Raw genomic sequence first — 72,089 nt, forward strand, 5'->3', positions numbered from 1 at the left:
CCACACCTGGATGTGGTGGCATGCCCTAAGAAGCATATGAAAGTGCAAAAGAAGAAGAAGAAATCACTCTCAACCCCGCATGCAGGCAGCCAAGCCCTGGGCATGATGCTCTATCCCTGATCTAAACAGACCCAGGAGGGAACATGGCAGGGATGGAGGAGGGCAGAGCCATGTAGTCATTTTTTTCTGCTGAGATATTCCCTGGCTGCTTAAACCCTCCCTTTATCCCCAGAGCTTACATTTTTCAACACCAGCAATCTGTACATTGAAGTCACTTTACTCTGTTGGGAGGCATAAATCTGGCCTCCTCAGAGTCCACTGCAGCAAATTGCTAGCACCTTCTCAGACACAAAGGAGAAAATCAAGGTTGACTGCAAAATTCTTCTAGTTGCTTTGAGAAAGTCATCCTACTTGAATTCGATGGACAAGCATTCTTTAAGGTATGCTCTACAGAACGCTGGTTCCAAGAGATACTTTTTTTTTTTTTTTTTTTTTTTTTTTACTTTATGGCCAAAAGTTGGCAAGACACTGTATGCTCTATCTTTTTGAAATTGACAATCAGTATTAGCTCATTATTGGAAACGTATCCCGGTCAAGCAACTTCTACATTTCCATTAGCGTTTCCCTAACTGATTTGCCAATGGAGCCCATTTTCCAAAGAACACCTATCCAATATGAAGCTGGTTTCTAGGAAGGCACTTTTGTCGACTCTGTAAAGAGTCTAAGACCCTTTTCTCCCACATATCCAAAACTCTATTTTAGGTTTTAAGGAATCTTTGATAGATAGAGGATGTCCAACAAGCATTTGCTAAATGAATGGATCCCACAAGTGATTAGCCATTTGGCAAACTATAGGCAATTATTCTATGTCCGTTAATGTGCCACCATAAAAAACTCACTGACCTATCGACCCACAAATGTTTATTCAATGCCCATACCCTTTGCTGTGAGGTGAATGGTTTCATACAAGCCAACCTGTTATTAAAATGCAAAGAATCCAAAGCAACCTCAGCCTTGACTTGGGTCAACTCTGGAATTATCTGTCAGCGTGCTTGTCTCTAGGTTGCTCTTCCCTCTAGCCACACAGGAGGACAGTCACCGCCCCCTTAGATTTTTTTTTTTTAATGTCCTAATTGTCAACAGCCTCTCCCCTTTGTCTCATGAACCACTGAAATGTGCACAACACGCTAATACTTCGATGCCCCAACTCTGTTTCTTAGATTTCTCCTTTCGCCTATTATCAGCACCACCACTCCACATCAGATTACATGTCCTGATGTGAAATTCATAAAATATGGCCACAGAATTCACAGGTAACCCAGTAGGAATCGCCCATGCCAGATGAGGTGAGAGAGATCTGATCTCTGTTTCCAAGGGTGATGACAAGGAAAGGTATAATTCCATGTCATCTTTTATCATTGTTTTCATTTTATAAAATGTCATTTTGTGGTTATTCTATGTAGGTTTCTGTGCGTGAGTTTATATATTCTGAAGAAGACGGCCTTAGTCTGAAAGGAAATGCACACCACAGGGTCCTCACATCAATGCAAATATTACCTTCTTTCCAAGGTCTTAGGACAGCCAGCCACAGTGGTGGCCGTGGTGATTTACATTCCCCAGGAAGGGTTAACCTCATCTCACGGCCACTGTTGTCTCAGGACAACTTGTCAGCCCACAAGAACATCCCATAATGGATTTGAAGTGGATTGTGCAGCCCCTTGCAAGGTGGATGCTGTATTTATTGAATAGACATTAAAAAGAACATTTCTCAATTTCTCAGCACTGAACTCAGGGTCAATGGATCTTCTTGGCACTGACATGCTGAGTCAACTCCTAGCTCAAAGCTTTTAAAGGGACTGGGGTTAGATTAAAGGATTAGACTCCGTCTTGAATGTTTCCCTGGCAAAATCGTTGGGTCTTAAATCATTTATGTTGCCTTGCAGTACTTTACTTGGCCTTTCACTGCTAGCTTTGAAAGAAACACACACAAACAAACAAACACGCTCACGCCGACAACACACCAAGAGCATAGCAACTCTTCTTTTGCAGATTTGACTAGAGATTTTTAACCTCGGAGAGGAAACTACCCCAGACTTGTCATAGAGGTAAGTTGCTATGCCTTTAGCAATCATTAGAAGGTAGTAGGCCATGCCCGTGGGCTCCAAATCCTGCACCCCCAAGTGGAAAGTAAGCCTGGAATACCTGTGCCTTCGTATCCTGCCACACGGCCATCCTTAATGTAAACCCAATTGACTAATTGACTTTGTCTGAGACAGTCACAGTCCCCCTCACACCTTCTGCATGCATCATCCCCACTTCAGTATTCACTGGAATACCCACCCATGCAGTCAATCATTGTCACCTGTCACCCTGCTGGAAGTCTGTATATACACAATGCCATTCACTCATTGATGGCTTCTTACAAAAGAAAACAAGGCTTCAGTTCTTTTACATACTTGGCTCATGTACAATTAAATGCAGGTCAAACGACACACACATATTCTTTACTTTGTATATTCCAGTGTAGGAAAAATACCTGGTGTGTTACGTGGAGCAACTAAGAGTTCCATACATGATACCTATACGTAGGAGCCCAACTAAGAGATGTTTGAGCAGGAGGGGAATTGGATATTCACAGGCATACTGGGTATTGGGGAAAACGCAGGGTTTAGGAAAGGAGACCTGTGTTTGAATTTTGAGTTCCAAATTGAACTCTTCTTAGCTCTACTACTGACAAAAACAAAGCAAACACTCTTTTGTGACAATGAAAGTCAAGAAATCTCTAAAATATCCTCAATCAGTAAGTCAAAAATGTTCATTTTATTTATTGCCTAGAACCTCCTTATCCCACCTAATTCATACAACAAAAAAAGTAGCTTTGATGAGATAGACATTAGAGCGTGATGGAAGGCATTAATAATGATCTCTTAAATACAAAATATAAACTCCATTGTTTCCTTTTGGCTTCGTCTACAGTACTTTGCTACAAAAACCTTCCAAGCCAGCCAACAGTGGCTTTCTCACTGACGTGCCAAGACATCTCCACCTCCACCCTCTTTTCCTCCGACTCAGGCTGTTCTTTTGCCTTTCTCTCTCTAGCCCAATCCTACATTTCCAAATGAGCCCAATTTTACATGTATGTCCCTGGTGAAGGCGTCTCTGACCATTGCAGTCACACTGGACTTTCTACGTATTCAATTGCAATGTTTACTATTGTTCCATGAGAATGTTTGTTATGACTTATTTCCCAATTAGATAGAGAACTGATCAAAAGCTACAGCCTAGTTTTTACGTTTCATTTTTGCATCTCATCTCTTCCCTCTCGGGCAACCGCACACCCTTTATGTGCCCCATTGTTGTACTGAGCATGCTCTGTTTAGGATAGGTGCCCCACAGCGACTTGTTATCTGATTATCTGATTATGTTCTTGTGTAACCGTTCTGAACTATCTAGCTCTCTTCCCCCTCCAGAGTTGCCTTTCTTTCCTCCAGTAACAGCCCATTTCCTCCCCAGGCCCGGGAATCCATTCTATTCTAGGGGAGGATTTGTACTCAAAATTGTTGCCCTGCTTCTGGTACCTAAGCTACTGACTCATTTCTGTGAACAAGTCCCTACCTTGCATCCCACTCTTGTACTTGCTTAATTTCACTGTGGCTGAAGCTCTGCCTCTGAATCTGACCAAGTTCCTCGTTTCCCACCCCCCAAAAAAGACTATATGTAACTCCTGGCAATTCTCTCCCAAAACCAGAGCCCTCCCCTAAAGACCTCTCCCAAAGCTGAAAAACAATGTCTGTTCATCGACTACTCTTCACTCCCTGCTGTCAAACTTCTTGATCTTTAATCCAGCCTCCATTGAACCAAAGAATTCTACTCCTACTAGACTCTAAAAATAAGTTTCTCATGCTTCCCTCCATTTTATCTTTACCTGCTTCCCCTGAAACTCTCCCCGATGCCCACATCCCAGCTGACTTCCCCCTCTGGCCTCCAAGCCCTTTCTAACTCCCCCAGCACCCATATAACCATTGTCTGGATCTCTTAGGCTCAAGCAATAATACTCCATGTCCCGTGAAGACAATACCAGATTCCCCACTCTCCTATGAGGAGGGGCAGGACTCATAAATCACCCATTACTATACTTTTTGGACATCATCATCTACTTGCCTGGCTCTATTACCTCTACCATCTGCAGCTGAGCCCAGCTTCAAATGCCGCCCCAGGCTTCCAATCTCTGCATCCAGATTCCCCGTATCCCATTCTGGTGACACCAGCTCTGGTGTGTACTGCGGGGCTCGGTCACTGGCAGTCATGTTGACTTGAGCATGATGTTGTTTAGTGAGTAGAATAGTCTGTCGGCATCACCTGTTGTGTCATTGTTGTGACTTGGCTACATCTTCTGGTGGTCTCAGAGACAGAAAGCGCCAGTGAATTGCTCAGGCAAATTTCGGTGAGTTGATGCCATCCAGGCAGTGAACCCAACAAACCAGAAACAACGCTCGGAGTTTCTACTGCAAAATGACACAGGGTCAAGTGTTTGTTACAGGGACTAAAGAAAGGGAAGAAAAATCATAAGCATATAGGCAGAATAAACACAAAGTTGTTCCAGAGTGGGAACAGTTTTTATTCCTCCCCTGGGCCTAGACTAATTCTCATTTCTCAAAGCTTCTTTGAGCCAAAGGGTCTTGCTCATAAACCTAGATGCACATGGCAATAATGTTAACTCCATGTGTGCCAAGCCACTGCTGTGTCCCAGGCCACAAGGAAACTAGTAGCTATTATCAGAACCAAGCCATAGATGAAGCAGTAAAAGAGATTCATTGTTAGGAAAGAGGTGAACCCAGAGAGTGTCTTGTTTGATTGTTTTCTCACACAGCTCAAGTGATAGTGGGCTACCGATCTACTTTAGTAGTAGGCTTAAAGCATTTGGATTAATGCCTTGTTTGGCCTTAATGCCCATTAGATTAAGCGCCCCTACCTTGTCCCTGAACTTCGGGTGTCTCCCTCTCCCATTCTGGGACTCTGTCCTGAGTTCATGGGATCCACCTCAGTGATGGCATCTCCCACTGTCAACTCTGGTCTCTAGACAGCAACCACTACAGAGCCTTCAAGGGATGCTGGTGCTCTCTGACCACTATAGCTCTGGGTGCCTGATGAAGGGAGGCCCTCTGGATCCTGCTAGGGGACAGAGATGGCAGAGAAATACCCCAGCATTCCTATCACCCTAAGGCTTTCAATTCCTTCTTCTACAGTATATCAAGGAAGTTCCAGCTTCTTGTCTTCATTTAAGATTGAGTAGAAGTTTCCATCGGCCAACTGAGAATATTGTCAAAGCCCCTTCCAGATGCTTGGGATGCATTTAATCTTTGGATAGTGCTCCCACATTAATCAGTTCAGCCCAGGCCACCACTAGAGATCTCCCTTCATGGTTGTAACACACTGAGATCCATTTCCACACACGTTTCCCTGATCACTGCTGATTAAATTGGCAAAATAGTACGGATTTTTTGGTACGTATGTCTCTCCTCATGAGCCCTACTCCATGGTACCAAGGCATTGAGTCTCGCTATGGGTCTGCCGGAAGTGAGAGATGGTAGGGCAGGGTCTTGAGAGACCCAGCATTCCCTAAGAAGACAGGCACCAAGGTCAATACAAGGTTCTTCCCTGTAAAAGGGCAACCAGATCCTTAGATACTGGAAGTGGGGAAGGAAGGCTTATTGGTATTGGTGGTATTGGGAGGCTCACTGAACTCAAAATCATAATAATCAATGCAAATGCCCCATTCTACTCTCAGGGTTCCATTCTTCCTTTATTAAGGCCTAACTTTCGTTTTCTTTCTTTCTTTCTTTCTTTCTTTCTTTCTTTCTTTCTTTCTTTCTTCCTTCTTTCTTTCTTTCTTTCTTTCTTTCTTTTCTTTTCTTTTTTTTTTGCCTAACTTTAAGAGACAGCAGAAGCCTGTGGGTTCAATTTACACTTAATTCCGTCATCTCCAGACCATATGTATCTTGTTTTTCAGAAACCTCAGCCCTAGAGCTCTAAGAAACAGAGATTCCTTTAGGAGAGCCATAGACATTTTCTGGTTCTCTATTTGATCCTTGAGCTGAGAATTTAAATTTAAGTTTCAGCTTTTGGCTTTTCTTTTTCTAGATTCTCTAGTACAGGACGAAGCAGCCCTCCTACCTGCCCTACTCTTTGTGCTCCAGAAAGTGCTATTAACACAACTTGCAAAAAAAAAAAAAAAAAAAAAAAAAACACACAACTTGCAGATTCCCATGCCTCACCTTATGCAGACATTGGATTCCAGGAAACTGAAGGTGATAACTACTTAAGCAACTGTTTTATCATTTCATGCCATGGACTAGCTGTGACCCACTTTTCAGTGACAGTAAAGTCACTACTTCCTCCAAGTGTAGCCAGATCAGAGAACAAATTTGAGATTTTTAAATTTTCTCTCCTCCTGGCAACGCTTCTGATATGCAGAAACTTTTCTCAGTCGGACCCCCGCATCAGAAAACTAGGAAGTATTAAATGCAATGGGATATAAGAAAGCTTAATCACAGAATGAGGGATTTATAGAATCTTTAGAAAAGCTAGAGGAGCAAAGATCAAGGAAACAGATCCTGATGATAGCAGACCAAAGCCCCAACGTGGATGATTCTCAAAAGCTTTCCAAGAAATTGCTGAGAAGCTTGCACCAACTGTCTCAGCCTGCCATGGAAAGGTTCTTAAAAGCTCACTGGAACCCCACTGTGAATCTCACCTTTGCCCTTGCACCTGGTGCAATTGTGTTTAAGGGAATACTGGCTTCTCCTTTTCCACCTTCCAAGGCACGTGTGAGTTCTTCATACCGGAAAAGAGTAACCTAGGACTACAAAAGGAAAGGGATTCTGAGAAATGTAATTTCTGGCTGTGCTTCTATAATGCAAAAGGGGATGATGGTGGTGATAGTTGACAACAGATAATCCAGGACACTTATCAAAAGGAAATAATCACTATGGATTGGGTTCCAGGCATTGGTGTACACACCGCAAGGGTCATATTTGGGGACAGGTTTTCTCCAGGAATGTCTAACTCGCAACATGTAGACAAATGATTACCCTGACTAGACCAACACCTATTTTGGCTCTATCTTATGAGAAAAAAATGTTTCCATATACATTTCTGCAAGTTCTGTTTCCAAGAAAGCTCTCCAATGCATCTATACCTTTCCATCTCCACTGCTAGACCTGTCATTTCTCATCAAGAAAATCATTTTATTCTCTTTCAGTTCTCTACACCCAATCCGCTCTCCACTCTACAGCCAGAGAGATCTTTCTAATAATACACTTCCCTTCTTAGAAATCTCCTACTTGTACCTATACCCTCCGCTGAGTATCATCCGTATTAAACTCTCTTCGATTTTTTTCATTGTGCCCTATTTCCCCTTCTCAAACAACTTTTCCTCTGCCAAGCTCACCCTCTCCTCTTTCCTACTCCATATTCAACTCTCTTCTGACCTTCCTTTGCACAATGTTCATCCAAGTCTTAACTTAAACATCATTTCCTTGAGGAGCCTTTCCCCACCTTACCTAATACATACACTTCATTATTGATTTTTGCGCCTTTAGCTTAAGGCCTATTCTAAGCTGCCCCATAGATGAGCACTGGGTGTTATGCTATATGTTGGCAAATTGAACTCCAATAAAAAAAAATATAATAAGCTGCCCCATAGTCACAGCCTTTTGCTTGGCTCACCCTGGGTCACCCCTGAAACTGTGGGAGCAGGAAATGAGCTAGATCAGAAGGAAAGAGAGTGTGAGCCCTTCCCTAGGGACGGAGGCCACCCAGGTTACACCTTTGCTCTCAGTTTGGGTATGAGGTGCTGCTTTCAGAATATCTCAGTGAGCAATTGCATGGAAAGAAAACTGATGGGCAGCCTGGGTGGCTCAGGGGTTTAGCGCCGCCTTCAGCCCAGGGTGTGATCATGGAGATCCAGGATCGAGTCCCACGTCGGGCTCCCTGCATGAAGCCTGCTTCTCCCTCTGCCTGTGTCTCTGCCTCTCTCTCTCTCTCTCTCTCTCTGTGTCTCTCATGAATAAATTAATAAAATCTTTAAAAAAAAGTAACTTAAAAAAAAAGAAAGAAAGAAAACTGAGCCCAGAGAGAGACTTAGAAGGACCAAAAACTAGGAGCTTAAGGACAACAAGAGCTTCAAAAACTTCCTTCCACATGACAGTGTGCCACTACACGGTTCAAAGGGCAGAATCAGCATGGCACCTCACATTCAGCAAGCCCTCAAAAACACTTGTTGAGTGAGTAAATACGTGAGAAAAAGGACAGATAATTAAATGAGGACAGAACTGTTCTTTCCTGAATACTGTTAAAGTATAGATCGTTCGCTGACAGTAGCCATCAAAAGTGGACGGTGTCTGCTCATGTGTCAGGTGATTTATACCATGATACTGTGTGCATGCGTGTCTGTCATGGTTGGTGCTTCTTGTACCACCCGTCCATATGTCCTTTCATGGTACCTTCTCTGTAACCATGTGGACCTGATTCTCTATCATCTTAAGCTTTTTGAAATCAGCGCTTTGTCTTCAGTATTCTGCAAAAATACTGACACACAGTAAGAACTCAAAAATGTCTTTTGGATAAAATACTGTTACCAGAAAGAAATACCATATTTTTTTACATATTCTCTTCTAAATAAGTGATTTTGTGAGCATGAGTATAAACCCTAGACAGTTATACCATGTTTCAAATAATAGAATTATTGGCAATCTAAATTTGGTCCCACCTATTCATAAAGTAGTTTGATATTTATGGTTGTTCTTCACTATTTCAATGCAGTGGAAAGGTCGGTGTCACATCAGAGTTTGTTTTAAATAAATAAATAAATAAGTTTCCACATGGAGATACTATATATTTCCATCGTTTCAGACAAAAGGGCTACCAAATGCAAGGTGTAGAGCTAGCCATTGGGCAAATGAATCCTTTTTCTGCTACAACAGAGAACTCCTCCCCAGTGATGAGAAAGTTGGCATGGGTTTTGCTCCCTTGGACAGTCCTAGGTAAATGCTAATGAATTCTGGTTCTTTGGGTTTCTGTGTCTTCTACTTTAAGTCAGCTTGCTCTCTTTCAGCTTTACTAGATTGGGTACAGTAAAATTGATTAAGCATTCCCTTATCAAATTACAATTCCATTCAGCCCCACCCCCCCCTTAGATTAAACCCAATACACTTGATAGCAGTTTGGGGCACCCTACATGTTACTGTCAATTTTTTTTTCTCACAATCTTTAGGTCTATTGCCACAGATGGCTAATTTCATCCACTATGTATGCTTTGGATATAATCTGTTTTGGATATTAAAGGCCAGACCCACGTTCCTCATCCACAGATTCTTGGTGGGAGGGATGCCCAGAGTGGGCCACAGGAACTGCCAACACCCTGCAAGAGAAGGATGGGCATAGCTATCATGTGGGTATCCCTGGATGCATTTAGAGGCTGGTAAAATGAGATTCCCTTTTGACTTCAGAACAGCAAAATGAAGCCTGCTTGGGGAATTTAGAATCTATAGTAGCAAAACCAATGCAAAGAAAGGTATTTTGATCCTCACACTTTTTCAAATCAGCACTACAGCACACAGAAGCCCAATGGACTCCTTGGGGCATTAGGCATTTATATCACCCAGGAAAAAGAGCCACAATAAATGCAGGCTATTTGGCCTCTTAGTGGAAATGGACTATAAGCCAATTGTTTATTAGGGCCCTCTATTTGCCTCCATTTGTATGCCTTCTCTGAAACTCTTGGTGTCTGTGAGTGAAGCAGTCAGGCATGGTCTACAGTCCCCCAAACAACAATTTTAGACTGTCAGAGCAGACCCCATTTTGGCAGAGCTAAATACAATTCTTATTGAAGTTAATTCCAGTTCAAGGAGCAAATGTTCACAAACGCATGCCAGGACCACACTTTCCAGTCATGCCTTCAGGGTCTTACAAGACGTAACACGGTCTTGGCGTGGGAGCCACCAACACATTTCTCTAAAGGTGAGGGAGGGAGCAGCAGCACCCTCAGGAGAGGTCTGCAGAAAAGAAGTAGTTAATATGGGGGAAATGACAGCTTTGTGTTTTGTGACCATATTGTCTCTCTTACAGTAAACGTAGAAATAAACTTTGTGATTGGGAAATTGAACCCTGAAATGATTCTTCTATTAATTATTCTTACAGCTTAAATGAGTGTGAGTTTTTAAGTAATCAATGGGCACTTAACAAGCACAAAGTCATTATTTTTAATAGGACCATTAGTGTATTTTTTTTTCCACAAAATGGTGGTTATTGAATCTATACTGCCTAAGAATAAAAATGCCAGATTTCATTATGACAATTCTCTAGTAAAGTTTAATGGGTACGTTGTATTCCATGGTGCATGCAGCAATGCTATTTTATAAACAGTCTATATACTCTTATCCATTCTCTCTCTCTCCATATATATATATATATATATGTATATATATATATATATATATGGTTAACATTGCCTTCAAAGATTTCTGATCCAATAATCATTAAACCTATCTCAATTTATTCATACTATTTGGGCTGACAAACTGTCTGTTACTTTTTTACATTTAATGTTGAAAATATCAGCCTCATAATACATTAACTCTGATTTAATCCTTTTAATCTATACCCCAGTCATCTCAATTGATTTTTTAAAAGATGTATCACAAAAAAGTCACTTTTTTTTGCAAGCAACTCATTACCAGATGCTGGAGGTATGGAGATGGTTTACATCTGAAAATAGCACAAATAAAGACAAACTACAGACACAGCATATGTGATACTAATAAATCCTAAATATGTAAAGTTCACTGCATATGAAAACGGATCAGCTGATACAAAGCCAAAGTTATAAAAGCTCCATCAAGCAGCTCAGTGGCACAAAACAGCAGCTACAACTAAGAATCGTGGGTCTATTTTACAAATTTTCACATTCCTTCATTAAGAGGCAATATGTGTCTTTATCTCATTAGATAAAAGGACAAACTTGAGGACAAAAGGATTAATTAACTTGTGGCCACTTTACAGAGTCGTAAAGACGCAGTGAGGAAGGTAGACAGAGGAGTCTGTGTTCACTCTAGAATTTGGTCATATTGAGGCATGTGTATAGGATTGGATGCTTAAAAGAACATGAAACCTTTGTGCATAACCCCTCACTTACCACCAAAACATCAATTGAGAAAGACCTTCCCTGAGGTTTAGCCAATTGTGATGTCCATCTATCCCTAGGGGAGCATGATTTGAGGCCCAATCATGGCTGTCCCCTAATCTGTCCTATGGCCTGGAGCCTTCTGAAATCACATCTAAGTTCTGTGGGAAGAGGGCCGAAAGTGCAACTTTCTTCATCAAAACCTCACTGCATTATCTAGCACCACAAGACAGCACTATTTTGTCACCTTGTCATGTAATTTGTTTTAAAACACAAAGACAGAAAGCATTTTCTCCTACTTGAATGGACACCTATCAAGGGCACCATCCCCTTATTAATATCAGAAATATTACCGGGCTTAACTGCGGTGCTTCGGGCATTCTGGAATTCAACGTGTCATGGATACAGCACACCACTGATGGGCCTCGGCAGAAGGCACCACAGCTGTGAAATGTCCTCGTCAGATAGCACAGGTGATAGAGGAAGCAGAAAACAAGAAAACAGCAAAAAAGTCAAAGCAGTAGGAGGGAACAATAGCAGGAGTCACGATAGCGGAAGGTGCTACATTCCTAGCACACAAGAAATAACCTTCTACTCTCTCTCCTGGAGAATTCCAAGAAAAAGCCTGCAGAGACTTCCCCATGGATTCAAGTCTCCACATTTGCAGAAGGAGACAGGCCCTGGAGTACTTGTTGTGCAATTAGTGGCATTCCCGTGACCTTATCATTCCTGACCTGTTTGGTAGGAAAAGCATAGATACAGAGAACACACAAAAGGGTAGATCATGGCCATGTGCATGGATCCTATCTAACGAGGCTGGCACTGCCTCCGAAAGCCAGCTAGGCAAACTTCCATGAAGCCCAGGCCCAAGCCAAGTATTCTGGTATGAATCACACACCCAAAGATAAGCTTGATTATAGCTGAGTGGCTCCGCAAGGACAAAATGGTCAATGAGCCAAAATCAAAGAATAAAAGCACTTGATGGTAGAGTACCTGCCGGCAGAGTCATGCTCAGTCTCCTACCGGAGAGGGAGCAAGGGATCTGGCCTCTGCTGAACCAAAAGATGGCACCCAGCCATCAGCACCCAGGTTGAGGAAGGTGTCCCAAGTTTGGAAAAGCTAAGTTAGGGACATGAAGAAGCAAAACAAAACAAAAAGCAGAAATCTTTAATAACCAAAGTAGTTGGGGCTAGACTAGATGAGATTAAAAGACCAAAAAAATGAATTCAATTAATTAATGAATGTTGGGGTTACTCAGTATGTCAGCACTGAGCCCTGAGCTAGGAGCTACTGATATGCAGGTGATGCAGGGAGGGAACCAGGAGACTGCAGCCAAGGGGCTTCTCAGCTTCCTGTTGGGACACAACTTTTGTGGGTGAATTCCTTTTCCCACTTCCTTCTCCCGCTGTCTGTCATTACTGGTCTGTGCTCTCCATGGGGCCCTGAAATCTCTATGAGGCATTTGCACCACACTACCTAATTCCCCCTGAGCTAACGTTTGAATGTTTAATAACAGTTTTCCGGTGGGGAAAGAGCTACTACCACATTAAACTTTTGGGGACACCTGGGTGGCTCAATGGTTGAGCATCTGCCTTTGGCTCAGGTCATGATCCCAGGGTCCTGGGATCGAGTCCCACATCCTCCCCGCATGGAGCCTGATCCTCCCTCTGCCTGTGTCTCAGCCTCTCTCTGTGTATCTCTCATGAATAAATAATTAAATAAAATCTTTTTTTAAAAAAAGTTTGGATCTATTGTGAAATACATCATGATTTCAGAAATATTTAAATGGGGCATCTTCGCATTGGAAATACCACAATAAGCGCTCATAATTAGTGTTGAAACGAATGAATGAACTCACCCCTCCTGAGTCTTAGTGCCTCGCTCTGCACCCCTCCTCCCAATACAAGGATAAAATGAGATATGTGTATATAAAGCGCTCAGCACAATGCCTGGGACGTTAAAAACAGTCTTCTCACACTTGGAGAGAGTGGGGAATTCAAATCTGAGGTGGCCTGCCAGCTTTCAAAGAAAAAATACATTATAAGAAGCGACCGTGGGAGCAGTAAGGCTGTGTTGAAGGACATCAGGAAGAAAGAGACAAAATAAGGGACTTCGAGGTACCATGACCCTGAGAGTTCTGCTGCAGTTGCAAGGCCCAGCAGGCAAACCAGGAGCAATCACCCTGGGAACCCCGATCTCCTGTTGAACTCAAGGCCCCCGCTGCCACCACTGGGGAGGCAGAGAGAGAGCCTCCTGAAATCTGAGAGCAGAACAATCCTCCTGAAGATGCCAGGGCCTCACATGGCATGAGAGGGAGGTGGCATCCCTGGCTGGAAGAGAGCCAAGAGCTCTGGGAGACATTTACCCCAGCCCCACTTAGAGGCACAGGAGTGCTGAGGGCAGGGCAGGACAAGAGAGACACACACCTTGAGTCACTCAAATGCCTGCAAAAGGAAAGATTCCCCCCAGCGTCGGATCATCGGATGCCTGTGGTGAAAGACATGAATGAAAGCAACCACAAAGCGCAGACTCAGGTCCACCACACACTGGACTGGCTCCACTCCCATCCAACAGCCCCATGGTCTGACAAAGGGCCATGGCCTTTTCTACGGTTAAACATTAATTTCTTTTCAAGATTTTATTTATTTATTTGACAGAGAGAGCACACAAGCAGGGGGAGCAGCAGGCGGAGGGAGGGGGAGAAGCAGGTTCCGCACTGAGCAGGGAGCCCAATGTGGGACTTAATCCCAAGATCCAGCAATCACAACCTGAGCCAAAGGCAGATGCCGAACTGACTGAGCACCCAGGTGCTCCCAAACATTGTTTACTCTCTTTCAGGGTTTCTTTTACATGTAATGTCTGTCGTTTAATCACAAATCAGTAGACATGTGAAGAAGTAAGAAGACGTAGCTGGTTGCCAAGAAAGGAAACGGTCAAATAGAACTACACCCAGAAATTGCCCAGATGTTGGAATTATCAACACAGACTTTAATATAGCTATGCTAAATATGTTAAAGGATCTGGTGGGAAAACTTATAGGAACAGAGGAGGAATTTTGGTGAAGGGATAGAAAGTTTTTGTAAACAGTCAGATGGAAATCCTAGAGGTTGAACAAAATCTTGTGGGAGAAAAAGAATTCTTTCAATGTGCTTATCAGCAGGATGGACTAAGCATCAGAGAATGAAAATAGGTCCAAGCAATCACTAAAGTAAGGCGACCATAAAAGAGAACACCTGCTTCCGGCAGGCAGCCGGCAGAAGCCATATACTGACTCATGGCCCAATGTCCCCACTCATTTTACCCGAAATGGTGGCCAGAATAATGTGGCCTAGGGTTCCTTTATTGTAGCTCACAAGCCACGGGGAAAAAATAGAGAAAATACAGAGGAAAGGAGGGTTCGATAGAGATTCGAGGGAAAAGAGAGATTTGGGTTGAGTGCTCAAAAATGGAGATAGGATGGTTGGTTTTTCAAGTACTAAGCACAGGATGAGCAAACAAAGGCGAGACAGGTAAGTAAGGAGAAAATTCACAAAATAACAGAAAGGGTTGTGAAAGTCATGCTGGGGAAAATTCTGAGTCTACCCCGTTACAGAAAGGGAAGGGATTGTACCATAAACTTCTGACATTTTTTTTCTTCATCTACCCATGCTAATTAGTACTGCACCATGTGGAAAATAGGCATTAAATAAATGTTTATTAAAGAAGGAATATGTGAGTAAGTGAATGAACAAATGGAGGAAGGAAAGTTGTTTCCAGCACACCTTGAAGAGCTGTTCTGTATCACCATCCAACCTGTACACTGTCGTCAAAAACTTTGGGGTACCTTAGATCAAGAGTCCTAGCTGCAAGAAGAGAAGTATGCAGGGAGAAATGAGAAATGGGGTCGTGAATGTTGAAGCCAGAGCCCACGTATGTCGCAAGGAGAGAGTTAACCAAGAGGAAAATGATGGGGCCTCCCCCTTTCTGAAACTGTCGCTCTGTCTCTTGTTAAACATGAGTGACCCCATCCTGGGATTTCTTCCAACCAGCACTGCTTCAGATTCCTGAGTCCCTACATGTGCTAGGCATGGATCAAGACACCACTGGATACACTTGTGAATGAAGCAGGTTCTGATTCCGCCCTCACAGGCTAGTGGAGGTTTCAAAGGCTGTGTGATGGGACTGGAGTCCACATGGGTTCTGAGATCCTGCGATTCGGCTTTCTGGACTCAAGGGCTCCACTAACTGGCCTTTGTCTTTAGAACCTTAACCTGTGTCTTCTCTCTCCTCCCTAACAAGCTGTTGATCAGCACTGCCAAATATAATATAATCTGAGCCTCAAATAGGAGTCGTGTATAATTTAAGATTTTCTGGTGGTCGTATTTCAAAAAGTAATACGAAACAGGTTAAATTAAATTTAACCTGATATTCAAAATATGGTCATTTCTACACAAAATCAATATAAAATGTATTCAGGAGATATTTTACAGTGTTTGTGTTTGTATTAGCCTTTGAAATCCTGCTTACATTGACAGCTCATCTCCATTCTTAGCAGCAACATGTTTCCACTGTGAAGTAGCCACACGTGACCACAGCGCCAGAGCCTGTCCTGTCTCATGAGTAGAGATGTGCACTTGATGAAAGAGGGAGGGGGCTTTGAAAAGTAGGTATAAGAATTGGGAAAAAACAAGCCCTAAACATATGAAAAACAACACCGACAAAGGCACATCAAAACTATGCAAAATCGGTAGGAAAGAGAAGAAATCAAAATCGTACTCTCCAGCCACCAAACCTGCTCAGGAGCAGATATCAGTGAGGAGCACTGGAGTTCCAGCTGGAGGAGCTGGGGCAACATTCTGTCTTCCCATCTACCAGCTGGATGACCCCAAGCAAGCACTTGCTCCCAGCATGCCTCAGTGTTCTCACTTGAACCTGAGAATAATGTAACTGGGCTCACACGGATCTTCTCAGCCTAATATTGGGGGGAAAGATCACATAAACCGGGGACAGTGCAAATGTTTCTAGTTCTCCACTCCTCCTCAAATGTGGGACCTGTAACCTTTCCAACCTGGTTTCTTCATTTCCCATGGGCTAGTTACTAAGACTCTCCAAGGCATGTCTTTACATAAAGACATCCTGCCCCACCAAGCTGGGATTCCCTGCCAGGCGATTCCTGTGTCCCTCGGGGCATCAACCTACTCAGGCTGAATTTCATGGATTATTAAAATACGTGCACTTCTCCCTGGTGACAGATAGGAGTACGTCAGGTAAAGTGTAGCCAATTCGCTCACACAGCAGTATGAACCAAACTAATGGCGGGTTCAAAATTCTGTACGAAACAAACACAATCTAATGATATGGCCACAGTCATCCCAGGAACAAGTTTGGATTTTTCTTTTTTCCATGAGAGCCTAAAATTACTGAAAATAAGTGAAAGCCTTTTGGGATGAAGTCAGAGATCAGAGAGCCAAATATACGTACGCATCCCTGAAACCTGTCTGGAAAGGCAATAGAGCATCCGAACATCTGTACGCTTTTGGCATTTTTAGCTCATGTTGTGGCTTCCTCAAGAAGTTATTGGGATTCATTATTACTTGAATGCTAAAAGCCTAAGAATAACTGGCTATGAATGCAGAATAAACTAAATAAGTCAATTTAGGATCCAGCCTTGATTGAAAAGTGTAAGAGACATCCCTCAATGCAGAGGAACTTTATCAGGGGGCCACACATGTCTGAAAATGCACACAAGGAGTCAGCCGTTTGAACATAGATGTTTTACTCCGCTAAACTATAAATATTCTGAGCAATGCAACATCAAAAGGTTGTCAGATACTTATGCCTCTGGCAGAATAAATATTCAATCTTTTTTACAAAGCTTGTATTTCCTCAAATGCAGAGGCTGAGAAAAAGGCTGACATACAGGTAACTGATTTGGGAAACAATGCTCTACAGGGGAAGTTCAGGGGGGAGAGTGAAACAGAAGGAGGAAAAGCCAACCCAACACCTCAAATTGACCACAGGGATGGACAGCTGATATTCAATCCCATGGGACTTTCTGGAAAGGGCTTGTCAAGTGAGCCTCAGAGCTATACACTATAGATATGGAAGGATGGCAGAGTTATCCATTGGTTCCTTCTAAATGTCAAATCCATTTCTGCAACTGTTCCAGATTATGGCATCAACAAAACCCTGAGAAAGGACACAAGGGATATGCAGTGTTGGTCCAAGTAGAAGTGTTGTCATGTGTTACTTGTGCAAAGCTAATCAATGCCTACATGAAACAGGCTCTATATGATTGGCCGGAATAAAAAGTGAGACTGAGTGAATCTGAGTGACACGTGAAAGGTGTCCGATACAGTCCACCCCTTCTATCACTTAGATCTCTGTTAGGTCTCATCTTTTAATCCTATGGAAGGTAGTGGGCGGTCACAATCTCCACATATACTAATACTAGAGAATAAGTGGAACAAACAGTAGGTCTTAAAGTACTACTTGGTTTTCATCTTCTCCCTCCAGCACAACAAAGCCCAGATTTTCTTCACCATCAGCCAACACTTCAGCTGATCCAGACTGCTTTCCTGATAGGGTAACCCAGAACTTCACCCCTACAGGATCTCCATTACATAGCTACCTTGCCTTTATTCTTTGTTCAGCACTACCACAGAGCATGGCAGCACTGAGAGGTGCCACAGTGATTCCTCAGATTCTGGATGTGCTCCCCTCTGATCTCTTTGTCTCAGTAATCCTAACTCCTCCTGATAATTGGGATCAATGATCCCTTAGTATCATTCCCCTTCTCTTTGCCTATTGCTACTCTGGCATGAGGTGCCCAAAATGAGCAGGTTGTAATTGTAGATTTACATTTAGTGGAACTAGTACGTCTCCTAGTGGGACCTCCACCCAACCACCATCATCCCAAATCCAGAAACTGAAACCAAGATTTCTAATCTGGCACTATCAAAACTAGTAGGGTAGGAGGCATAATAGTGAGTGACTCACAGAGGGTGATGGTGAGAGTCAGTCCTACTCTCAGCTTTGGTTCACAGACTCAGGTATTGAGTCTATTGGAGACTATATTAATTTCCTAAGGCTGGTGTAACAAATCACCATAAGGCAGATGACCTAAAGAAACAGAAATTTATTCTCTTATACTTCTGAAGGTTAGAAGTCTGGACTCTCTGAAGACTCTAGGGAAGAGTCATCCCTTGTGTCTTCCCAGATTCTGGTGGTTGGCATCCTTCTTAATGCTCCTTGGCTCATAGCTGTGTCACTCCAATCTTCACCTCCTATATCTTATGGCCTTCTTCCCCATGTCTCGCTGTGAGTCTGTGTTCAAATTTCCTTCTTATGAACACACCAGGCATTGGATCAAGGTGTCATCTTCATCCAATATGCTCATGTAGGGTTTATTACATCTGCAACGATCCTATTTCCAACTGAGGTCACACTCATAGGTTCTAGGTGTATAGGAATTGGGGGAGGGGTACTATTCAACACATTATAGGGGCATGTATATCAACACAATACGGCATTCCAAAGGAGAGTACTCCCACCCCTCGGGGTTGTCTACAAGCTGGTGCTTTATCTGAGCCTACAGCAAACCTTTCCAGTATTCCATTATCTATTCTATGCATACATATGAAAAAGGTCAAATCACTAACTCTAGCACACACAGCTAGAAAGGATCCCAGAGTCAGGAGTCATGCCCAGCCTTTCACGCCTAAATTAAGCATCCTTTCATTTACAGAGAATTTCCTCTAATTATTGCTTTTCCAAATGTTTTATAAGCTTAAGGTATATGTGCCATCATTCCACATCCTCTCACCTTTCCTGACCTAGCTTGGAAAAGCTACAAAGCATTCTATTTCACCATCTTTGAACTCAGGGAAACCTGGTTCTGAGTCCTAACTCCACCAACTCTCAGTGATGGAGCTTATAGCTCTTTCAGCCTCAAATAACTAACACATAAAATGAGGACAGTAACATCTATCTCACACAGGAGTGAGTGAAATAAATATACAAGATGGTATTTGTAAAGAGCTGACCAAAGTCTCAGACATGTAGTGAGTTCTCCCACTCATCACTGTGCCAAGTGCTGTGGGAGAATCACACAGTCACTGTGGGGGACTTCTCGAGCAGCCACTTTATCCTATTCCTCTTTTTTCCTTCCTTTTGCCAGGAATGTTGGCCTGATGGCTGGGATTGTGGCAGCTGTCTTGGACAATAAAGCGCCAGGGAAGAGAGAAGTCATGTATTAAGGGTGGTAGAGCAAAGGGAATCAAGATGTCTGGATCTCTGATGACAGTGGAAATGCCATGCAATCCCAAAGCTACCAACTCCAGATTTATTTGATATTAGCAAATAATAAGTCTCTATTCTGTTTAAGCAACTTATTTGGCTTTATCATTTTGTGAAGCAAAACCTAATCCTAACGGGTATCACATGTAAAACTGAGATCTCACTCTTTAAAATGTATAACCTTACTGAGGAGCCAAGAGATCTGCATACGTTTAAAGAGGAGAGAGAGAGGGAATGGTTACATTCTAAACTCTGTGGTTCAGATTATAAAAACAAGAGGATGTCAGAGAAGGCAAAAATCTATTTAGGTTGGAACAGTCAAAGGTTTCCAGCAGATTAAATCTGAACTAGGCCTTAGAAGAAGCAGAGGATTTGGATGGGGGTACAAGGAAAGATGAAACTCTCAACATGTCAATTCATTAAAGGCTAAAGAAAAGACTCAGAGGAAAGAAGGAAATAATTAACTAAACAAATTCAGGAGTATAGATGGAAGTTATCCCTAAAGGGAGAAAAAAGTATGGGTTTTCAAGAGTGACAAAAGAACCAGCTCTCCCAATAATGTGATGCAAAAGAATGAGAGTAAATTTATGGTTCTTTTAAGAAGTGTTTAGTCTGGTCCCAGCAGTAGAAATGGTTAATCTGTCATGTACTTAAATCCCTGATAATTATTAATAACTTGTCATGATGGGAGAGAAATGCTATGGGAAAAAATGTGATGAAATCCCAAAAATATGGGCAAAATAAGCATAAGAGAATAGAATGTAAACAGAAGAGTTTTTATGGACATATGAAAAACATATTTATATGAAAGGAATTAGTTGCGGTCATAAGGGGTTTTCCTCCTTCCCTTTCTCGTCCTTCCCCCCAGCCCCCCACTTTCAGTATTTTAGCTTCTCCTACAGAAAAAAATCAAAGAGCCTAAATCTGGGGGAAAAAAAATGATTCTTAGCCGGGACTGACTCCTATAGATGACTTGATTTTAGTTAACTTGCTTCATAGAATGTCAAACTCATAGAAATTATATGTGCATCGATTAACAGCTTTTTCGTTGTAAGTAATGAAATCCAATTCAAGTTAGCTTAAGCAAGAAAGGCGAATTGACTAAATGAATCCAGCTCATTCATGCAATTTAAAGGAAGGATTAGGGCAGGGACTCATGGAAGGTACTGGAACAAAGAAGACAAAAGCAATCAGAGTTTTCTCTCTTTGTCTCCCTGGTCTCAGCTTCTTTCTGCACATCTGCTTCTTCTCCTTCTCTTTGTGGACAGACTTTCTCTGCTTCTCATTCCTGGGTCAGGAAGGTTTTCCCTCCTGCCCCTACTCCAGCTCCACATTAATAGCCCTCCCTTCCAAGAGACCGTTCCAAGCTGAAGTACATTCTGCTCTTCCCACTTGCAAATTCCCAGCAGAGAAAATGTGAGTGCTCAAACTGGGCCCAGATCCGAGCAGGCCTACTAGGGCCTCAAACAAAATGGCCTTTCTTGTGTCTCCCACTGGGTACTATGTCCCCTCCCCTTCGTCCTCTAAACTCCTGACGTGCTGGTCTGCTGCAGTTCTTGGCCTCCTCAGGGACTTTGCTCTCACTATCCCCTTTGACAAAATCCTTCTTCCTCCAGATCTGAGCACGGGTGCCTCATTTCCCTCCACCACAGCTCCCATAAGGCCTGCCCCACACATTCTATCTAAAATGGGAATTCCTGGCCCATCCACCCCATTTAGTCTCCATTGAGGGACCTTGTTTCATTTCCACTTTAATACATCAATTGGGACATCTGGGTGGCTTAATGGTTGATCATCTGCCTTTGGCTCAGGTCATGATCCTGGGGTCCTGGGATTGAGCCCCATATCAGGCTCCTCACAGGGAACCTACCTCTCCCTCTGCCTGTGTCTCTGCCTCTCTCTCTGTGTCTCTCATGAATAAATAAAATTTTGAAAAATAAACAAACAAACAAACCAGGTTAGCTTGACCGCAGATGTCCAGTTATGTAAAGTTACAGATATCCTTAGGTCTGAGCTACTTCAGGGCAAGATTTCAAGCACTTAGCTAGCTAGCTCATCCACTCTGGGCGTAGAAACCGAGACTCTGTTGTCAACCATTTCCAGGGACTAGTGTGGTGCCTCGTTCAGAATAGAGGCTTAGGGATTACTGGTAAAATGAATGAGTTTGTTCTATTGTCTGAAGCCAGAGAGCTAAAAATCGTGTATTACAAATATGACTGCTAGAAGCACCAAATAAATTCAACGGAGTAAAGAAATCTTTTTAATGAATAGTGCTGAACCACTGAAGATTCACCAGGGGAAAAAAAATACATCTCAACCCCTACCTCACTGCAGAAACAAAAATTAATTTGAGATGGAACACATGCAAATATAAGTGTAAAAGCTCGAATTATAAAGTTTCTAGACAAAAAGCTGTAAGACTATGTTCAGCACTATAGGGGAGCAAAGGTTTCTTAGACAGGAGGACATAAGAACAGTTTACCATAAGAGGAAACACTGGCAAATTAGACTTCATTGAAATTAAAATTTCTGTTAGTCAAAATACACCATGAAGAAAATGAATACACAAACCACAGCCCTAGAAGAACTATTTGCAACACATATACCTGACAAAGAATTTTTTCCAGAAAAATAAAAATTGTGTTGATTATTTTCATAAAATGGATTACTATTGTTGAAATACAAAAACAATGAATACATATAGCAACATGGGTGGATCTCTGAAACAAGTCATATAAAGGACAACAAATCTGGAAATAAAAGAATATTTTCTAAATCACTCCATTTATAGGAAGGACAAGAACAGGTAAAAACAAACCTATGTTGATAGATATGAGACAGTAGTTGCCCCATGGGGGAGGTACGTGAAAGATGGAGTAGGAAGAGACATGAGGGAACTTTCTGGGGTGATGGCAATATTTTATGCTTTCTTTTGGACGTATACAATTGTCAAATCTCACTGAATGTGCACTTAGTATCTGCACATTCTATTATATGTACATTGTTGGTAACAAATATGTGTGTGTGTAGAACAGGCCTGCCCACCCAAGTCAGCTCTTGTGGGTAAGGGAGCACATAAAATACACTCCTTGTGGAAAGTTATATCAAAGAGAAGTTATGATAATAGTGCATATTCATATTGCTTTACCTAAAGACTCTCATGGACCGTACTCTCAAGGCAAACTACCTTACATAATGGATCAGACAGTACGTCCCCATGATGTTGTACAATGTACGATGACTTCTGAAGTGGAAGACAGGTCCCTACATTAAATAAGAACAGCAGCACTGAGGGATTAAGAATAGACATTTAGGAAGTTGCTAGATACAGATATATTTCCAAATTGTTTTCCACAAAAAAAAACTAATGTGCCTTAAGAAATTAATCTATGTCCAGGGCACCAGAATGGCTCCATTGGTTAAGTGTCTGACTCTTGGTTTCAGCTCAGGTCAGGATCTCAGGGTGGTGGGATCAAGCCAGCTTCATGCTCAGTGGGGAGTCTGCTTGTGATTCTCTCTCTCCCTCTCCCTTGGTCCCTACCCGCTACCATTCATGTGCATGCTCACTCTCTCTCTAAAATAAATAAATAAATAAATCTTTAAAAAGAAATTAATCTAAGTTACATGAAAAGAAAATTATCTGACCAATGAATATGGGAAATGCTGCATTCTATATCTCTTATTGTGTCATTCACAGTGTACATGAACATAGTAGAGACTCTGAAAAGCACAAACACAGAAGCTGTTATATTTAGGCAACTCAGATGTCCTCAAAAGCAGCCCAATACAATTTTCATCACACAGTAGACTTTATGGTGACTTAAATCTTATTTGTCTAAGCCTTTTTTTTTTCTTCCTCTGATTTTTTTTTTGGGGGGGGGCAGTGGGAGGGGAGGGTGACAAGGAATTTTTTTTTAAGACTTTATTTATTTATTCATGAGAGACACACACACAGAGAGAGGCAGAGACACAGGCAGAGGGAGAAACAGGCTCCATGCAGGGAGCCCGACGTGGGACTCAATCCCGGGACTCCAGGATCACACCCTGGGCTGAAGGCAGGCGCTAAACCACTGAGCCACCCAGGGATCCCCAACAAGGAATTCTTAATAGACTTTATTTTACAGATAAGGAAACTAAAAACTCCCTCAAATCAAGCAACTTTCTAAGCTAATACATTTCAATTTTGAAATCTTTATTTTTATAAATAAGGAAATGGAAACCCAGAGAGGTAAAATAGCTAAGGTCCTGTATCAAAGTGAAAAATAACTTTATGGAGCAAACAATGAAATCAGGGAATGAAATCTGCTGCCTGAGCTGAGCTCTGTACATTGTATTCCCCCATTACCTTGTCATAATAGGGAAGGAATGCAAGCAAGACATGACTACTCAGAAAGTCCATTAGAACACATGCTTCTAATTGGCTAACAGATCTCCAAGATAAAATATAACATTCTTTGCAGATATCTGCTTTGTAGATGTCTTTATCCCAAACATATCTACACCAAGAGTGAAAGCTTCTTATATTTTCCCTAGATTGTTAAAATTACCTTCTAACTGGTCTACTTACTCCCACTCTTGTCTTTTATAACTAAGTGACTCAGTATCATACTTTACGCAAGTTACTTTACTTTTCAATGTTTCATTTTCCCTGGTTCTAAGATGGGCATAGTTGTATATTTCTCTAAAATGATTGGGTTGTATTAATTATTTTAGCATATTTGTGAAGCTGTTGAGCCATTTAGGGGAAATTATATTAGATGGTCTAGTTACTTGACCATCTGGTGGCTTGATAATAATATTTTCTGATATTGATGAATTTTAGTTGGGTACCTACTATATACTACATGTGATAGAACCTACTGATCTGATGTAGATGTTTCAGAAAATAGGCCCTCTATTTTATATTCTAAAGAGCTCCTTTACAACAATTTCCAGAAGGACAGAAAGTTTAAAAATTAGGCTCATATCCATCCATCAAGCTATTCATCTTTTCTTCCTTTTCTTTAAACATGTCACATTCACAATGTATTTCAGATACAGACTCAAAAGTATTTGCTGATGGGTCGGATGTACAATATGAGAAAAAGATGAAACAAGAATCTCTTCTGGTCTTTGGCCTAAGCAACCACAAAGAAAATGGTATAATTTCCTAAGACGGGGAAAACTCAAGTAGGGCACATGAATTTAGGGTTATCAAAACCTGCCTTTTGTAAATATTGAGTTTAAGTTGATTTTGGACATCTAAAAATAGGTTAGAAGAGACACTCAGGGTAGAAGTAGGATAGACAAATGCAGAGTCCGGGGCCATAAACTTCACAGGCATAAGCATAGAGATGATGTTAAAAGCCGTATGAGTAGGGAATAAGAGAGAGGATGGAACAACATTTGGAAGGTAGGAAAAGAATGAAGCAAACTGATCTGAAGCCAGTAATGTCAGCAGTAAACCAAGAGAATATGTATTTCAAAAGTCAAACAAATAAAGCATTTTTTTTAAGAGAATGATCTGCTGAGTCAAATGCTGCCAGCACATAAAGTGAGAATGAGGACCAAGGACACATCACTGAGCCTGACAACAGAGAAGTGATCCCAGCCATCTGAGATTCCTATCATGCAGGGCCTTGCAGGCCATTAAAGGACTCTGGATTCTACTCTGAATGAGGTGGGAACCCTTGGACGATATGGAGGAACTATGCGATGATCGATCATCCACTTTAACAGCCACTTTGGTCCTTCTGATGAAACGAGGTGGTCGGGGACAGAAGAAGAAGCAGGAAGGTCAGTTAGGAGACGATTGCAGTAATTCCCAGAAGAGAGCATGGTGCTTGGACAAGGAGGCAGCAGCCCAGGTGTTGAGAGGCTATGTTTTGGATCTATTTGTAGATAGAACCAGTAGGATTTCCAGGTGGATTAGAGGTAGGAAATAAAAGAGAGGAATCACAGGTGACTCCAAAAGATTTGGCCTCAGCATCTGGGAAGCTGAAGTCGCCATATGAGTGGCACTCCTGAGCATTTGAGGAAATGGGGGCAAACAAACGAAGAGATAGAGGAGTAATAGGGAGGCTGGAGAAAATCCAAGAGACCCAGAAGAAAGCAGAGAAGAAAGTATGTCTAGGAAGAGGAGATGACCACTGGTATTAAGTGCTGCTAGTAGGTCAGGAAAGAGGAAGACCGCAAAATAACTCCTAGATGGAGTAACACAGAGATCACCGGTAACCATGACATGAGTTCCATTAGGGCAGCGGTGGGGTGAAAAGTCTTACCACAGGGAGTTCCAGGGAGAATGGAAGAAACAAGCCTCATATGACAAGGACAAAACAAATATTTAAATGCATTTTGCAAGCAAGAAGTAGGGTCCTACCTGAGGGAGAAGGGAAGTGGAAGACAGTTTTCATTTTTGGATAAGAGGGGAGAGAAGCATGTTATGTCAAGAAAAATCCAATAGAGGCAAAGATTTGTTGATGCAAAAGAAAGAGGGAGGCTTGCTGAGAATCAGTAAGAAGGGATGGAAGATTTATGCGCAAGTGGCCAGGGATGCAGTGAAGAGAGTTCATCCACGCAAACAGAAAGGCAGGCGGTAGCTGTGAGCACAGGGGCATCCAGAGGTACGCACCATATCTGCACAGGGCAGGGGAGGGGCCTTATGAACGCTGTCCTCTATGTGCCTCAGTTTTCCCCTAAGATGCTCCCTGGATCCGACTGAGACTGGGGAGAAGAATAGGTAGGCAGGTGTCACAGAGCAGAAGAGTGATGCCAGCCAGCCTGTCAGCCAGCCTGCCAGCCAAGAGCCTGTTTGTGCTTTGAGGTCATGCGTCTAAAGTCAAGCATCGTCACTGTCTCTCCTCCAGCAGGTTCATCTGCACGGGGACACCGAGTAGGTGGAGGGTTGAATTTAGCCGGGGGGATACTTTTGCCCCAGTGAATAATTATTGCAATTAAGCTCTCAGATCCCAGCTGTGCCGAGGGGCACGACAGCTCTGGATAGGGAAAGGATGATGCAACAGACGGAAAACAGCATTTACCGGAGCCCGTCTCCACATTTTAGGAGCTTTAAATTTCATATAATTCTCCCAACAACCCTGGGAAGTAGATATTTTCCTCCTATCACAAAAGAAGAAACAGATCAAGAGAAATGAAACCTTTTTTTTTTTTTCCCAAAGAGATTTAGCTGGAAAGCGGAGGCACATGGAGAAACACACAGATTATTCTGAGACCCTCATGGGTAGGACTGGAGGGAAGATTTAGGACAGTCTTCTGGGGATGCTCATTGGCTCAAGGGCCAGGCTGTGGCTGAGTCAGCTGGCCAGACACCAGGACACAGCTTCCTGCCATCAAAACCCCAGGTGGCAGACACAGTCACCAGTTTGGCCAGGAATACATGGCGCCACCACTCACAAAACCACTCATTTGCTCCTATAAAACAGTCATCACCTAGCAGGATGCCAAGAAAATCAATCACGACTAAACTCCCAATTCGGTTTGATTCACTGACCACGTGTAGACATGATCATAATGTTTGGTCATCATTCTTCATAATTATCATCCTTAGGTCTGTAGCAACTGCGGGCCCGGACAAACCCAGTGATGTGTGGGTGAATCTTCCCTGAGACAAATTTCAGTGCTAGGAACGGATTGTTTAGCCCGTGGGTGATCCCAGAGTCCAAGAAAGGGTTTGCTAGTCTCTTAGAACTGGAAAAGGTTTTCCACTAATCGTGCCCAGCCTCCTCATTTTACAGTCTTACGAATCCTGATGTTAGAGAAGATGTCTAGAAAATGTATGTTATCCTGTCTTGGACACTAAGTCCATAATGAGGACCCATGGGGAGAAATCCTTCTCAAGGATAAATACTTTTTGCAAGTAGGTACATCTTATGAAACTACTAGCTCCTTTTTTTTTTCCTTATATGGACACTGTTCTTGGCAAATTGCATGCATTCAATAACTGTTTATTAAGTGTTTAACTGGCCGGCCAGAGGGAACGAAGCCATGGCACAGAGAAAAATCGTCAGGAGAATTTCACACCCCTGGCAGTCTTTCTCCCAGACCAGGGCTTCATGGCCCTAAATGGGGACAGTATGGGGGAAAATAAGAACAGGTGGCAGATGTTATGAAAAAGTGAAAAGCCTATCAAGATCACTGTAGTTGGGAGCCAGTCGTACTGAATTCCCAACCTCAAATCAGCTGCAGGACCTGTGTCTTCAATACTGACCATTAAGAGGCTATTGTTGGGTATTAAGTCAGTGACATGCAGTGGGGACCGATTTCTGAGCAGCAGGGGAATGTGGTCAGAAACAACCTTAATCTGGCTAAACATTTTAAAACAATCTCCTGAGTACAGAGAGAAAGGGATATCGAAATAGAACATCAAGGATGATTTAAGGACACGGAAAATTGTATTTCCTTCACTTAAAACCTTCGCAATTTTTTACCTGTTTGTCATCCATTGTTTTCAAGGTTTGCAAGAGGTATAAATTAGGTGTACTCCTTCTCAGGTTTAGAGAGGACTAGGAGACAGATGAGATATACACAAATGATCCTGCTCCGAGTGGTGTGTGGTGATGTCACAGAAGTAGCATCAACAAAATGGTAAAAGAGCTCAGAAACACTTTTACGGCTGATCCAGGCGAATTTTGACCATGGCTCCTCAAGTCACGATTATCATCCCTGCTATATGGAGAAGGATCCTGGAGGGGTCAAAAGGATTAAGTGAGGTGTCTAATATCCTATGACTAGAATAGATGCTGGGCCTGGAGGCTTGAGGAGGAACTCAGCCAGGGACAGGCTTCATGAGAGAGAAAGAAAAAAGAAAAAGGGGTATGGAGTCTTGGAATGTTCCATTTGTGAAGACCCTGCTGGTGAAAGAATTGCCAGTTCTGAGAATCTAGGTGACCTGCTGGTGAATGTCTGCAGTAGAGTGGTGCCAACTGCTCTTCATCACACCGCAAGAATCAGCAACCAATCTGGGTAAACCCTTATAAAATCTTACAGAATTCATCACACAAACCATATTTCTATCAATAGGCACCAAGAAACTCAAATTAACTAATATGCATTAAGCACACTTTGTAAACTGCTATCCACTCTACAAAAATCCTTTGAGAGACCCGACAGCACAGGGAGAGTGTATGGGGAGTTGAATTCCCAGCTCTATCACCCAGTAGCTGGGCAGTTTTCAGCAAGTGACATGCACTCTGCAAGCTTCGGTGTTAAGGGTGACAGTAAGACCTACCTCAGGGGCTTTCTATAGAAATAATGGGCATCAAAGTGCTTTGTTATCAGGAGTATGACCATTGTAATAAACATTTTGTTAAAGAGGGAAAATGTTTCATTTCCTTGAAAAAAAGAGATGTTGAAGAAAGGCGATCAAGTCTGGAAAGTTCCAGAAAGGACATACAAAATTTTGTGGTTGGGAGTCAGCATGCTATTGAGACAGCACCAACTTGTGCACCTGATTCAGCCAGGTAACAAGATGTCGTGTGATTTGGGGTCAAGGATAGGTTACCATTGAGCTCAGGTCTCTTACCTGCAGAAGAGCAGTAATAAGAGCCCACTTTGTGGGGGTTTTGTGAGAAGGACAGTGTGAGATATCTGGAACAAAAGAGAAACTCAATACTGACAGCTGCTATCATTCTTGGTTCCTGCCTCACCGTCATCATCATCATGATCGCCCTTCTTCCCCTTGTGCAGATTTCAACCACGGCAGTGGTAGAAAAAGGTACCTGTTTCCAACCAGAGCACAGATGGAGGTTTCCAGAAAGCTGCCCCCGCCCCCAATTTTAGAATTTGGTAGATTTGCCAATTTCTTCGCTCTGCTATTGAAATCCTCCTAAAGTTTGTAGGTTCAGTTTCTTTGCATTCAACGTGGAAGCCAACAAGAATTAAAGTTTTGTCAATGCAAAAGTGACCTGGCTTCAATAAGATAAGCAGAGTGAAATAAGCAAGGCAGAAATTCATTCAGAGATCTCAAGGTCAACATTTATTTCTATAAAGTACTCTCCGTTTGATTTACTTATTTGAGGTCACTGTGTAGAAGGTGCTAAATAAATAGGAACTATCATTTTGACAGTCTTAATGACTGCTACTTAAGTGTTTGAACATGGAACAATATTCAGAGTAAGCAATTTAATAAACTAGCAATTGCTCATGCAAGGGCAATTACCCCCATTTTGGTTTAATTATTAATGTGGGTTTTTTTTTATATTCCCAACTTTAGCAAGCAATCTTGTTGTAATGAAAAAGAAAGTACAAAATATTACATGCCATGATATACAAAATGATCATTTTATTAATATTATGGAGCACCTAGGAATAAGCAGCTAATCAAATCTCTTGAGGTCCTGAAATTCTGTCTTTCTCCACAGGGAATGCCAGAGTTGGAAAAATCAGTTCTGTCAAGACAGACCTGAACAGTCACGTCAGGGACACCGGATGCCCTGTGATCCCATAGATTTCTTGCACAGACCTAGTATGGTTTTCAAAGCTCCCCTGTTAAAGGGAATCTGGGAAAGCAGACAATGTTACTGGGCCACTTAGCGCTATAGGGGAGGGTAAACTCTGAAGGAACTGGGTTGTGGGAGACTAGTGGAAGGGGGTGAAGTAGGCCAAGGACATCAAAAGGCAAAAGGGAAAAACCTTAAAAAGTGGTTCCGTCTTCTTAGTTAAATCATACAGGACATCCTTTAACGTAGACCAGGGAGTGAAGAAGCACCTGCCCCAGACCCCACTATGGCGCCAGGGGAAGCACTCAAGACCACAGTACTGGAAGCAGTCTCCTGGCACGACCACTCCAGGAAGTCCCCCACTAGAAGTCCCAATCTCATAGGCTGTTTATCACCCTCTCTGCAAATCACATATTCTCTGCCTATGTGCTGGTCGGACCCAATCCTTCACTCTTCTTGCTCCCTGAAATCCTTCTTCACCGCCTTCTGGGCCTGTCAGTCTGTAACCGGACAACTTCCTTGCATGGCCCAATATCATTTCACATCCTCCCTGGGAAATCACACAGACCAAAAAATAATCCCAAAGTCCCTACCTCCCCTAAACTCCATTCCAATATAAGCGTATACATCTTACACTAGCGCCCTGAAAGGGAGGGTTCATTCTTCTCATGCTTTATACTAACTGTTTCTGTGTCTCTTACCAAATCCCCTCCTTCTCTATGAAATCATCCTGTTGCGCTTTTTATTTCTACCAATATCCTGCTAATGTGCCCTCCTGGTTCCGTGAAGTCTTGAACTCCCTGCTCACCATATTCCTTTCCAACCTAACCAGAATCATTATATTTGGCAATTTCGATATTCATGTGGATGACCCGAGCTTCTCAAAACCTTGGCCCTTCAGGTCCTTCTATGTACAAAGACCATTCCCTCCACTGCACACCAGCCATTCTGTGTCTTTTTCATGGTCTTGGCTTACGTGACAGTAACCAATGACCCCAACATCTCAGTACCTTATAACAATAAGGCTTATTTTTTTTTTTTTCTCATGTGAAATGTTGACTGCTGGTAAGCTGCTCATCTTCTCCATAGGTCTGAAATCTCGACGGAAGGAGCAGCCTCTGTCTGCAACACGTTGGGCTTGGGGCAAAACAATAACAAAATAGGGGGAGGAGAAAGAGTCACAGCAGAGCCCTATGATGAATCTTAACGCTGTTACTCAACAATACCTGACGTCAATTGTGTTCATATTCCGTTGACCACAGCAAGTCCTGTGGCCACACCTGGCACAACAGGACAAGGAACTATATCCCTGTCACAGGGGGGTGCTGAGAGGAAGCAAGGAACACATAAAGAGAAATAATACTGGCACGAGGAGGATATTACATAATTTAAAACACTAGTACAATCTACCGCATTATCCCTTTTTCAGAGCACATATTTTATCATCAGACATTGAGAATATCAGACGGAGAATAGAGCTCTCTCAACTCCTCCAGCTTTCTGATACCAGCTTCTTATCCCACCGACCTTCTCCACCACAATAATTCTACATCATTGTGACCGACACGACATTGTTTCACTACTTGCTCACTATCCATCACTCCTCTTCATAATTCACTTCTCTTCTTGTCCTGTTTAGAGGGCATGGTCCATCACAACAACAAGAAGAGAAATACTAGCAGAAGGAGACATATTCTAGGCACCGGTCCCAACCCTTTATATGTATTAACATGTTCGATCCTTGCAACAACCACAAAGTGTAGGTGCTCTCATTAGCACCATCTTCTTGAGGAAACTGAGGCACACAAATGTGAATACCATGCCCAAGGTCATAAATCTAATAAAAGGAAAGCAGACACCACTTTTGGCCATGATTCAATACGGTGCAACCACTCCCTCAAATAAACCCTTAAGTCCCTTTTTCACAGCGGGGATGTCAAAAGGTGGCATGGGGAGAGCTAAAGAATTTTCACTTACCCACCTCCCAGCTACCCCCAAATAAATATGCTCTCAGGTCTTCTGGGTGGTTCAGTCATCTAGGCACCTGACTCTTGGTTTCCCCTAAGGTCCTGATCTCAGTGTTGAGGGATCAAGCCCCATGTGAGCTCTGAGCTCAGCATAGGGTCTGATTGACCCTCTTCCTCTGCCCCTCCCCCCACTCTCTCTCTCTCTCCTTCTGTCTCTCTCTATCTAAGATAAACAAAATATTTTTAAACAATTCAATATATAAGCTCTCTAAGGGAAAGCAGTGTGGTTGTGGTGAAGATGCAGCATCCAAAAACTTGCCATGGCCCCAAGCCACCCACAATACCCACTTCTGGCACCTCCTCTTCTGGTTGGTAATGCCACCTGTAAGCCATGCCTAGGTAGACATTTTGGACCTGCCACGATTTGCCGTATCCCACCATAACTCTTCAAAGAACAAATAAAATAGAAATCAGTCCTGTGTTAAGGCAAATCACCATCTTCTCTATATGAGAAACCTAACAGTGATGGAGGAAAACCACTCAGGTAGGCTAAATCTTTTCACATTAAATCATGGTCTCCGATTTCGTTATGCTCTCAACACTCCCTGGCACATCAACTCCCTGTTTCTGGGGCCTCCAAGAGGACTACTTCCTACCACCTCCACCCTCTTCTCTACTCCTAGGTCATGACTTTCCTCCCCCTGCCCCACATACTCAGCTGAAGATCCGACTCAGACGACATCTAGATATTCTATATTGTCATTGACGATTGCCTGACAACCTGTCACCGCAGCTATGAAACCACATGCGTCTGTATCTATTCCTTCCTCTCCCTTCCAGTTATGAGGGAAGAATTTTATTTGCTTTTCACAGGCTTGTCCTTCCACACAGGTGCTGAATCTCCTCTCTCATCTCCCCCCAGATTGCACTCCTACATACCTTGTTTCCTCCTTTTGCGTCATAAAACTTTATTCCTCTTTACTGGAATAACTCAGCATACAGAAATTCTGTTTCCTCTTATCCTAAAATAACTCCCCCTTGACACAGATCTTCCCCATTCCTCATCAGAGGAAAAGTGCTCACAGATATTGTCTATGTTCATTCTCCACATTCTCCCTTCTACTAAGTCTTCAAATCACTCTGATCTGCCCCCACACCCCAGAAACTGTGACTGCCAAGGTTACCAAAGACTGGAATTGATAGTCACTTCTTCCTTATCTCATTTCTTTCCCTTAGAAATGCTCTTTTGGCTTTGTGTCAATCTCTCTATACGGCTTTCCTTCCACCACTACACTTGTTCCTATTCAGTGTCTTCTAAAGGTTGCTTCTTCTCTACTTGACCTCTAAAAGCCACAGCTGATGAGCATTAGATCCTGGGTACTTTATTCTTCTCATTTCTTTCTACATAATTTACCTGAGCTCATCCATTGATGTGGTTTTAAATACTGTCTCTGTGCTAACAATTCCCCATTTATATTCTCAGTCACCACTATGCCTCTGTGTTTTGTGGTCTACCAAATGAGGGACTTGATATCTCCACTTTGAGATCTCATGATTACCTAAAAGTCAACATATTCCAATTGGAATCTATCAGTCCCCTCCTCCTTCACCCATGTCTACTTCTCTTTCAGGATTTCTCATCTCAGTGCAGAGCAGAATGGACAATGCAGTTGCTCAAGATAGAACTTGGTTTCACCCTTGACTTATCCTTCTCTGTCATCCCAAACCCCATCAGGTCCCACAATTTTCTCTTTTCAAATCTATCTGGAATCTACTCACTTCTGTCAATCTCTACCTCCTTAAATGAAGCTCCTGAAATCCCCTACTTAAGTTACTAAAATAATTTCTTTTATTTAAGACTTTATTTACTTATTCATGAGAGACAGAGAGAAAAAGGCAGAGACATAGGTAGAGGGAAAAGCAGAATCCTCATGAAGCAAGGAGCCCAATGCAGGGCTTGATCCCAGGACCCTGGGATCACAACCTGAGCCAAAGGCAGACACTCAACCACTGAGCCACCCAGGTGCCCTGCTAAAATAGTTTCTTTATGACTCTTGTACATTCTACGCTTGTCCTTCTCTACATGCTATGTCCCACACAGTAGATAAACTAAGGAAAATACAACTCACACTTGCATTTTCCAAATAATTTGCTGAACTTTCTACTCCTTACAAACCCTTCATGATCAGACTTCTACCCAACTCCCTATCCTCAGTTGACTATTTTTCAATTTGTTTTTTGAGAGACAGCATACCAGCAGTGGGAGAGGATGGGGGTGGGGGGAGGGGGAAAAAGAGAGAGAATCTTAAGCAGGCTCTATATTCAGCATGGAGCCTGACTTGGGGCACAATATCAATGACCCTGAGATGGTGACCTGAGCCGCAATCAAGAGCAGACACTCAACCAACTGAGCCACCCAAGCACCCCTCCCTAGACTCAGTTGAGGTCACTCTCCCTTCTTCACATAGTTTGCAGCCTTTTTGTCCTTTTTCACTTCCTTGAACACATAAGGTCCTTTCCTCAAAGACTAACAAACCCTCTGCTGGAAATATTTTTCTCTATCTTCACACATGGCTAGATCATTCATTTCCTTTTGGTCACCTTCAGTGCTTTAAATGTCAGACATTTTTCCACCCTGTCCACTTAGGTCCCCACCTTTACTTTAAGAATTATTCAATGGATTTTCATCTCTTTCACGACTCTTAGTACAATATCTATGTATACACTTCCTGAATTCTTGTTTATTCATTACCAGACTTCCCACCAGTCTAAAACCATTTTTACAAAAAGGACTCATGCTTGTTTGGTTCATCAATACATAATAGCTGTCTCCAGAAGCCTGACACTTAGTAGATACTCAGTAAATGTACCACTTGTTGAATAAATGTGTGAATTTGCTTTCCAGTTGTCTAAGTTATTCAAATCTTGGTTTCCTCACATTTAAAATGGGATAATTATTACCTATGATTATGGTAATAATTAATGTTTTAAATCCCACAGCACATGATACAGTCATTACACGGTAAATAGAAGATTCTCCTCTCTGTATTCACATATTAACCTATAGTACTTGTTTTCCAGGTAATGCACAAACAAGAGGGACCAAAGGTTAAAATAATGATCTCAATGAGTTGCAAAGGCACAAATTCCAGTTTGTGTCTGAGCCTGAGAGAGATAGAAATTGTGGATAGAGGGGCACCTGGGTGACTCAGTCAGCTAAGTGTCTGACTCTTGATCTCAGCTTGGGTTTTGATCTCGGGGTTGTGAATTCAAGCCCCATGTTAGGCTCCATTCTGGGTGTGGAGAAGAAAGAAAAGAGAAGAGAAGAAAAAATTGTGGATAGACCACTTGAGAAGAAGGAGCTATAGAGACAGAGAGAGAGAGAAAAAGAGACGGGTATCCAGAAGTCTCCTTAAAAGCCACTTTAAGTCTTCAGCAGAATACTAAGTTGTTTACACATAAGATGAAACTCCATAAAACTCCATCACAAAGAACTACTATAGAACAACTATAAGTCAAAAAATTCCTATAACTCACACAGGGTTGGCAGATATTTGCATTGCAACCAGAGTAGAGAGACCTCACTGAATACCTGAAATATTCAGAATATATACAGGAAAGATCATGCCTCAGTTTTAGGTCTAAATTAGTCCTACGTAAAGGCTACTACTCTAGACCTACTCAGAAAAGGGGACAAAAACAAGAAGTCAAGTATGGGGGTACCTGGCTGGATCAGATGGAGGCACATGCTACTCTTGATCTCAGGGTCATGAGTTCAAGTCTTACATTAGGCATAGAGATTACTCAAGTAAATAAATAAAAACTTTTTAAAAAGATACATATAAACATATAATCAAATTACTGAAAACCAATGATAAAGAGAAAATTTTAAAAAGGTCCAAAGAAAAAAATATAATGTATAGGGTAGCAAAAGCAAACATTACTACTAACTTCCAATTAGAAAAGAAATGCAATCAAAGACAATAGGATTACAACTTTAAAATATAAAAGGCAAATAAAATAAAGTATAAAAGGCAGAAACAAAAGAAAAAAAAAACCCTGTCAAGCTAAAATTCTATACCTAGTGAAAAAACATTCAGAAATAAAAAGAAAATAAACACCTTTTCAGAGAAACAAATCTGAAAGAATTCTTCACTTCAGGCTAGCACCATAAGAATTTTAAGAAAGAATGTTAAGGGGCACCAGGGTACCTCAGTAGGTTAAGTGGCTGCCTTTGGCTCAGGTCATGATCTCAGTGTCCTGGGATCACGCCCTGTGTCAGGCTCCCTGCTAAGTGGGGAATATGTTTCTCCTTCTGTCCTCCTCCTTGCCCATTCTCTATCTCTCATTCTCTCTCTCTCTCAAAAAAAATAAATAAAATATTTTTTAATGTTAAAATTTTCAAGGAAAATGATACTAAATAGAAACTCATTTACTCAAAGGGAAATTAAGAGTGCCAGAATTGGGAAATATGGAGGTAAATATAAAACACTGAAAAGAGTTTCATTTTTTCCAAATTGATTATTTAAAACAAAAAACATATATTTGAGTTTATGACATAGGCAGAAGTGAAAATTATGAAAACAACACTACAGAATAATCAATGGGAAAGCGAGGCAATATTGTGAAGTTTTTCCATTATATGTTACCTGGTATAATATGTTTAAGATAAGAGTATGGTGAGTTAAATATGATATTGTAAATAATAGAACAACAACTAAAAACAAAAACAAAGAAATATAGATAATAAGACAATAAATAAAATAAAAGCACATAAATATTCAATTAATCCAAACAATGCAGGAAATGAATAAAATAGAAATAAAGAACAGAGAATAAAGAGAAACAAAATAGCAAATGACACAAAACCCAACTATATCAACAATTACATTAAATTTAAATGTGTGCTTTAGAGGATATCATTAAGAGAAAAGACAATCCACAGAACAGGAGACAATACTTGCAAATACTAATATATCATATAAGTGACTTATATCTGGGTAAGGTATTTATATTCAGAATATATAAAGAATTTTTATAATGGAAAAATATAAAGACAAATAACCTCATTAAAAAATTGAGTACAGGATTTAAACAGACATTTCTCCAAAATAAATAAATAAATAGCCAATAAGCACATGAAATAATGACTAACATCATTAGTGACTGGGAATGTGAATCAAACCCACAATGAGATACCATTTCACACTCCCTAGGATGACTAAAAGAACACAATAACACAAAAATTGTCTTCCAGAATATATCAACATTATTTTGAGCCCTCCAACTTTGCTGGTAGGAAGCAGCCATTTGGAAACAGTTTTTCAGTTCCTCAAAATATTAAATATAAGAGTTACCAGATGATCTAGCAATCACACTTCTAATATGCAGAGAGTTTGTAATACCTACATCTTAGACATCCACCCAAGAGAAATGAAAACGTATGTTCATACAAAAACTTATACACTGGTCTTTATAGCAGCATTATGCATAATAACCCAAAAATGAAAATAATCCAAATGTCCATCACCTGACAAATGGATAAACAAAACATGTGGTACATCCATGCAATCTAGTATTATTTGGACATAAAAAGGAAGGACGCTGAATCATGGTACGACATGAATGAACCTTGAAAACATGCTCAGTCAAAGAAGCTAGTCACCAAAGCACCAAGAATCACAAATTATGTCATTCCATAGAGACAGAAAGTAGACTACTGGTTGGGGATTAAGTAGGGATATGGAAAAGAACAGAATATGTGACTGCTAATAAATACAAGCTTTCTTCTTGGATTAATGCACATGTAAAGTTAGTAATAGTAATGATTTCACAACTCAAAATCACTGAATTACACACTTTAAAAGGGTGAATTTTATAGCATGTGAATTATATATCAATAAAACTCTTATAAAATATATATAGATATAAAGAGAGAAGGGCCTTTAGCCAGTTAGAACTGAGAACATCTGGCAGAAATGGCTAAAATCAGGAGGGAGGATTCAAAATGACCTTGGCTGCCGGAGAGAGAATCTGAATTCTAAGCCATGCTTCTAGCCAGCATGCTACACGTGTCCTCTGCCTATACATCCAGTCATGTGTAATAGAGGCTTTTATAAAAACAAGACGAACCCAGCCTTGGAAAACAGAGAAGTGGAGAGGAGAGCTAGCAGGATCACAGGAAGAGATTGCTAACAGGCCCCAGTTATTTTCGAAATAGTGTCTCTTTGATTAGCAAGCATGGTGAGAAGCATAGGTGCCCTACAGGAAATGAATCTGGACATTTCATTGCAGTCTAAGAATATAAATTACAGAGCTGTGATTAGAAGAAAGTACAGCCTTGTTTTGCCTTTGCGGGGAAAGGACATTTTAGCTATTCACTCTTGGACTTCACGATGGCCACCACTGAGAAGAGGAGGCCCAGTAGTTCCACTTTGGCAGCAGGATCAGGTTCAAATCTTGACTCTATGACTCAGTAGCTGAGTAATTTAGAAGTCACCCTTTCTGAGCCTTGGCCTTTTCATTTGTAAAATTTGAATAATGGGGGGCACCTAGGTGGTGCAGTTGGTTAAGCATCTGCCTTGGGCTCAGATCATAATCCTGGGGTCCTGGGAATTGATTGCCCCCCACCTCTGTAGCCATAAGGTTCTCTGCTCAGTTGGGAGTCTGCTTTTCCCTCTCCCTCCCCCTGCTCATGCTCTCTCTTTCTCTCAAATAAATAAATAAAAAATTTTTTTTTAATTTGAATATCAGAATCCCTTTCATGGAATTGATATGTAAATGAAGTGAGATAATATGTGGGAATTTTCACACATGGTGTCTATACAGCAAGGCCTCTATACCACCTGCGCTCTCCATTATTATTTCCCAAATATTTATCGGACATCTGTTCTTCAGAAGGCATTGGGATATAGAAACTCCCCAAATGCAGGGAATTATTTTGGGTATAATATGTGGGATACACCTCTGTTTGGGGAAAGCTGTACTGCAGAGAGGGAATGTGTCTGATTCATCTTTTTCTCCTCAGTGCCAAGTAGAGTGCCTGGTAAATAACAGGTATCTGATAGATATTAGCTGAATAGTTGAGTGGATTAATTCAAAGAAAATGTGGCAATTTTCCTATCACTAAAACTTGACCTTCCCAACCCACTCCACCCCCCAGCCCCCAGTATACAGCTAACTTGGGAAAAGTAACTCAGAAGCTACGCCAGCTATAACTGGGAAATAATATAAGAAATCACAAAATCCTGAGATTCAAGGCACTTGTACACAAGCTTTGAAACCCAAGATGATTACTGCCCTGCTGGTAGAATTTTGTGGTGTAAAACCCGAATTTCGAACCCACCACTTATATATAGGCTGCGTTGCTTGGGACAGGCTATGTAGCACTCAGCCTCACTTCCTTCTTCTAAGCTAGAGGGATCACAGCATATGATTCAGGGTGTTGACAATAGTATCCAAAGAATACATGTGAGTGTTTTATGTTCCGAAAAAATAAAATCCAGGGAAATATGAGATTTAATCATTACCATTATATTTTTATTTATTGCATTTTTATCATTACTGCATTTTTATTACCACTTTACCAGTTAAAGTTGCCCAGAACAATTTTTGTGCATTAAGAAAGCTGTAAGTTTAGCTTTTAGAGTAAGAACTATATATGTACATTTTAAAAATGCTAAAATTAAAAAAAATAATAAAAATGCTAAAATTTACAAATTGAACATGTTTAAAACATTAAAACCTTACAAGCCATTTGCTCACTATTATTAATAGGTTTCCAAAAAAAGTTAACTAGATATAAAAATTTTGTCTAAATAAAGCATTTTCATTACACTAATTTTAATATGGAAAGAAAATTTCCTCTGTTTTAGAGTAAGTCTGAGTTTCTGTAACAAAGAGGTACAATAAAAATGCAGAGAGAAATTTAGGTATCTTACAGAACAATAGAGGTGAGCATTCCAGGTGGATGGACAGCTACATCCCATGTACCCACTCAAGGATCGTAGGTTCCTTCTTTTCTATTGCTCCAAGGCATTGTTCTTGTCCATGTAAATGAAGTGGGTTGAATATCTCCAGTTAGAAGGAAGAAAAAGAGAAAGTAAGGAAGGAGAAAGGAAGGAAGAGAAAGCATTCCATGGTCTTAAGACCTGGGCCCAGAAGTAGCATGTTATATAGAATTTCCCTTGTAAGGAGTCCAATGTGATCTATATTAGCACCACTTGCACAATTATACAAGGTCTAAAATACATACATAACATGATGATAGCAAGAGCTACCTTGCATTCCATGTCATTGATAGACATGGACTCCTCGCAGCAGTCCTGGGACATAACATCCTGACATTCTAGGTGCAGAGATGAGGGACTAGAGTGACTCTAAGGCCTCCAAAGCCATCAAAATAGGAGTCACACTGGTCCATTGGGATCCACAGGTCAGACTCTTTCCCTTCTACCTTCCTGTTTCTCATTAGCCACAAAAACTTCAGGAACCTGCTATCTAGTTTAGACTCTCAAAAAGCATCTTTTCACCCAGATAGGCAAGGACTTCATTGTAGTAGACAGAAACTTTTCATTTTTATAGCTTCTTATAATTTATGAAATGGTTTGTACTTGACTTCCCTTGCTTTACATAACTAGACAAGACCAACAGCATGATTATCTCAATTTCTCAGATGAGGAAGAGGAGGGTAAAAGAGCTTAAATAATTTGCTCAAAGAAGGAACAAAGCCACTGGCCACCCTCTTGACCCCAAGTCAATGAACGGTTTTTAAATGGATAAACTGTACATTATTGCTGATATCGGTCACAATGGGGTTTTAGTTGTATGATCATTGTAAGATCAATTGAGGAGGAATTATGTAGAGAACTTGGAGCAGAAGCAAGGCATAGGAGCTACAGAAATCAAGAATTAGGAGTAACGTTTGAAAGAGAATCAACTATCCTTTAGGAAGCAAAACAGAACATGACGAAATTTGCCTTTGTGTATCAAGGCAAAACAAGAGAAATTGATTTTAAAGTACAACAGAAAAAAAAATAGCTGTTAGACATGAGAATGGACACTTGCACCAAAGACAAAAATGTAACATTGTGTTGAATCCCCCTCCCCAAAAATCTCTATCATGTAGGACCCATGAATCCATTAAATGACATCTAGGTAGGGTTGGGTAGAGAGAGTCTCGCTCAGACCCTGGAAGCCGGAGCAGAGACTCTTAGTCTACACTCTCCTCTGAATCAGAGAACTTTAGGGGTGGAGAACCAAAGTCTACTCTGATCATAATTATGCTCCAGGTAAGTCATGTGACCTTAATCAGGGCACTGAGCACCACTGAACCTCTATTCTCAACTAGAAAAATCTGATAGCAATCCCTGCCCTGCATCTCTCACAGGATTGTCATAAACCACAAGTGAGATCACCTACCTGAAGGGGACTTTGTGAACTGTAAATGCCTTCATTTGCACTCATATTCTGTGTCAACTTTTTATAATTTAACCAATAAGCAGCACAGTTTGCTTTTAACATACATAATTGCCTTAAATACCGGATCTCACTTTCTCTTCTTTCCATTTAAGATAAATGCTTTGATGTTATTTTACATAGGTGTGCTCAGGCAACCAAGAGGTGTTCTTCAGAAATCAAGATTTTACTGAACTTGGCCAGGGCATTGAGCACACTGGAGAATCTTTGCCACTGCTCCAATAATCAGTGGCAGTTAAAACTCACTCATGAGTCTATCCATTTCTTAGGGTTATGGATGACTCTAGTTCTCCATGAATGGCTATCCCGTCATTAATATTGGTTGCTAAATTGTTTTTGGCTCTGCTCTCTAGCATTACCTCTTTCCCTATTGATTTGTCTTTCTGAATTGAGGAGGTACAGGTCCCCCTTCTTCATGCTAAATGGCCCTATAAAAATTGAATTTTCCATGAAAAGATTCCAGGGAGTGTGAATATCAAGACAGAATCAAGACCAAGGCATTGCTACAGGATTTGGTATTAGGAGGAAGCTTATAAAAGGCCAGACAACAGGTAAGAAGACCATAGGGCCCTTCATCAGCTCTAACAGTGTTGGGAGGTGTGGGTGGGAAATGGGTCCAGTCCTGAGATCCCACTCCTGATGACTACTGATTCAGAATATCTAGGCTTCATGCATTATCACATTGCATTTCTCAACGGACTGGTAAGCATTTGAGAATTATAATTCAGATCTTTTTGGCATCCAGTAATTAAAATTAAAAAATTAGGATAATCCAACCTATCTACTAATTTTAAAAACAAGCAAAATCTAATTTGAGGCAGACAAAATTTTTACTGAAAGATAGAGGATGTTGTATTGGAGGATTGATGGGAGGGGGGAGGCTGGGAAACACAACAGATTTTCTCTCCTCAAAGAGATTTTTCTCTCAGCAACACAGCTCCAATTAGACATTGCCAGCTTTTTATCTAGAGATATCTTTGATTGCTACATTTTTCTGTACAAAACAAAACAAAAAAACAAAAAACAAACAAGGACACTTGGAGTTTGAGACAGGTCCACTGTATCAGCCAGTGTCCGCAGGAAATAGGAGCCCAGACCTCCTTTCTTGCCAATGCCCACCCATCAAGGCTTGGCACATGCCCCGTGCAACTCTTCTCAGTAACACTGATGTTCTCGATTCACATTTTCTAGGCTGTAGAGACCCATTCAAATGGTGTGGTGATACGGATCTCCTATCATTTTTTTCTTTCCTCATTTACCTACAAATTAATTCCCCTTGTCTGTCAAAATTTGGTCTTAACTTCACACTAAAAATCTCTTTACAGTTCTACATGTCTCAACTGTTTGATTTTGATACCCCTGGGGCAGTGAGAAATGTTCCCATCTTTTTCTCCATCTCATCCTCATTCCCATTCTTACTTTTGTTTTGTTTTGTTTTGTTTTTGTTTTTTAAAAGATTTTATTAATTTATTCGTGAGAGACACAGAGAGAGGCAGAGACACAGGCAGAGGGAAAAGCAGGCTCCCTCCAGGGAACCTGATGCAGGACTCGATCCCAGGACCCCGGAATCACCACCTGAGCCAAAGGCAGATGCTCAACCACTGAGCCACCCAGGGCCCACTCATTATTACTTTTGATCTCTCTTCCTTGTCTTCTCTCTTTGCCTCCCTTCCGGTCCCAGAAAGAGGATGGGGCACCTCTTCTTCCTCCCTTTGGAAGGGAGAGATTCTTGAGTGAATATTTTCATCCTCCTTCTCACTCCCTACTTGCTCATCGACATGATTATCAGATTTTTGAGGTTGGGGTGGGGTACCTGAGGCCAAGAGCACAAAAATAAATAAATAAAAATCAAAAATAAAATGAAAATAGAAAGCAAGCTCTACCCTATCTCACTCTTTATCCCTCAAAACCAACCTGGCCTTCCATGAAGCAAGCTTTCCTCTGCTTCTGAACCCTTTGTAGTTAGCTCTCCCTGGCTGGATCTCTCACCCTCTATCTCTAATTTCTCAGCTGTGAGTGGGGTGGGTACACTCATTTTGGAGCAAAACACCGAAGGTTCTGTGGCGTTCACTGATCCAGTCTAACCAATTTAAAAGCTAATATTGCAATGTGTATTTGGCTTCTTGTCTGCTCTTAATTGCTTAGAAGCCAAAACAGAGACTGGTGAGTGATTAACATTCCCTAAACACCAACGTTTCCTCTTCTTTTTCTATCTCTTGGCCTCTTGATTTTAATTAATTCTGTGTAGTATGTCTTGAGCTTCTTTGTCTGGAAGAAGCTGTTCAAAGCTAAATCATGGACATAATGAAGAATTCAAAATAGCCCCCTAGTATGAATGTTCTGACCGCTTTCTGTTAATAAGTGAAGTAAATAGAGAGCATATTTTGGGTCTAGCATGACACATGGCACATAGTAAGTACAAAATAATTATTTGTTGAAAGGATACCAACTACAGCATCATTTTTTTTAACAATATGGCCAAGGATCTACACAGAGTGGCATATGAGATTATTTATAGATTTTTTTCCATTTAAGAATACCATATTTCCTAATTTTTAAAAACTAACTGTTAGATGTTTTTAAGTATTAACCATGTGAGGCTTACACTTGAATTGGGAAAAAAAAATCTGTATTTTAACTGTTTGACTAGAGATCTTCTTGCTAATCAGTCTGTCATCAAAATGGAGCATGTTCTATGAGATTGAAGCAGTATCTCACATATTGGGAAAAAATTTTCCTAAGTCATCCATTCACTCACTAACTGAACCTTTATTGAATTTCTACTATAAAGCCGACATTGTACTTAGAAATAACAAGAAGAATGAGACACTTTCTGCCCTAAGAAGCTTATAATCTCATAACTTAATAGCAGAAATAATTCACACGTATAAATGGTTTTAATATAAAGAACCATTGGGTGATATATGAGATGTACTTTAAGAGCTTGAGAAGGTGGGAACTTTTGGGAGTTGAGGAAGCTCGTTTACAGCCAGAGTAATTAGGTAAATCTGAATTTAGGAATTAAGGAATTGTAGGGTAGAGCTGAGAGGAGGAAGTTCAAGGAAAACGGGTACCACAAGCAATAACGGACAAGCATCTAAACAGAGGCACAATTCATAACAGCCCAAAAGTCCAAACAACCCAAATGTCTATCCTCCGAAGAATGGATACACTGTGGTATATTCGTATAATATAATATCACAGAGCGATGAAGTTAATGAACCACTCATAACTGCAGCACCATGGGTGAATCTCACCCATAAAACCTGCAGCAGAAGAAACCAGACACAAAAGAGGACACGTTGCACACAGCTCCACTAATATAACCTTCCCAAGGCAAAACCTATAGTCTTAGAATCAAGATATTGGCTGTGATTACTTTTGGAGAGAAAAGGGGGTAGCAACCAGGAGGCGGCACCAGAAGCAGCTCCAGACAGAATGGAGGTCCAGCAGTGCTCTATTTCTGGATCTACGCTGGGGCTCCCAGGGGGGGCATTCACATCGTGGAAATTCATTAAGCTACACACTCACGAGCTATGCATTTCCGTGCATGGATGCTATACTGCAATAAAAATAAAACGAAAAGCAAACAGAAAAATGAAAAACTCAAGATATAGAGAGACACTGGTAGGTCCACCTGGACTGGCGGTTGCAGGTAAATGCTGGGGAAGCAATTTGTGGAGACCACGCATCTTGGCAGTAAAAATAAAAAGTGGGGAAAAGTGCCAGGCAGTTATGATGCATTCCTCACCTCCTCCCACCAACAGCGCGCCCAGCTCCTAAATTTGTCATGATTCTCTCTGAGTTTGTGAGTTTAGGAAAAGGTGTTTGGGACACGATGCTTGGGAGAATTCAGCGGGGTCGTGTTTAGGTTTGCTTTATACTCCGTGACAGGATAAGCACTTGAAATGCAGCCTGGTGATCATACCATCTATCTCTGTCCGCGATTCTCTCCCACTCCCGGCCTACAGAGCAACCGGCACCTGATTATTTTGTAGAGCGGGGTCAGAAGAGTCACTGCTGAGTGAGAAGTGGGAGGATTTTGCTCAATATTCCTGAGTTTTGTCAACTGTAAAACAGGGCGAGAAAAATGGAAGGAGCAGCAGCTCGCTCGTAAAGTCTGACACGTGCTAAGCATCTCCCTCAAGATTTTCTTCCTCCAACGCTCACTTCTTGAGCACCTACTATGGGCCAGGCCCTCTGATCTGGCGATACAAAGCTAAGGAAGACGAGCTGCACATTAAACCCAGCCAGCCTCACTTAAACAGCATGATCATTAGAAAGGTAGAAAATACTCCCCCGGGGCTGGGGGGTAGGGGATTCCTGGAGCCCAGCAGAACCTAGGAGGGGCCTACTAGGCCCAGGCACAAAGATTGCCCCGTTGGCCCAGTCAGCTTGGCAATAGGGTATTTCATAGGACACCAAGAATAGGATTTTGCCTGTAATCGTACAGCAAGGATTTGCCAAGCAAATTACTGGTGGAAACCAGAGAAGTGTTTAGCCTAGTTAAGAATGAGGAGATTTAGAAAGAACATTTGCATTCAGACAAAGAATATGCTAATTATAACCGAATCTTATCACTTGTGAAAGCAGTTACAAGAATTTGCACCACAGATACTTCTGCTCCCCCCCTTTCCCCATTAACACTGTTCCTATAAGGACCTCAGATTAATAAGATCACAGATTAATAAAATCACAGATTAATAAGATCATATATATGTATTTCCTACCTTCGTCTCTACCAAAGCTGGGAAACTCTGGACATTATAAACGGAAAGGACATTCTGCAGAGACTTCACACCTCCCTTCTAGAATTTACTCTCATCCCTGCACTGCCAGTCATCCTTGGCCACTGGGTCCTTCGAATCAGAAGCTTGAGAATCTTCCTACGCTCTTCCTCCTCCCTGACCCCCAGCAATCCACCGATCCAGTCTGCTTTGTTCCGCCTTTCGATGACCTCAGAAATTAGTTCCCTTCTTTCCATTCCAAGTGCACGAGTTTCCAGCCCTCAGCATGTCTCATTGAACTTCTAACATGAATTAAAACTCTTCTTGGTGTGCTTATCTCCCATCTCTCCCGCATGGCACACTGTCTCAAGCCCTCTGCTGCAGAAAACTTTCTAAAATGCAAATCTGATCACATCAGCATTCCTTCAAAGACTACTGCCAGGAGAAAGAGAATAAAGTTCAAATCAAAATGCTTAACAATTTAAAAAAAAAAAAAAACAGTGGGCAAAGGATAGGAACAGATGTGTCTCGGGAAAGGAAAAGCAAATGTCTCTTACAGGTTCATAATAAGAGAAGTGTGCGTGTGAAAACTACGTGGACTCACTTGTCACACTCACACACACACACACACACACACACACACACACCAAGCTTCACAGCAATCTCTACTGGAGTATCTCTACTTCTCTACTGGAGCAGCTGTACGGAACCAGTACTTGCAAGCATAGGAAGTGGGAGCAAAAATCAGAAGAATCTGTAGACAGCTATGTGGCGATGTCCCCCCAGATTGTAACCCCACAGGCCTGCAATTCCTAGAAGATACTTATCCTAGAAGTATCCTAGAAGATACACATTCACCCTGGAGAAATTATACCTACAGATGCAAGGTTGATTGCAGCACTTTTTGTAGTAGCAAAAAATTAGAAACATAAATATCCTTTAATAGGAGACTGATTCTGGGGGTGCCTGGGGGGCTCAGATGGTTAACTGCCTGCCTTGGGCTCAGGTCACGATCCTGGGGTCCTGAGATTGAGCCCCATAGCCTGTCCCCACTCATCAGCGGGGAATCTGCTTCTCCCTCTGCCCCTGCTCGTGCGAGCACACACATTCTCTCTCTCTCTGTCTTAAATGAATAAATAACATCTTTTTTTAAAAAAGGAGACGGATTATATAAACTGCCCTACACCCACAGAATGGAATTCTATGCAGCTGGGGTTTTTTTTCAAAAAGAAGGAAGAAAAGGATAAAAAGGAAAATAGAAGAGTTTTGTCTGTACCTCTGTGGAAAGATCCCCATTGCGTGTGACAAAAGGCAAGATGCAGAGTACAGAACCCATTTGTATTGAGAACTCACACACACACACACACAATGACATTTTTATTTATTTATATGGAATAAAATAAACTTTGGAAGGATACCTAAGAAACAAATTACAGGGATCCCTGGGTGGCTCAGCGGTTTAGCGCTGCCTTTGGCCCGGTGCGTGATCCTGGAGACCCGGGATCGAGTCCCGGGTCGGGCTCCCTGCATGGAGCCTGCTTCTCCCTCTGCCTGTGTCTCTGCCTCTGTGTGTGTGTGTGTCTTTCATGAATAAATAAATAGAATCTTAAAAAAAAAAAAAAGAAAAGAAACAAATTACAGGTGACCTATAATGTGTGTGCACCATTCACTGTGTTTCTCTTTATACTTTTTGATTATTGGACCATGTGAATATATTACATACTCAAATAGTTTATTCATTAATTTTTTTTCAATGATGCATTAGCACAGCATAAAGGCCCTTCCTCATTTATGCCCTGCCCACCTCTTCAGCGTCAGGTCCTGTCTTTTCACCCCAAGAACCACTGTTGCAAAGCCTATTGGTTATGAGAAACGGAACCTCTAACTAACTAGTCTCCTTTCTTCTTTTGTCTGCTTTGTCTTCTCTGAGCAGACCTCTCTGCTTAGAATGCTCGCCACCCTTCCTCTACTGTTCCGCCATCCCATCACAGTCTACGTGACCTCTTCAAGGACCCTGTCCCAGAAAAGGGCAATGGTCAGCACACCTGCATATGCTCAAAATCCCTAGAATTTGCTTGGGTGCCACTCTTCTCATCCGCATGTGCCTTGATGAGCCCCCGGTCAACCTGGGACTCAGATAGTGGCCGCTCCTCGAGATGCCCACTTGACTTTCTTTAAAAGTCTTTCTCCCTCTTCCCATGAGACAGGTGTAGGACTTAATCACACCTTTTTCTAGCTTGTCCATTGTCTCATTGCTCCCATTAAAAGTGAAATCTTTCAGGGAAGTGTTTTTCTCTTAATAGTAATAACACTTAATATTTATTTAGCACTTACTGAGCTATGACAGCACTATCCAAATAGAATTTCTTTGGTGATGGAAATATTCTGTATCTGACCCCATGTGGCTGTGGAGCACCTGGAATGTGGCTAATGTGACTGAGTAATTGAATTTGTAAATTATCTGATTTGAATCCATTTAAACGTAAATTTTTTAAATCTCGTGTAGTTAGTAGACTCAGTATTGGGCAGTGTGGCTCTAAGCTCTGTGATAAGTCCTGTATACACATTATCACAGTTAATCCTTACAAGAACCCTGCAAGGGGGATAACAGCACTTATCTCCATTTCACAGATAAGAATATCTGAGCCTCCACCCCTAGTTCGTTTCCTAGGGGTGGTGGAAGGGGAGGAGGGCGGGGGGTAGAGGGGAATGGGTGACGGGCACTGAGGCGGACACTTGACGGGATGAGCACTGGGTGTTTCTCTGTATGTTGGTAAATTGAACACCAATAAAAATTAATTTAAAAAAAAAAAGAATATCGAGCCTCAAAGAGTGTAAATGGCTTCCCTACAATCACTCAGCTACAATACGATGAATCTGAGATTAGTAAATGCACCACCTTGAGCCTCTGCATCCTATTCCAAAAAGACCTTTCTGGGACACCTGGGTGGCTCAGCAGCTGAGCATCTGCCTTTGGCTCAGGGCATGATTCTGGGGTTCCAGGATCGAGTCCCACATCAGGCTCCCCACAGGGAGCCTGCTTCTCCCTCTGCCTGTGTCTCTGCCTCTCTCTCTGTGTCTCTCATGAATAAATAAATAAAATATTTTTTAATAAAGACCTTTCCAACCCCCCAGAGTGTTTCCTCTTATTCCTTCCTGGTCAATCCCCACCAAACACCAGCCCCCAAAGGCAACCGCTCTTCAGATTTCTTCCACCACAGATGACTCTCGTCCGCTCTAGAATTTCATATACATGGAACCATTCAGTATACACTCTTTTATGTCTGGGTTTTTCCATTCTCCATAACATTTTTGAACGTCATCCATGTTGATGTATCAGTAATCTGTTCCTTTTTATTCCTGAGTAGTATTCCATGAGATGAATATACCATGGTTTGTGTATCCACTCTCTACTGATGGACATTAGGATGACTTGGGGCTATTATGAGCAAAGCTCCTATGACCATTCCTGCACAAGTCTTTTCATGCATATGTTTTCATTTCTTTTGCTAAGTGTCTAGAAGTACGATTTCTAGTTCACACGAGAGGCACATGTTTAACTTCAGACTAAGCTTTTAGCCTCATGGCCAAAGTAATTGCCCTATTTTACACTCCAGCAACAATGCGTTAGAATTTCAGTTGTTCCAAATACTCGCCATCGTTTGATCTTCTTAGTCTTTGTAATTTTAGCTATTTTCGTGAATGTAAAATGGCATCTTGTTGTGGTTTTAACTTGCATTTCCCTAATAGCTAAAAATGTCAAGCACTCTATCATGTGCCTGTTGGTCATTTGTATGTCTTCCTTTGTGGCTTGCCCATGTATGTGTTTTACCCATTTTTCATTGAGTTGTCTTTTGTTGTTTTACAGGCGTTCTTTGTATATTCTGGATAAAGTCCTTCATCAAGGTACATGTTTTGTGAATATTTTCTCCAATCTGTTGCTTCCCTACTGATTTTTTCATGTGTAGTGCATTATATCATATCGTGTTTATGCATTCATACAGTGTTTTCTGTTGAGAAGTTAAAATTTGGCAATTTCTAATTTTTCAACTTTCCCTTTATGTTATTGCTCTCTAGGTCTTATTAAGAAACATTTGCCTTCCCTGATGTCACGAAGATAGTCTCTGATGTTTCTTTCTAGAAGTTTTAAGGTTTCAATAGTTGACCCTGTACAGAAGGCCTATCTTTCACTTGTACAAAATTGTGTTATCAATAAAGTGCAGAGGTACATTCTGGATTGTTCTATTGCCCATTTCTTTAAGCCAGGCACCACATATCCCAATATCCCATTTTCTGTATATTCTGGCCTGAAGTTGGCAAAGGTGAAGAGGCATGAGTTTGGGGAAGAAATAGAGCAGCAGCCATACTTGATGAGGTTTTCATTGGAAGTAATGAGAGGCAGACGTGGAAGTGCCAACAGGATCCAACTTTCCTGTCTGCCCCATTCCATATCCAGCACTTCTTCCTGACAGCATGTGCTTGGGACCAGCAGCCAGCCCAGCCCCACCAGACACTTTGCTCCAAACTCACAGGGGCAGTAGCCATGAAGAACCAATATCCTTGGGGAGACTTCTATGCCAGCCCTTTCTGCAGTCCCTGTCATGGCACCTTGATGTGTCCAGCTTCAGATTTCCCTCCAGGCTTCAGCCCTCTCGGCTGCACTAGGGCTGCTTGGCAACCTCTCTCTGATCTTCAACTCCCTCTATTGGAACTTTCCTTCCCCTACTTGTTCCCATGTTTGAGTGTTACATTCCTAGTGTTCAGCTCCCCTGATCGAATCCTTACTGAGGCAGTGAAGAAGTGATGGAGAGGGTGGGAGGAAGGGCACAAAGATTAATCACCTTCGTGTTGCAGAGACTATTATGAGAATTACTTGGAAGCCACCAGCTGTTTGCCTACAGCTAAAAGACTGTCCTGTCATGGTTACTGGTACAGAGGAAAGAGCACTGAGTTTGCTCCCGTTTCTGTCATGTACTGTGTGGACTTGGATAAGTCCTTTCAGCATTCATGTCCAGTTCCACCACTTTGTCATATGCTCACTCTCTTACCACACAGGATTGCATTAAGGACACCACAGGACCCAGTGTTTCATGCTCTGTAAACCAAAACACGCACTTCAGCTTGTCACCACTGTAATCCTCATTATTACCATCATCATTCTTGCAATGATCTACTTGCCTCTCTCCCATGAAATAAGATCGTCATTTTGGCTTCCCTTTACAAGGCCCAGATGACAGTTTAGAAGAGGAAAGAGGAGCTGGAGATGACAAGCTGCTCTCAAGTTTTTGTGTTCCCTCTGGATTTCTGTTCTTTTTCTTCCACCAATGCCCTTCGACCACATAGACCAAACTGGTTGAACCACTCTGGCCCCTGGGAGAGTTAATGCATATTCAGGTTAAGAAATCATGCATGAGCCTTGCAAAGCATCCTGTCCAATAAGCTCTCAGCCACACCGCAGGGTATCCCACTCAGGGTGATTATCTGCTAGAGGAGAAACCAAGAGAGTTCTTCAGATGGCAGCAGTTAAGTCACATGAGTCTGCTCCTTTTAAACTAATTGATGTAACGTCTGCCATCTTGCCTTTGTCTCACTGAAGGGGAGCAGGAGTGTGGAGGAGCTGAAACCACAGAAATAGTGATGAGGTAAAAACACGACATAGGTGAAAAAGCAGTGTTCATTCAGGAGACCCGAGTTCCACTCTTTGCTTGAGGAATAACCTTGAGGGACTTCAATAAATGCTGGCTTCCCATGAAACTCTCCAAGTTCATACTGGCAAAGTTGTTTCCATTCTGCTGTCCACAGAGACATGAGGTTCCATGTTGGGGACAGAGCTCTGGTCCAGTCACTGGGGTAGCCAATGGGATGGGATGCTGGCCTCTGCATTTCTTCAGTTTTATACCTCCTCTGCCTCATACGTTCAAGTTCAGAGTAATACTTTAGTATTACTTAAAAAAAAAAAGCTCGAAAACATATTGTACTGGATGCTCTCTAAGACTGCTTACAGCTTTGAATGCTATGAAATGTTATTTACAGCCAATTCCCCCTATCCTAACAGAAGCAATATCCTGGCTCCCATCATGCAAAACCTTATTTATTCATTCGTTTGCACTTTAATTCATTAATTAATTCAACAAAAGAGTCATTGAATAGCAGACATAGAATTTGGGGCTAAGAGAAGAAAAATGAATTTAAAAGCTCCCTTTACAATTGGCTCCCATAGGCCTAGGGGATCATACAAACAAATGAAAAAACCATAATAAAATGTGATAAATGCTATAATAGAAGTTGGTAAAAATGGCTGTAGGGATATAAAGGAATCCATTCATTCTGCTAGAGGGCTTGGGAAACGTACCACATTATAGTTTCTTATTTCTGCAAGGCATTGACTTGCAGACTTGCATTTTTGTTTGGGTTCATATTCAAATGATTTCTTCATTTCCTGAGCAGGGAGGAATAGTTCTTAGATTTGCTGGGCAACAGGCTTAGTTAGGCCACCAGAGCTGGAAAATGTGTCACAGATCATTCACAAATGGGAAAATCCACATATGGGCAAGTCAGAGATGCCCACGGATGGCTTCAGTATCAAATGAAGAAAACCTAACAAAGAGTGTCCAGGTGTACCCTGTCAAGCACACTCTCAGCACATTACTCCAATATAAAAAATAAGTACAGTGGAGAAAGAGCTATGTTTTCCACGTGCCTAAATCACGGCCTCACGCTCCTCTCTAACTATGAAAAAGGTTTGCATCCATTCTCAAGACACATATTTCATTTGGCTTGTTGACAGTTTGTGAAGGGCAAGAAGGATTTCTCCCTCTCACGTCTGATCAAATGCACAAAGAGAGGTGCCAGCAATTAACTTAAAACTTTGGCAACGGCAGTGTCCCATGCCTCATTTAACAATAAGTCTACAATTTCTGACCCCATAATGATGTCGTCCCTCATAACTTATTCCCCTGGTTACCCACTGCTCACTTATCATAGGTTTGCAGCTTTGAACTCTTCTTTGCCTCTATAAATTTCCCAAATCACGCCTTTCGTGCAATTTATGAAAATCTATGGAACTTCTTAACACAAAGCATATAAATGTATAGAAAAGTTTTGCTCTCTGGTCTACATTTAGCATTGTGAGAAAAGTCATAAAACATGGGGATTTGGGGGCCTTTCTCCAAAGGAGTCTAACATAATTCAAAATCTACACCTCTATAGACACCATCAATTTTCTTATTAATATTGGCAGTAATTCTGATAGGATCCATTGCATATAAAATGTTACTCAAAGTGCTTCATTCACAGCTATTGTGAATCCATAGCAATATCTCCTAATTTTCCAGCGTGAGATACAATTTTAGTGAAATTAAAACTGGACAACTCAAATTTCTATAATTCATTACACTCAGTGCCAATTATCAGATTTCTGAGATTATACTTAACTCTGATGCATCCTTTAAGACTCATCCTAAATGCCACCTCCTCTATGAAGCCAGTCACCATCTCAACTCACATATACTCTCTCTTCTATGAAATAAGAGCACTTGGCTTATTTACCTATAATTTTACAATTAAAATCACCATGCTTTAAAGTAAAATATTGCTATCATTCTTGCTTGTGGTTTTCTTCTTTTCACGAAAGTAAGTACCTCATTTTCTCAAGTACAGAGTAAGTATCTCATGCTTTACTTCTCTTTGTACTGCTCATCACAGCAAGTACTCATTCATCCATGCAATCATGCATCTATTCCACAGATAATTGATGAGCAACTACTGAATGTCAGAAACTATGCAGGACACCAGAATTACAAGTCAGTGTCCCCATCCCAAGCAATATAGTTTAGTGGGAAAACAAACCAGTATATATGTACTTACCATCCAGAGTGAATTGTGTATTAATGAGTAGGCCCTGGGAGATGTGGAAGTCCACCAGAAAGCCCTCAGAACTAGAACTGAGTCCTTCTTGTGGGACTTCGAGAATAGGCAAGGCAAGGAATGTATGCAAGTAAAAAGAAAGTCATGAGCAAAAGTCTGGAGAAGACATAGATAGATAGGACAGTGCTATAGAGATGGAAGACACCTGAAAGTTACTGTTAGTTGACGTGGAATGAACAAAGAAGGAAAGGGGGGGATAAAAAGGAGGAAGGATGGGAGGCCTGGGTGGCTCAGCCAGTTAAGCATCTGCCTTCAGCTCAGGTCATGATCCCAGGGTCTTGGGATCGAGTCCCCCATAGGGCTCCCTGCTCATCAGGGAGTCTGCTTCTCCCTCTCTCCTACTAACACTCTCTGTTGCTATCTTTGTCTCTCTCAAACAAATAAATAAAAAATTTTGAAAAAAAAAAACAAACCATTTTAAAAAAAGGAGGAAAGATAAAATCAAAAGAAATTTCAGGGTTTTTAATTTTTAACACAGAATATTAAAAAGTACATGCAATTTTAGTTCTTTGTTGGAAGTCTTCTGTTGAAAACTACTCTAAACAACACAAATAAACTAATTACTAAATATTGGATTCACTTTTAAGGAAAGTGAATAAAACTCTTATTGGAAAAAAAAAAAAAAAGATGTTTAGCTACCTGAGGCAGCTTGCCTTGTACAGGGAGCTAAATGTCGTTATTTCCAAGGATGAGTGTGCTTTATTCACTAAGATAAGACTTGATTACACCTTTCCTTTTTAGGATCCCTGAGGGCTGGGTAATTCTATGATGGTGGTATTCTTCTTGAACTAAATAAAAATAACTCTCTATGTGTTGAGGGGACAAGGTAGGAAGAAGGAGTCAAGTAAGATACTAAGAATATACTTAATTGAATCATTCCACTTATTGTATAGGAGTCAAAGATTCTCAGAAATAGGCTTTTCTAAAATAAATCAACCAATATATAGGAAGTGACATTCCCTTGCCTTAATTCAAATCTCTCAAGAGACAATAATGATAATATCTACCAGCTATCAGGAATTTATTTGGTACTGAAAATGTGCTGAGGATTGCATATATTCTTCTATCTTCAAGAACACTCTGAAAGTTAGGCATTATTGCTTGCATTAGGAAATACTCAGTAAATGTTTGTGAAATGAGTGAATAAAAGCTCCACCTAGCAAATTACTCTAGAAGCAATTCAATCTACTCATCCGACAATAAAAATTGAGGAAACGCCATGTGCTGTGTATCTAGCAAATCTTGCAGCTTCCTGGGAATCTGAACCCTGTTGGCCCTTAGAGAAAATAACCAAATAGACATGCAAATATATAACCCATCCACGGTACTTGGCACATTTGAAATATTTACCGAATGACTTTATAGGTGAATGAGTGAACAGATGTGTACAAGAACAGTAAAACCGTTCCCAAGCCAATATATTGAGGAACCCTTTAAGAGACCAAAGAAAGAACCCATATTGCTTCCTTCTGAAACACTCAACCAAAATAAGCCTTTTTCCTGCAACGTGTGGGAGCAGTAACTTCATTCCCTACTTCTACCTTTTTCACACTGCTGCACACTACCCTAAAGCCAAATGGAAGGAAGAATGCAGCAAAGAGAGAAACCGAACATCGCCAGCCCTTGCCTTAACAATAAAAGAGTTGGGACAAATTCGATGGATTTGATCAATGGATCTAACAAAATAATTTGAGACTTTATGGCTTATTGATCAAGGAACTATGCCTGAGAGGTGCCCATCCATCACCTCTGAGGCCAGAGAACTCCCAGAGAAAACACTGCTCCTGCTGCAAATCACAGTCTCCCTTCTGAATTCAAAAGTTCAATGGCTCTCTCTACCAGAAAAACCTCAGCAAGGCCTAACAAGGCAATATTCTTTCTGCAGGAAGGGAGAATGAACAGTTAGGAGGCAAAAGGGAACAGAAACTGAGTACACATTTTGAATATAATTCTCACCCTGACCTTGTCAGATAAGTGATGGGATCCGTATTCCATGGACAAGGAAAATGAGGTTCAAAGCAGTGAAGTACCCCATTAGACACACACAGCCAGGATGTGCATTTATGCCAGAGCTTTCAAGTTTCAACCCCACTCTTCCTCTCCAGCCAGTTCATCAGCCTCTACAGGGATATATTTTCTATGGGAGTTGGAATCAGAACATTTCTATAGTAGGGAATATAATATCCAGATAAAAATAGTAATCATAACCCTCTAGAATTCATTTTTCAAGGAAAAACATTATCCAGGAGCTCCAAGGTGCCAACAGTCTTCTAAACCCTGGAATCCAACAGTGAACATAGGTAGCCCCAGGCCTTGCCCTCATGGAGTTCACCTTCTGGTGTAAGAGACAGTAAATGCTTAAGCAATAAGTGTGTGCACGCATGTGTGAGTGTGTGTTTGTGTGTGTGTGTGTGTGTGTGTGTGTGTAACAAGTTCACTTAACAACCTGGGTTCAGTGGAGTGTGAAGCAAAAATCTTCGTTTTGTTTTTTGTTTTTTTGTTTTTTTTTTTTTTTTCTTAATCATCTGAACACATTTTAATGTGCAAAGCTGAAGCTTTCTTTCTGACCCCTGGGTGAAATCTAGTGCACCTAGCATAGCATTTCTCATCATTTCCAGGTATTATTGAACAATCTCATTCTCAGAAACTTTAAAGATTAATCCAAATTAATATTCACTATCACTCTCATTGACTTTTGGGTTTTAGTGTATCCTCCATCATGGGCTGAAAAATGGGCAACAGGAAAGGGGGGTGGGGGCATGGTACGTTCCTCCCTGTCTCTTTAGTCCTTTTCACTCCTGATTTCATTGTCTCTGATTCCTTTAGGGCTGGTGGAGAGTAAGGAGGGAAAAGAAGGAAGATAATTAAGGTGCAGGAAAGGTGAGTTCAGGACAACTGTAATCTGGCCCTTTCTCTTCGGGGCACTTTGTAGACCTTTTGGTGAGCTCATCTCACTAGGGATCTCTCTCAGGAGCACTTCCTGGCAAGAGTCTTGCCTCCCAATCAAGTGGCCTCCTAAATCATGACCACTTCAGACCCCACTCACCCACTCACCCTTCCTAATGCATACCCCTACAGTGCCAGTCAACATGACCCCTCCAGTCTTTTTGTGGGTACCTTCCACCAGCAGGGACCCTCTTGGGTAAGATCTTGTTCAAGAAGATTAAAGGTTGGTTACATTATTCAGGCTAACCTGATATGCTGAATGGTAGGAGTACTGCCATCGATGAATGAAGCTTGCTCTCACAGTGGCCCTTCCCTGTGGCTCAAGCCAGGCCCTCTGAATCCCACCTCCAGGTCTAGACAGGAAGGAACCTGGCACCAGTCAATCCCTGTATCCACCAATCTCCCACTTCCACCAAGATCCAGGGACAGAAGTCACATTTGCTGAGCAATTTTCTTGTGGACCATTTAGTTGGCTTATGTTAGAGAGGAGATTCTCCTTCCCCCTGAGAGAAGGAGTCAATGCACAGCACAGCCACTGGCAATCCTCTTTATGGGGTCCTTCCTCTCATCAATCATCTCACCTCTGCTTACATGCCCTTGAGATGGGCGAAGGGGTGAGGGCTGCTGGACAATTTTAAAGTCTCCTCTCACAGATATACATAGAAGGCCTGACACGTTTTAAAAAATGTATAAGCAATTAACACCTTTTGCCTTCCCCTTTGCAACCTCAGATAAATCTAAGATGACAGAGAAACTTTCATCATACGATCTGTTACATACACAATATAGCTTCACTTAGTAATGAGTGTTACGGTAAACAATAAAGCAGAGGAAGTTGAGAGAGTATCAAAGAGAACATCGACATTGCAGGGGCCGCTCCAGATAAGATGGGAGGACAAGGCCACTCAGAAGAAGAGACATTGAAGCTGCAACCTGAATGAAGTGGAACACTAAGTCACGCCAACAGCAAGGGCAGGAGCGTGAAACAGAGGACACAGCAAATGCTCAAGCCCTGAGGTGGAACACCAAGTTTCTGCAGGAATTATGAAGACAGCTAATGAAGACACGGTTAAGTGAAGGGAAGATATCATAGAAGTGGATATAACGGAGACAGGTATAAGCCAAACAATGTGAGACCTCCAGATTATACGAAGCCAGTAGGAGTTGAACCCAAGATTGATGGAAGTCACTGGAGAGTTTCAACCAGGGTGGTATTACGAGTCTGGTTTTGTGTATCATTTTTTTAAATATTTTATTTATTTATTCATAAAAGACACACAGAGAGAGGCAGAGACACAGGCAGAGGGACAAGCAGGCTCCTCAAGGGGAGCCTGATGTGGGACTCAATCCCGGAACCCCGGGATCACGACCTAAGCCAAAGGCAGACGCTCAACCACTGAGCCACCCAGGTGTCCCAGGTTTTGTGTTTCAAGTATCACTGGCTGTTAGGTGAATAATAGATGGTGGAGTTATAATTATCCATAATTGCAAACTATGTTGAGGATCTAGTGAGAACATCATGCTTGATGTCTATGGTCACCTTAGTTGTAAAACTTATATACACAGAGCTATGAAGGAGCAAAGCCAGATACCACGTAAAACTACTAGTTTCCCTTGGACATTAATTAGTCTCATGCATGAACCTTAAGGCTAGAAATTAAAAATAACATACTCGAGATCACAGAAATAGGTTAACTCAGGGTAGTAAAATTAATAATTATGAAATGTATTCAAGAACAATGCTTAAAGGAAGTGTGTCTGGACTCTGTTGCTGCATAACACATCATGCCAATCTTGGCAACCTAAAAAGACAACATTTTTAAAAGATTTTTATTTATTTATTTATTTAAGAGAGAGAGAGAGAAAGTATGAATAGGGAGGAGGAGCAGAGAGAGAGGGAGAAGCAGACTCCCCACTGACCAGCGAGCCTGACTCAAGGCTCAATCCCAGGACCCTAGGATTATGACCTGAGCTGAAGGCAGACACTTAATTGAGCTGCCCAGGTGCCCCAAAAAGACATTTTATAACATCTAATGGTTTTTGTGGGTCAAGAACTCTGGGAAGGCTAGGCTAAGTGGTTCAGGCTTGGGGTCTCTCAGGTAGCTACAGTCCAGTGCCACTGAAGCTAGCCCAGCAGTGCTGAGCTACTACCCTATTTTCATATTATCTCATGGCTTCTCCATGAGGTTTTTCAGCCTGAGCTAGTTGGGGTTTCCTCATAGCATGGTGGCCTTAGGACAGTTAGATTGCATCCAGGAAGGCTTATGGCTTCAGCACAAGAATTCCAGCTAACAAGGTGGAAGCTTTATCTCATCTGCCACATTCTTTTGGTTACAAGTGAGTCACAGGCCCTCTGATATTCCGGGGAAAGGGATAGAGACTGCCCCCCACCATCTCCCAGGGGGAAAAGTGTCCAGCTCACATTGCAAGAAGAGCCTGTAGAAGTGGAGCCATTATTGCAGCCAATGGTAGGAAATACAATCTGCCACATGACACCTAACATGGAAGAGACTATTACAGAAAGGATTCAGAGTATAAGTAAAAATGCAGAGATGAGACAGAAAAAACTACTTTTGACCATCAGAACTGTTTCGTGGTAAATTATTTTGTTTGTTTGTTTCATAGTAAATTAAAAAAAAATTGGAAATAGGATCAAGATGTGTAACACTGTGCACAAATGATAAGTGCCTCTCTTAGATGCCTACACTCACAGACTCATGCATGCACACATATGCATACACATATGCACATGCACACAGACACACAAATGCACATGCACACACAACCCAGCCCCCAGAACCCTCTGACTCCCAACTGTGGTTATGTCTGCTGTGACCAGTGCTTTTATCCACAGTATTGGGGCAACTTAGCAACTGTGCCCCACCACTTCCGTGTCCATTTTGTATCCTTGGAGAGCTTCCTCTGACCCTACTGGAGATTTGTTGATGGTTGTCCTCTCAACTCAAGACAAAGTAATTTCTCTGGAATTCCTCTGTCATCCATCGTCCTCACGTGAACAGCCTGGAGACGTGGAGGTGCAGAGTGCGTGGCTCCAGTGCCATGGATTGGCCGGGCTCCAGCTTCTTACTCCTAGCAACCTTGTTCTGCCATTTGATGCTAAATATAGAACGTAAGGGGCAGGGTGAGAACTCCAGAGTCCCAGACAAATTCTAATTCTTCCCGTCTCTCCATCTATCACCATCTGCTTATCTCACCATTTTATGGTGCTTATCATCCCAGTGCTTCGTTATTTCCTGATCCATCATTCTGCTCCAAGCTAATCCATACCTTCGAAGTGGGACACAAAGTTTACTGGTATCACAACTACTAATGATACCATTAAAATATCAACAAACCAGAGTGCAGCTTGCCAGATTCCTCAGTAAATGAGAAATGAATAAAAAGCATCAAAGGACAGGAAACAACTTTATATAAAAGAGTTGCCCAAAGGGGAAACTTCTAGAGTTTTTGCAGCACATGTACACTATGCCAATCTGTGTCTTTTGTAACGACAGCCACCCCAAAACACTATTAATGTTGAAAGATTTGGCAAATAAGCACTCTGGTATATTGAGAAGAGCTGCATTAGATTTTAGAGACCCTAGATCAAAACGGACCTCTTCCATCACTGTTAGTGCAAGGCTACCGAAACCTGGCTCTGCGGTCTTCAGTGACACCCTGGGCTTGGTTCCTGATCTGTTAATGGAGGGAATGGAGTGGGTAATTTCTCTGTTTCCTCTTAGGTTTCTGCTTTGAAGATTCAGAATGTTGTGCTTGGCATATCCCAATGAAATAGAAGATCCAACTAACTAGAACATTCATTCCCGTACATTGTATTTAACAAAGTTCCACTTTAATAGTAAAAATAGCTACTTCTTCTATCGGTAAGTCAATAGAGCTCACACGCTTCCACATCCATCTATGCTCCAGGTTACCTTCAAAATGTTGTCCAAAACTCATAGATGGCCCATATTCCTATGCCCTACCAAGTACATGATATTGAGGGGACAGATGCAATTACACAACAGGCAGTTTATATGGCTCTTTTTTCTTGATTTAGAAGAATACTTTTAGAATCGTTCAGAAGGAAAAACAGAACTTACAGATACCTAAGTCATACACAATATTCCTGTATTGGAGCATCATAATAATCTTGTGGAGACACATAGAAGAAATATCTAAGCTCGACTAGAAGCCCAAGTCAAGGCTAAGTTTGAATCAACTGCCTAAAAATAATGCCTTGAATCTTTAGAGCACTTTCAAATTTAGAAAACACATTCACAAGATTATTTCACAATGAATCTCACAATGGCCCTGAGTCCTTGTAAACTGAAGTGTTGTTCATCTCATTTCACCGGTGAAGCAACTGAGCTCAAAGAGGGTAAGTGGCTTGCTCCAAAACACAAAGGCAACTAGAGGTGGGATCAGGACCTAACAGAACCACCGAATTCAAAGTTCTGAGGGACCTTGAGGGTTATCCACTGAATCTTTCATCCGAGGCTTCAGTTCTATGGCAGTGATGGCCAGCTGCCCATCAGAACTGGGGCTCTCTTTTCTAGGGTGTGGATTTATAACTGGGACGCGGCCTTCCAACCAGGGTCCACGTTCCCCAGTCTGTCCTGTATCCAGGAGAAATCATATTACCACTCACTGCCAATACCAGGTGAGCAGAAGTGATCTAGATCACCTCTAGGCCCAGATGGGTAAGGAGAAGCTCTCCTTATTCCGTCTCCACCGTCTCTTCCCTGACTCAGAGGACGCTGAAGCCCAAGGAGATGGTGGCGCTAAAGATAGCAGGTGCCCTGAATCACCACAAGGAAGAAAGTGTATCTGCCAAAGGGGAAACCCTCACATGGACTCTACATGAACAAGAATCTTAAATTGTGTTAAGAAACTGACATTATTTATTTTTCTCCGTAGTTAGCATTATACCAATGTACCCACACCCCCACGCCCCCACTCAACCCCCCACAAGCTCCCTGCCTCCAATCAAACACAGTGGAGAGGGAGGGGCTCACTCCTACCACAGGCAGATCATCGCATGTCTGGATGGCTTCCCACCATTAGGCAGCTTTCCTTACACTGAGTAAACTTTTTCTTCTGTTATCTCAGCTGGATCACGGCATGCCTTTGAACTCACACAGAACTGATGTACCGCCTCTTCCACATAACTGGTGTCTGTCTCTAACCCTTTATTAGGACCTCTCTTTATTATCAACTACTGGTTCTTTGGAAAACCCATGTTTCTACAAGATCCTAAGTTCCTCTTCTCTGGCAGCCCTGGTGTCCTTCTGGGCAAAGGACAAGGGTTTGATTAATACCACATGTCTAATGGAAGCTCGTCCTAATTTTGGAGTTGAGCTCTCACCTCTTTTGGAAACATTCACAAATTCATTTAGACCTGCTTAGGTTCTTTCTCTGCTGTGTTGCTACAGCTCCTTTCATGTTTTTCTATCATAACCCTTCTCACATGATACAAATTGTAATCTACCCCCCCCCATTTGATAAAGGCATCTGAGCTGAGTCGACCAGCAGCAAGAAGCCCATGTACCATTCGTTCATCACACACAGAACCACAGCTTGCACAACTCCAGGGGGCATCATTCCTTCATAGTCCTTAAGGCTGTGCCATGAGGTAGCCCTGAGCACAGAACCCTCCTCCCCCCCGGGGCCCAGAAGGTGATTCAAATGTGCCATTCTTTACTCTTGTTCTCAAGCTACCCGTCAGACCATGTTGTGGGTACCTGGAGAACCCATATCCCTTTTCCCCTTCTCACTCCTTTTCTGTCTCTCCTATTGCACATACCCAAATCCCACCTCCATCCTCTCCTATACGTCCTTTGTGCCCTGCATTCAAGCAGAGCAGACATATTGTGTTTAGAAATGGAGCACCAGGGGCATCTGGGTGACTCAGGGGTTGAGCATCTGCCTTTGGCTCAGGGCGTGATCCTGGGTTCCTGGGATTGAGTCCTGTATGGGATTCCCCACTGGAAGCCTGCTTCTCCCTCTGCCTGTGTCTCTGCCTCTGTGTGTGTGTGTGTGTGTCATGAATAAATAAATAAAAGCTTTTTTAAAAAATGAAGCACCAAAGAGACAACAAATTTCAAGCCTGCTCACACGAGTACTTCTCCCCACACTGCTTGAGAAATCCCTACATTCAGACATCTCCCCCATGGGGAGGAAGATTGACATGAGGGAGAAGACTGAGCAGTTCAATGGGGAAGGAGAAAGAGTGAAAGAAGTTGAAAGCCCCAATGCTTCCTTATTTGCTTATATGTCTTCTCCTCTGACCTACTATATATTCATTAACTCACTTATTTGAAATTTCTGTAACATTTATTTGCTAGGTACTAGGCACTGTTCCAAGCATTTTGCAAATGTTAATTCATTTTATCCTCATAGTCCCTCCATAGGTAGCATCTCCTGTTTTCCCTCTTTTAGGGATGAGGAAACTGGAGACAGATGTCTTGTGACTCACCTGATGTCACCAATCAGTAAGGGTTATATCAGGATTTGAACCCAGAACCCAAGCTGTTAACCACTACCTCTCTGCTGCCACCTAGAGGGGCTCCTTGAGAGTTTGTTGGGAGGTTTGGCCAGGGATCACAGCTACTTGTATGCCCTTGACCAAAGAATAGTCCTCGTGTATCAGGGAAGTTCATCCTCTTCGACCAAGTGTGTAGCTTTGGGAGGGAAGCATATGGAATGGTGAGAGCCACCTACCAAGCCAGATTAGCTGAATTAGAGGAAGTTCATCCTCTTCGACCAAGTGTGTAGCTTTGGGAGGGATGCATATGGAAGGGGAGAGCCACCTACCAAGCCAGATTAGCTGAATCAACCCTGGCAATAAAGGGAGTGACCGATGTCACAGCCAGACCGCCCTCTCATCCTAGAAGAGTCCTTTGAAAATAAGAGACTGGATCCTACTCTTGTATCCCCACAAGCTGGCACTAGTTTCTGCAAGACAGTAGGCATTAAAAATTGCTCGAATCAATGAGTGAGTGAATGAACGAACAAATGAACAAACAAATGAATGAATATCTCACCTGATTTACTCAGAAAGGATGCCTTGATGGGAACTGACTCCATCATGAGTTTGCAGCCATTTCCAGGCACACATCGTCCCTTTGCGTTGTTGCTCCCCACTACACAACAGAGAGAGGCACACAATGCTTCTCCCAGATGCCTAACGACAAGCTGAAATCAATCTACCCACTTGCAGACAGTAACACCAAGGAGGACCTCCCAGATGCCTAACGACAAGCTGAAATCAATCTACCCACTTGCAGACAGTAACACCAAGGAGGACATGGTAATCCTGTCCACTTCAAAATGTATTCTCTGCATACGCAGCCCCAGAGAAGATGCCTCAGGAGGAAAGGTCCTCTACTGCAGGGGCCCCTCCCCATGGAAAGCAAAACATCATGTGCCCCAGCGATATGGAGTCACTCCAGTCACATCCCTTCTGAGGCAGGGGTGTGGAGGTGAGAGAGCAGCCACCAGAGCTGCTGCTATTCCTGCTTAGGAAGCAGCATCAGGGCAATTTGCTGGCTCACCTAGAGGAGGTCACCGGTATGGCCTCCTTTGCCTTGTTCTCATCGACAGGCTGGAAAGGATTCCGGGTCTCCCATCCTAGAAGTGAGGGAACTAAAGCAAGGCTCACAGTGTTTCATTGACACGTGCGGGTTCACAGGGCTGATCATCTGAACTCTGGATCAGGACTTTGGACAGGAACCCCTTGCTTTTCATTTTTGCAAATGCCAATTTTTGGAAACTTAGATGGAATAAACCTTTTAAGCAGATGCAGCATAGCCCTAAGCTGCTGGGCCCGCGTGTGGGTTTAATCTATCACTTGCCCTTCCCTTCTCCAAACCATCCTTGACAGAGTTCTTACGGCCTCCTTGGAAAACCCCATCCTGGACCCAAGGCCAACAGTTTCCTTTTGCTAATCAAATCCTGGAATGTGTGATGTCAGGAACCCTCAGTGGACAGAGAAGAAGGAAGGGACACAGCCCCAACTCTTCCACCAAGCAGCTGTGCCTTTGAATGGAATCACTCAACCTCCCTGGACTTACTTTTTTGTATTTGTGCACACAAAACAGAAGGATTGGATTGAATATGTGCTAGGTCCCGTGTGGGTTGACACTGAAATCGTAGGTGAGCTTCATGGCAGGCGAAACACAATGAAAACCCATACATTAAGGTGGAAATTATCCAAACGTTAACCATAGACAAGGGCCTGCGAACTCTCGGTTGCGGTCGAAGAAACGGATTCGAGAATTTATTGTAGCCTGCTGAGGACATGAGCCCAATGTGCTGTGGCCGCAAAGGTCAACAAAATGATGAGTGTTATCCAAAAGGGTATTGTAAAACACAAAGCAGAACACATTTAGCATTTACCCAGAAAACAGAGCCAGTCTATTGCCTGGGAAATGCCATGCTCTTCAAGCTGCTACACGTCTGGAAACAGACTTGTAGGAATGAGACCAAATCTGGAATGAGAAAATTTTAATGGCTGAGAGCATGGAAAGTGGTAATCATTGAAGGACAGGCTGAAAAGATTTAAATTACACTATGATTATGAAAAAGCAATTCTCTGCCATTTAGTATCCCATATAATATTTAATAACATTCCTTAATTTAGTTATACATACATATTTAAAGTCTCAGATTAAATAAAGTAAAATGTTATTTTAGAAATAATGCTTCTTCTAACTCATGTTTCATGAAACAATTCAACTCTCCATGTGCACCTCTAATAGGAATAACTTGTTCATTATTAAAGTCACATTTTGAATCATCTAACATCTTTTACAAAGCACATCCTCCTCACTGCCACTGAAGTCATTTGAGATGCAGAACTTTCAGGCCCATGTATGATGCTTCACCGGAAATCAGGTTCCAACTCACAGTCGGGTCTCATTCACACAGCGTTTGGACAATCCATCATTTCATTCAACCTATAATTATAATTATGATCATTATAACACTGTAATTTATGAGGTAGTCCCTCTAAAACTTTAGCCGCCCATCAGTGCCGCCTTTTAAAGTTGTTCACAATGACACCAAACGCTTGCAGTTGTGAGATTATACCCTCGGAAATAATGACTAAATTACCAATATCTTTGTCTTCTTTTATTTTTTTTGTTTTGTTTTTTGTTTTTTTGTTTTTTTTTATTTATGATAGTCACAGAGAGAGAGAGAGAGAGAGAGAGAGAGAGAGGCAGAGACACAGGCAGAGGGAGAAGCAGGCTCCATGCCCCGGGAGCCTGACCTGGGATTCGATCCCGGGTCTCCAGAATCGCGCCCTGGGCCAAAGGCAGGCAGCAAACTGCTGCGCCACCCAGGGATCCCTGTCTTCTTTTATTTTAACAATTTCATCAGATGATTTCTCTAAGCATCACAAGCCGGCATGGATTGAAATGATTTCGGGATCATTTGTCTTCTTTAAAAACAAAATACTTTGTTGTCTAGAAAAAAAAAATTACCTGAGAGACCATGTCATAATGTGAGCAGTGGCGGGATCAAAGATAAAGCCACTCCTTCTTTTCCAAGAGAGAACTAGAAGACAGCTCACCTGGTATTCAGACATGCAGGAGGACACTAATTACAAGTCTTAAAATTATAATGAAGGCTACAGTTTGGTTATTTCTTTTGTATGTTATCACCCCAGGTTTTGATTGTTCAAGGGTTGGGCGAGATGCCTAACATTTATTGAACATGTATTGTGTGCCAGGGGTTACTTATATGATTTCCCTGAATAATTAAGATCACACTCAGATACAGGTTCAATTATGTCTAGCTCCCAGGTGAATAAACTAAAACTCAAAGTTTTTAAATAGGCCGTTTCCCCTAATCACCACATATCTGTCCTAGAATTAGAAATGAGTGGGATGTCTCCAAATCTAAAACCCATAGTCTTCCTTTTTTTTTTTTTTTTTTTTTTAGGATTTATTTATTTTTAGAGAGAGAATCCCAATACAGGGCTCCATCTCATGACCTTGAGATCACAACCTGAGCTGAAATAAGAGTAGGATGCTTACCTGACTGAGCCACCCAGGCGCCCCCCTCCCCAAACTTTCTATCATATCCGAAAGTTCAAAATACTAGAACAAAGAGCTGTAGTTCAAAGCCTTAGAGAGATAAATATAAAACAGAGTGTCTATTTACTTCATATAATTACAGGAATTTATGTTTCCTTGCTTTGCAATTTTGATAGTCTTTTGCATTTATTACCTCATTTGATATCTGTAAAAATTAAATATCTCCCAAATCGATACCTCTCGGTCAGTATCTCCGGTATGGCATAAAAATATAAAGTGATTCAAAGCAATTTTAGCTATATTTGCTAGCAATATGAATACATGGTTTATAAAAGTCCCTATGAGTCTGTGATGACAAGCACATTATTGTATTGGTGCTAATAGGTCCCTCCCACATCTGACACAAGTTGGGTGGCCACGTTCCTCTGTGTCAGAGACAAAACAAATGGAGAGGTGGACCTCAGGCCTATCTCTGTCATTTCCACTGTAAATGCTTCTAAAGGATAAGTTTTTCCTTTTTTTTTTTTTTAACATAAGAACAGTTTTATTTTCACACCTACGAAAACTAACAAGGATCCCTTTACTGCCAAAAATGCCACCACTGTTTAAGTTTCCCCAATGTCATGATTTCTTTTATGTCCTTTTAAAAATTTTATTTCCCAGTTACGTTTGGTTGATATGGTTCAAAGTATCTTGTATTCTAACTTCCCTCCCCTGACTGTGTCCCTTGCTATTTATCTATTGAAGTTCACTTGTTCAGCCTTTGCCCACACTCTGGATTTTGCTGACTGCATCCCTGTGATATTGTTGAACTTGTTCATCAGCACCTTCTATTTCTTGAAAATACAGGTTCTTAGAAATACTTAGATTCAGTGTTCTTTGCGGTTCTGCTTTGTCTAAATATGTCTTTTTGTGATGTTAAGACTCACCAATGGGCTCAGAAATTGCAAACCTCACAATCCAATTTTAGTAGCCATCGTTGGTCATTGTCTGTTTTATCAGGGATTGCAAAAAAAGTGATTCCTACAGGACTCAATTTGAATTGATTAGCTTAAAATCTCAAAAGAATTTCCTCTTATCAGCTATTTGATTATGTTAAAGCACATATTTGTACAGGAAAGTTGAGGAAAATGTTTGATTATTTCCCTTATTTATCACTGTGTAGAATAATGAATTTTTTCTCTAACATCTTCCAAAGGTAGCAAGTGGTATTTTTATTTTTTAATATCATAATGAACTCATGAATTTCAACATATTTTACATATTTTAATCCTCTGGGGATTTTTTCCAATGTTTAATTTATCCTAACTTTAGTTGGGTTAACTGCAGAGACTTTCTGTCACTCATCTTGCAGTGGCCTTAGAAAACTTGCTACTTTCTAATTCCAGAAGATGGTTCAGGCTCATTGGACCTTCCCTGCTCCAGTCTCAGAATCAACCATTTTTCCAATGAGCTTTCCTTTTAATGCTAAGTGGTAGTAAGAGGCCACAGTGTGGGGCCAGAGGTGCTCACTGCCACTGGGAGTTCAGTTTCTAGCCCTTATCAGTGGATATAGCTAGAAAATAAGCCGAGTTTTTTTTTTTTTAATTCTTTGATTTTATAGTCATACTCTTTTTTTTTTTAGTCATACTCTTTTACTATGAAAATCTTATCTGCTTGCTCTAATGCTTTTTTCAGAATAATGATGCCAACATTATTACTAATAATGTTACTATTTATAATTTAAGATTTGCTTATAGTTTTTGTTGTCCTGAAAATGTGTCAGATTAGGAAGATATATGCAAATTACTATGATTTTGAAATAATTTTTTCTCCTGTGGTACAGTCACCAATTTGCTATGCATAGTTTAATTTATTTTACTTTTCTTTTATTTTTTTAATTAATTAATTAATTTATTTATTTATTTATTTTTTGCTTTGCTTTTAAACTTTAGGTATTTTTTTCTCATTTTGATCTGATTTTGTTTTATAATGTTTTTAATTTTTTTTTATTTTATTTATTTATTTATTTATTTATTTATTTATTTATTTATTTATGACAGTTACACACAGAGAGAGAGAGAGAGAGGCAGAGACACAGGCAGAGGGAGAAGCAGGCTCCACGCACCGGGAGCCTGACGTGGGACGCGATCCCGGGTCTCCAGGATCGCGCCCTGGGCCACAGGCAGGCACCAAACCACTGTGCCACCCAGGGATCCCTGTTTTATAATTTTAAAAATGTCCATGGGGTTCTAAAATGCATACAGTGCACGTGTGGCTTATCTACATCCCAAATGTCTCCTCCATCTTATGTTCTCCCTCCTACTCATAGATAAACATTTAAAACTTTAGTATATCTTCACTTTTTTCTTTTAAGGAAAATGTCTATACACATTATACATTCCTACTGCTCCCATTTTTTTTTTTTTTTGCTAAAAGCAGGGTTTTATACAAACTCCAGTGAACCTTGCTTTCTTAACAATACATCACTTCACAGTAGCATATACACTTTCTTGTTCCCTTTTTAAGAAGCCTAATAGTTTAGTATCTTTATGTATCAGAGTTTATTCAACCAATCCTATATCAACAGACATTTGGCATTTTTCTCCTGATAGGTAGAAAAGACAGGCATTTGTACTCATTTGCTACAAAGAGCTGCAATGAATATGTCTGTCAAATGTCTTCATATTTTTGCCAGTGTATATTGGGGTTCCTTGAAGTGACCTTATTGGATCAAAGTGGAAATGCATGTGTCACTTTGTTAAGATTTTTGCCCAATTCCCCTCATAAGACTTGTGCCAATTTGTATTCCTGCCCAACATTTGCAAATACCTTTCCCCTGCAGCCTATGCAATATAGTACGTTATCAAAACCTTTAATTTCTCCACCTAAAAGGTGAGGGGTACAATCTCTATGCCTTTTTGTTTTGCATCTCTTATTATAGTGAGATTGTACATATTTTAATATATGTAAGGTCTTGTGCCTTTTTCCTCGTGTGAATTTTTTATTCATACCTTTGATCCAATTTTTCTATACAATATTTGTACCTTTTTGTTTCTCTATTTTAAGCTTTGTATGTAGCAGGGATACTTTGTGTTGTAATCTGAAAATATTTTTCCAGTTTTTCCTCTATGCTCTTATTTAGCTTATAGCCTTTACTGTCATGAATTGGTGGACGTTTTTTTTTTCTTTATACAGTCAAATTTGCCAAACTTTTCCCTCATTGCTTCTATAAAATGAAGCGTAGTGAAAAAAATATTGTTTCTAGACTATGAAGGAATTTTGTGTTTTCATTTAGACATCTAAGTTTTATTTTTCACATTTATTATTCATTTGGAATTCATGCTAGTGTATAGTGTGGGGAATGAATCAAATTTTGCCTGGAATTCCAGTTCATGCTTTTTGAATTTTTTTTTAAGCAGGTTCCACTCCACGCCCAGCATGGAGGTCAATGTGGGGCTTGAACTCATGACCCTGAGATGGAGACCCAAGCCAAGATCAAGAGTAGGATGGTTAACTCTCTGAACAACCTAGGTATCCCTTAAACTTTTATTTCTGAACATGTTTTTGTACATCCTCAATCATTAATACTTTAAACAGGTATAGAATTTGAATCTGGAAATAATCCCCCCAGAATTTTTAGCACAAGGTTGTGCTGTCAATCAGATTCTTGGTTCTTTGTATGTAACCTGGATTCATCACCACATACACACATTCCCCCCACACACACACACTCAAATCTCTTTCCTCTCCCAGCATTTAGAATCTTTTTACTTCCGTTGTTTTGAAATGTCATATTGAGATGGCTTTCCAAGCGTGTTATTTTTACATTGTGCTGATCACTTTGAGAGTCTTTTCAATTTAGAAGCATATGTCCTTCAGCATTTGGAAATTTTCTCATTTCTTTAGCAATACTACCATCCATTTTCTCTACTTTTTTCCTAGAAATACCACTAGTCAGTATTAGATTATTCATCTAATGTTTCTTTTTTTCTTTCTTTTCTTTTTTTTTTAGGTAATCTCTACACCCACATGGGGCTTGAACTCACAATTTTAAGATCAAGAGTCACACGCTCCACTGACTGAGCTAGCCAGGTGCCCCACACATCTAATTTTCTTATATTTTTCTCTCCAGCTTTCCATCACTTTGACTTATTCTACTTTCTAGCAATTTTCCAATTATAATATTGTAACTTTCTATTTCTATTATTTTTTCCCCAAAATTTGTCTTGAATAGTCCATTGCAGTAGCATTCTTATCCTTGTTTCTTGGAAGCAGTGTTTTCTATTATTTCTTTGGGGACATTAATTCTAGTTCTTGGAAGGTTTTTTTGTTTTCCTATCTACAATGTCTCTGTTTCATTTAGATCCCTTTTTTTTTTTCCTTTTACTTCAGTCATTCTCTCATTTTGGAAGCTCTCCCCAACTGTCTCCTTTGGTTTTCATATTTAAAAGTGAGTGTGGTTCTGGGTGCAAATGTTAGGCTTTCTCTCTGAGTTTTCTTTGGAAGATGATAGGACCTTGAGGTTGTCATTCATTGGGAGCCACCAAATCTCAGTGTCTGAATGTCCTGTCTGCAGAGACAAATCTTCCATTCTGCTGTGTGGAGGAGGTAGTTAGAAAGAAAGAACAGAGGTGATATTTTTGGCTCCTGCCATTCCAGGATCTGAGCATGAGAAGGAACAGAAGTGTCTCACAACTTGCTGTGTCAATTCTCATTTAATCCCTCCAGTTTGGGCAGGCTGCGGGGCTCAGTGGTTTAGTGCCACCTTCAGCCCAGGGCATGATCCTGGAGACCTGGGATCGAGTCCCACATCAGGTCCCTGCATGGAGCCTGCTTCTCCCTCTGCCTGTGTCTCTGTTTCTCTCTCTGTGTGTGTGTGTCTCATGAATAAATAAGTAAAATATTATTTAAAAATAATAATAATCCCTCCAGTTTTAGTCTGCATCCCAGCTCTGCCCTCCACTATATCCACTGCTGTCCCAAATACTGGTATGTACAATTTCTCCACAATCTAAACCCTGTTCTACCAAGAGAGGAAGGAGGACACCATCTAAGCCCCTAGCTCATGAAAGGGAGTGGAGCTTGGCAATCCAGCTAGTCTGTATACAACCATTGAATCAACCTCA

General features: G+C 41.4%; 1 long non-coding RNA gene across 1 annotated transcript; it reads right to left on the reverse strand.

Moving 5' to 3' along the window:
- Positions 1-4,033: 4,033 nt before the first annotated feature.
- On the reverse strand, positions 4,034-46,401 carry LOC121501337. Its single transcript, XR_005990583.1, has 3 exons — positions 46,070-46,401; positions 6,755-6,862; positions 4,034-4,505 (listed from the first exon to the last, which is right to left on the reverse strand). It is a non-coding gene; the product is annotated as an uncharacterized LOC121501337 (long non-coding RNA).
- Between the last annotated feature and the right edge of the window lie 25,688 nt (positions 46,402-72,089).

The sequence above is a fragment of the Vulpes lagopus genome, chromosome 11, assembly GCF_018345385.1.
Source record: "Vulpes lagopus strain Blue_001 chromosome 11, ASM1834538v1, whole genome shotgun sequence".
Lineage (NCBI taxonomy): Eukaryota > Metazoa > Chordata > Mammalia > Carnivora > Canidae > Vulpes > Vulpes lagopus.